This window comes from Polyodon spathula, chromosome 9 (assembly GCF_017654505.1).
Source record: "Polyodon spathula isolate WHYD16114869_AA chromosome 9, ASM1765450v1, whole genome shotgun sequence".
Lineage (NCBI taxonomy): Eukaryota > Metazoa > Chordata > Actinopteri > Acipenseriformes > Polyodontidae > Polyodon > Polyodon spathula.
The window spans coordinates 8,726,157-8,797,174 of NC_054542.1; the positions used below are offsets into that span (position 1 = coordinate 8,726,157).

The 71,018-nt window shown below is 43.2% G+C and overlaps 2 protein-coding genes and 1 long non-coding RNA gene across 6 annotated transcripts in view; 1 reads left to right on the top strand and 2 right to left on the bottom strand.

Moving 5' to 3' along the window:
* The window catches only part of LOC121320442, a 36,910-nt gene extending 36,127 nt beyond the window's left edge, over window positions 1–783 (bottom strand). Inside the window, exon 1 of one of the 2 annotated variants that reach the window (XR_005950847.1) lies at window positions 345–783. This is a non-coding gene — a long non-coding RNA (uncharacterized LOC121320442). The remainder of the gene's footprint in view (window positions 1–344) is intronic. The other variant, XR_005950848.1, reaches the window with a different exon arrangement.
* Window positions 784–15,510: 14,727 nt separating this feature from the next.
* On the top strand, window positions 15,511–21,648 carry serpinh1b (serpin peptidase inhibitor, clade H (heat shock protein 47), member 1b). 3 transcript variants are annotated; one of them, XM_041258675.1, is made up of 6 exons: window positions 15,511–15,627; window positions 16,550–16,593; window positions 18,277–18,890; window positions 19,145–19,243; window positions 19,655–19,887; window positions 20,344–21,648. In XM_041258675.1, exons 3-6 carry the CDS (start codon window positions 18,308–18,310, stop codon window positions 20,644–20,646), a joined length of 1,218 nt encoding a protein of 405 aa, XP_041114609.1. In that variant the 5' UTR covers window positions 15,511–15,627; window positions 16,550–16,593; window positions 18,277–18,307; the 3' UTR covers window positions 20,647–21,648. The 3 variants fall into 3 exon arrangements, with proteins under 3 accessions (XP_041114609.1, XP_041114611.1, XP_041114610.1); XM_041258677.1 differs by lacking the exon at window positions 16,550–16,593 and adding an exon at window positions 16,662–17,213; XM_041258676.1 differs by lacking the exon at window positions 16,550–16,593.
* Window positions 21,649–26,513: 4,865 nt separating this feature from the next.
* gucy2f (guanylate cyclase 2F, retinal) lies at window positions 26,514–60,618 on the bottom strand. The gene is made up of 18 exons (XM_041260041.1): window positions 59,807–60,618; window positions 55,445–55,746; window positions 48,190–48,544; window positions 47,713–47,797; window positions 46,762–46,858; window positions 45,936–46,070; window positions 43,932–44,012; window positions 43,078–43,254; window positions 42,283–42,439; window positions 41,368–41,517; window positions 40,687–40,835; window positions 40,290–40,453; window positions 38,009–38,201; window positions 37,057–37,231; window positions 36,498–36,596; window positions 35,557–35,651; window positions 34,628–34,713; window positions 26,514–26,946 (listed from the first exon to the last, which is right to left on the bottom strand). The coding sequence occupies exons 1-18, from the start codon at window positions 60,567–60,569 to the stop codon at window positions 26,862–26,864; spliced, it is 3,348 nt and encodes a 1,115-aa protein (XP_041115975.1). The 5' UTR covers window positions 60,570–60,618; the 3' UTR covers window positions 26,514–26,861.
* Window positions 60,619–71,018: the final 10,400 nt, after the last annotated feature.

The following is a 71,018-nucleotide window of genomic DNA, read 5'->3' on the forward strand; positions in this document are numbered from 1 at the left end:
TCGCTGTCAGCCGTATAGCTTACATACAGTAAACCGGAGCAGGACAGAAACGAAGGATTGCAGAAACTCGAGTCGAGATATTATTACATGGCCACGGGCTATAGAAAAAGAGCGCAGATGGTTTAAATAAACGGGAAACACCAATAAACAATTAGTAATACATGACTTCACACTGGAGGCGGTAGATAGCTGAGCAGCGCTATCAGTGTATTCCTGTTTCGACCAGGTTTGCTCTCCCGAAACCCTAGCATATGAAAGCTACGCCGAAGCCCGCTATTATTATTATTATTATTATTATTATTATTATTATTATTATTATTATTATTAAAAACACAAACACTTACCTTCTGTATGATTCGGATTTGAAGTGGTTCTGATGAAGAATATCTTAATCCTTTAAATTTCCCGATCGGTTTCCTTTGCGAAGTCTGTTCAACACAGAGACACACTAATCCAGCAAAAGCGCTCCTCGCTGAGGTCAGTCACCCCGAGTCGCTTAAATTCCTGCTAACTTGTACTGTTACTAGAAAAGGCAACACAATAACACCGGGATTGTTATTCGTAAACAAGAGGTGCCAGCCTTAGATAGAGTAGAACATCTTCAAAAGACCTAGCGCTGCGTTTGATATCCAAAATCTAAGTGTAAATGCTTGCGGTTTAATGTCATGTCAGTATTTCCAGCACAAACGGAGAGGATGGATCTGTTGTTTCCTGGTGAGGTTACATGGAGTAGCACTAAAGAGAGACGAGGAATAGCCCTGCCTCGAGGTCCAATGCGGGAGGAGCCATGGCGTGCAATGCCACACCTCCCTGTATTTAAACAGATGGGTATTAAAGGAGAACGCTGTCTTTCAGACAACGAGACATTGCACCAGTGACCGCAGACGCGTCACGCACGCAGGTTAACTGTAACCCGGGTTAACAGCTCAAGAAATAAGTTGCTTTATTTAAATATGCACGGTGATTATTCGATTTGTACATCCGGGCAATGCCGTAGCGTTTTATGTAGCCCTGGCTGGCACTCAAACGGCAGTGAATTGTGTTGTTGTATTTTTTGCCTGAGATAATTTACGGTTACTATACGCTATTCTGCAGCTGTGGGAAGCGATATAATTATAGGAAGCTATTCTGAAGTAAATTCCGAGATATTTATAGATGTTGAGAACAGCATGAGAGCGTTTGTTGCTCTTTTGGTTGACCATTAGCAGAATAGAAGAGCTCCAAAGAGAAAGTATCAATATCAGATTACTATAGCATTGTCCAAACATCGTGTAGAACATATCAATAACATAGCATTGCCCAAACCCCTATACAATGCACACATCGTGTAGAACATATCAATAACACAGCATTGCCCAAACCCCTATACAATGCACACATGGTGTTCTGTATATTAATACTGTGGCTGTACATCAATGCTTAGAATACGCTATTCTGTTAATGTGGACACACAGAGCAGCTTTACTGCACTTGTGTTCCAGTGTAAATGTTGCACCATATATCTAGAGATCTACACACGCCCTCTTACAGCACAGCAGTTTTTATTCCCTGGGTCTTTGCACCATAGCAGGTGCTCCCGGTGTCATGGTCACACAACCCAGACTGTTTTTAACCCTGTTGACATGTGATGTGTCTCTACAAATGCAAACTACAAGCAAGCTTACTGACAGTGACAGAGTTCCAGGTTCACTAGGGAAGTGGTCCCCTGGAAGCCTGTTCTGAAATGATGGGATTGTTTGGGGAAACAGGGTTCCATGTGATTGAAATAGAATGGATGCTTTAGCAAATCAAAGACTAGAGAGGAAGTCATAGGTCACGGCTTGGAGGAGGGTCATACTGTCATCGTCATTATTCACACAGTCATATTATTAATATTGTTTATCATCTAATTATTTAGCAGATTTATCCAAAGCTACTTACAGAAATTAAACTAAATATAAAAAGTATAGAAGTTACAGGCAATAACATGCAAAACAAACACATATATACAAAATAAATATAAAGGAAAATGCAAAAAGATATATAAATAGGAATTTACAAACTAGAATGGAAGTTTCTGGGGAAACTTTGTCTGCGCTACAGGGGGATGAGGGAAGAGAAGGAGCGAGCATGGGAGAAAGGAGAAGCTGGCCAGTAGAGGACGAGCGGAGAGGACTAGAAGGAATATAAGGAGACCTGAGGGATTGGAGATAGGAAGGGGCAGTAGCGGGGTTGGGAGAATACCAGACGAGCAGCAGAATCTTGAATGTTGAACAGGGTGAATAGCCGAAGCAGGGAGACCAGCGAGGAGAGAGTTACAATAACCCAATCTAGAAGTAACAAGCTTGGCTTGTTGTTAAACAAGCTAATAAAATGACTAATGGATATTATTGTTTACTTGGCAGCTGCTGTTAAGAGTAACAACACCAAACAACACCATTATGATCTTGTCAGATCTTGGAAGCTCAGTGTGGCTCATGGCAAAACGGAATCTGCACAAGCCTGACCCCTGTGGCATAAACAAGATACTGCACTCCAAAGGGAAAACAGTAGGTCTGTAACAGCTCCCTAAGGAGAGCCTGGCTCTTCGTTACAGTGGTTAATATCTGGTGCTGCAGATCGGAGCCTCCACATCTACCCTGGGTCTCCTCGCCTGGCCAATAGATAACTACTGTCACAGAGAGCAGAAGCTGTTCAGGGAACATCAGGGGGACTGTTGATGCATCAATATGTTTGGGACACAGCGTAACAAGATGGTACACATTGAAAAATGATGTTTAAATTATATTGTCTTTTCACACTGCTTCTCTGAAACCAGTCCTGAAAGAAATACTTGAGGTTTTAACCCTCATGGCTCCTGGCAGCTAGTGCAGAACACACACATACACACACATGCACATGCACACACACATGCACACACATGCGCACGCACACACAGACACACACCCACCCACCCACTTTAATCAGTATGAAGCCGCGCACACAAACACAGCCACACACACACGCATGCGCTCACATGCACACACAGACACACACCCACCCACCCACTTTAATCAGTATGAACCCTTTAATAATCAGTAGGAGCTATTTAATAATCAGTATGAACACTTTAATAATCAGTAGGAGCTCATTAATAATCAGTATGAACTCTTTAATAATCAGTAGGAGCTCATTAATAATCAGTATGAACTCTTTAATAATCAGTAGGAGCTCATTAATAATCAGTATGAACTCTTTAATAATCAGTAGGAGCTATTTAATAATCAGTAGGAGCTCATTAATAATTAGTAGGAGCTCATTAATAATCAGTAGAAGCTCTCTAATGAAAGAAAAGCTGCTTGTGCCTCTGCGGTACACATGTGGCTTCTTTAGGAAGGGACCCCGAGCTGCACCCTCTTCCTGGTATGAAGTGTCTCTTGTAGCTGCTTCATGTGTGCAGGAGCAAGGTGACGACTGCGTGCCAACCCACAGGAAGAGGACGACAGTGCAATTACAACTGTCTTCAACTGGAATGGAGCTTCTTTACTGAAGATTCCACATGATGCACAATCATTCCACACACTTTGCATACTATATTGAACAACGCGGTGCAGAAATCAGTTGTGTGTTGCCGCTTGTGTTTCCTTGACTTGATCAAATGTGTCTGTACACGTGAAGAGCAGGAGTTCAAAGTCAGTATGTTGTGAACTGGTCTGTAAAGCATCCCAGACAGTGAAATGACTGTAGAGCCTACAGTACGTACAGAAATGTGGCCGTGTCAGCGTTTTCTCAAAGCGATTGATTAGGATTTCAGCATGTCCAGTTTTTTGTAAGTTGCTGTTGTTGTCTCTGTTGTATAAATATGTATTAAATGCACCATGGTGCCAAAGTCCCTCCCAAATTTGAACTATTTGTTACCAAACCTAAAAGTGAAGTTCTTTTATTCGAGTAGAGACACGTGTTATCTGTCTGTATGTTTTAGATACAGTGTGTGTTTTTCCCTGTGGACTTTCATCCACCAATCAGACAGCAGGCTTGTAAAAACAGCTTTTAAAGCTGGCCAATATGAAAATAATAATTGTCCACTGTGCTGACATCCAATTCCTGTATCTGACGCAGACATTATCCCTGCTGGGTGAATTCAGCACAGTTTAAACTCAAGCAACCTTCCTGGCAAACTCATTCATGCAAAGTGCATTGCATCTTCACACCGGCTCTACCTGGAATACAGTTTAAACTCATTCATGCAAAGTGCATTGCCTCTTCACACCGGCTCTACCTGGAATACAGTTTAAACTCATTCATGCAAAGTGCATTGCCTCTTCACACCGGCTCTACCTGGAATACAGTTTAAACTCATTCATGCAAAGTGCATTGCCTCTTCACACCGGCTCTACCTGGAATACAGTTTAAACTCATTCATGCAAAGTGCATTGCCTCTTCACACCGGCTCTACCTGGAATACAGTTTAAACTCATTCATGCAAAGTGCATTGCCTCTTCACACCGGCTCTACCTGGAATACAGTTTAAACTCATTCATGCAAAGTGCATTGCCTCTTCACACCGGCTCTACCTGGAATACAGTTTAAACTCATTCATGCAAAGTGCATTGCATCTTCACACCGGCTCTACCTGGAATACAGTTTAAACTCATTCATGCAAAGTGCATTGCCTCTTCACACCGGCTCTACCTGGAATACAGTTTAAACTCATTCATGCAAAGTGCATTGCATCTTCACACCGGCTCTACCTGGAATACAGTTTAAACTCATTCATGCAAAGTGCATTGCATCTTCACACCGGCTCTACCTGGAATACAGTTTAAACTCATTCATGCAAAGTGCATTGCATCTTCACACCGGCTCTACCTGGAATACAGTTTAAACTCATTCATGCAAAGTGCATTGCCTCTTCACACCGGCTCTACCTGGAATACAGTTTAAACTCATTCATGCAAAGTGCATTGCCTCTTCACACCGGCTCTACCTGGAATACAGTTTAAACTCATTCATGCAAAGTGCATTGCCTCTTCACACCGGCTCTACCTGGAATACAGTTTAAACTCATTCATGCAAAGTGCATTGCCTCTTCACACCGGCTCTACCTGGAATACATTTAAATTCATTCATGCAAAGTGCATTGCCTCTTCACACCGGCTCTACCTGGAATACAGTTTAAACTCATTCATGCAAAGTGCATTGCCTCTTCACACCGGCTCTACCTGGAATACAGTTTAAACTCATTCATGCAAAGTGCATTGCCTCTTCACACCGGCTCTACCTGGAATACAGTTTAAACTCATTCATGCAAAGTGCATTCTCTTCACACCGGCTGAATACAGTTTAAACTCATTCATGCAAAGTGCATTGCATCTTCACACCGGCTCTACCTGGAATACAGTTTAAACTCATTCATGCAAAGTGCATTGCCTCTTCACACCGGCTCTACCTGGAATACAGTTTAAACTCATTCATGCAAAGTGCATTGCATCTTCACACCGGCTCTACCTGGAATACAGTTTAAACTCATTCATGCAAAGTGCATTGCCTCTTCACACCGGCTCTACCTGGAATACAGTTTAAACTCATTCATGCAAAGTGCATTGCCTCTTCACACCGGCTCTACCTGGAATACAGTTTAAACTCATTCATGCAAAGTGCATTGCATCTTCACACCGGCTCTACCTGGAATACAGTTTAAACTCATTCATGCAAAGTGCATTGCCTCTTCACACAGGCTCTGTAGCACAGCTCTCTTTCTGTTTGTCCGTCCCATTGTATCTACAGAAACATGCAGATTCCACCAGTAGATGAAGATAAAGGGCTGAGTGGCAGGGTAATGGCAGCCTCTGAATTCGTTTTCAAAGCTGTTCATGTTTGTTTTTTTGATTCCAGCCGCCACTGACAGGCTATTTTAAACAATGTTATTTTTACTACACAGCTCAGGTTCTCAGGTGAAAGGAGATATTTTGCTAAGTGCCAGCATTCAGCTCATGACTCAAGAGGTAAAACCATTGAAACAGCTATGCTTTTTGTAGAGTATCATATATGAACTCATAGTGTTCCGGTAGAGCTGTGTGTACATCCGAAAGAAGGGCATTGTCCACAACAGAAGGTGAGGTATAAATCATGCAGCTTTCATTCAGCTTTAGATTCAAGAATATTGATCGACTCAGCATTCTGAATAGAACCTGAAGGGCCATATAGATCCAAAGGGGAGGAGCTTGGGAGCTAAATGCCCTCTTAGCTTAATCAAGTAATCAGCTTTTGAATCCGTTTCTGCGAACTCCTAAGAGACGGATATTAGCAGATCTTCGACTGTGTTTGCAGCAGTCAGATTGGTGCTCTCCACTCACAATAATCCCATGGGGAATGGGAAATCTGCCCAGTCACAGTCATTATCTGAACTGTATGGAAGAGGAGACAGGCAGCACTGAAAGCTCCCATTGACTCCCCTCCCATTGAGATGCATGTGAGCCAGGAGACAGGCAGCACTGAGAGCTCCCATTGACTCCCCTCCCATTGAGATGCATGTGAGCCAGGAGACAGGCAGCACTGAGAGCTCCCATTGACTCCCCTCCCATTGAGATGCATGTGAGCCAGGAGACAGGCAGCACTGAGAGCTCCCATTGTCTCCCCTCCCATTCAGATGCATGTGAGCTTTGCAATGCGCTCAGCAGAACCCCAGCAGTTTTGAGAAGAGGGGATCTGGACCTCTGTAAGGACATGATTCTTTGACAACACTTCCAGGCTCATCTCACCAGTTTTATGGGATGCTTTGACCCAATTCAGCGCTGGCAGAACACATGCTGACAGAGGGACAGGTTCCAAGACTCATCACATGGCAGTCCAACAACACGAAGAAAAGAATTTGATTCTGAACTGCATAATGTTCTGTATCTGAAAAATGAATAAAATCTCAACTGCAATAAAACAACTAATTACAACAAAACTGTGTGAAAAGAAAGGAAGCAGCGGGTATAGAAATGGACTCTCCTGGGTAGGGGAGGCACTGTGCTGTGAGGCTCAGTGAAGCAGCGGGTATAGAAATGGACTCTCCCGGGTAGGGGAGGCACTGTGCTGTGAGGCTCAATGAAGCAGCGGGTATAGAAATGGACTCTCCTGGGTAGGGGAGGCACTGTGCTGTGAGGCTCAGTGAAGCAGCGGGTATAGAAATGGACTCTCCTGGGTAGGGGAGGCACTGTGCTTGGCTGAGGCTCAGTGAAGCAGCAGGTATGGACCCTGTGCTTGGCTGGGTGTTATTGCAGTAGTTTGTCTGGACCCTGTGCTTGGCTGGGTGTTATTGCAGTAGTTTGTCTGGACCCTGCGCTTGGCTGGGTGTTATTGCAGTAGTTTGTCTGGACCCTGTGCTTGGCTGGGTGTTAGTTATTGCAGTAGTTTGTCTGGACCCTGTGCTTGGCTGGGTGTTTATTGGCTGGGTGTTATTGCAGTAGTTTGTCTGGACCCTGTGCTTGGCTGGGTGTTATTGCAGTAGTTTGTCTGGACCCTGTGCTTGGCTGGGTGTTATTGCAGTAGTTTGTCCTGGACCCTGTGCTTGGCTGGGTGTTTATGCAGTAGTTTGTCTGGACCCTGTGTTTGTCTGGGTGTTGGGCTGGGTGTTCTTACAGTAGTTTGTCTGGACCCTGTGCTGGGTGGCTGGGTGTTATTGCAATAGTTTGTCCTGGACCCTGTGCTTGGCTGGGTGTTATTGCAATAGTTTGTCCTGGACCCTGTGCTTGGCTGGGTGTTATTGCAGTAGTTTGTCTGGACCCTGTGCTTGGCTGGGTGTTATTGCAGTAGTTTGTCTGGACCCTGTGCTTGGCTGGGTGTTATTGCAGTAGTTTGTCTTGGACCCTGCGTTTGGCTGGGTGTTATTGCAGTAGTTTGTCTGGACCCTGTGCTTGGCTGGGTGTTATTGCAGTAGTTTGTCTGGACCCTGTGCTTGGCTGGGTGTTATTGCAGTAGTTTGTCTGGACCCTGTGCTTGGCTGGGTGTTATTGCAGTAGTTTGTCTGGACCCTGTGCTTGGCTGGGTGTTATTGCAGTAGTTTGTCTGGACCCTGTGCTTGGCTGGGTGTTATTGCAGTAGTTTGTCTGGACCCTGTGCTTGGCTGGGTGTTCTTATTGCAGTAGTTTGTCTGGACCCTGTGCTTGGCTGGGTGTTTATTGCAGTAGTTTGTCTGGACCCTGTGCTTGGCTGGGTGTTTATTGCAGTAGTTTGTCTGGACCCTGTGCTTGGCTGGGTGTTATTGCAGTAGTTTGTCTGGACCCTGTGCTTGGCTGGGTGTTTATTGCAGTAGTTTGTCTGGACCCTGTGCTTGGCTGGGTGTTTATTGCAGTAGTTTGTCTGGACCCTGTGCTTGGCTGGGTGTTATTGCAGTAGTTTGTCTGGACCCTGTGCTTGGCTGGGTGTTATTGCAGTAGTTTGTCTGGACCCTGTGCTTGGCTGGGTGTTATTGCAGTAGTTTGTCCTGGACCCTGTGCTTGGCTGGGTGTTTATTGCAGTAGTTTGTCTGGACCCTGTGCTTGGCTGGGTGTTATTGCAGTAGTTTGTCTGGACCCTGTGCTTGGCTGGGTGTTTGGTGTTTATTGCAGTAGTTTGTCTGGACCCTGTGTTTGGCTGGGTGTTATTGCAGTAGTTTGTCTGGACCCTGTGCTTGGCTGGGTGTTATTGCAGTTGTCTGGACCCTGTGCTTGGTGTTTATTGCAGTAGTTTGTCTGGACCCTGTGCTTGGCTGGGTGTTATTGCAGTAGTTTGTCTGGACCCTGTGCTTGGCTGGGTGTTATTGCAGTAGTTTGTCTGGACCCTGTGCTTGGCTGGGTGTTATTGCAGTAGTTTGTCTGGACCCTGTGCTTGGCTGGGTGTTATTGCAGTAGTTTGTCTGGACCCTGTGCTTGGCTTATTGCAGTAGTTTGTCTGGACCCTGTGCTTGGCTGGGTGTTATTGCAGTAGTTTGTCTGGACCCTGTGCTTGGCTGGGTGTTATTGCAGTAGTTTGTCTGGACCCTGTGCTTGGCTGGGTGTTATTGCAGTAGTTTGTCTGGACCCTGTGCTTGGCTGGGTGTTATTGCAGTAGTTTGGGCTTGGCTGGGTGTTATTGCAGTAGTTTGTCTGGACCCTGTGCTTGGCTGGGTGTTATTGCAGTAGTTTGTCTGGACCCTGTGCTTGGCTGGGTGTTATTGCAGTAGTTTGTCTGGACCCTGTGCTTGGCTGGGTGTTATTGCAGTAGTTTGTCTGGACCCTGTGCTTGGCTGGGTGTTATTGCAGTAGTTTGTCTGGACCCTGTGCTTGGCTGGGTGTTATTGCAGTAGTTTGTCTGGACCCTGTGCTTGGCTGGGTGTTATTGCAGTAGTTTGTCTGGACCCTGTGCTTGGCTGGGTGTTATTGCAGTAGTTTGTCTGGACCCTGTGCTTGGCTGGGTGTTATTGCAGTAGTTTGTCTGGACCCTGTGCTTGGCTGGGTGTTATTGCAGTAGTTTGTCTGGACCCTGTGCTTGGCTGGGTGTTATTGCAGTAGTTTGTCTGGACCCTGTGCTTGGCTGGGTGTTATTGCAGTAGTTTGTCTGGACCCTGTGCTTGGCTGGGTGTTATTGCAGTAGTTTGTCTGGACCCTGTGCTTGGCTGGGTGTTATTGCAGTAGTTTGCAGTATTTTTTGTCTGGACCCTGTGCTTGGCTGCAGTAGTTTGTCTGGACCCTGTGCTTGGCTGGGTGTTATTGCAGTAGTTTGTCTGGACCCTGTGCTTGGCTGGGTGTTTGCATGCCATTCCAGAAATGAAAGCGCTGTACAGGTGAAGTATGAACTGATATTAACTATTAATTACTACTATTACTACTACTATTTTTTTTACCCTTTCATAACGTCGATGAATCGATGCATCAGCTTTTTTGGAGAACGATATATTGATAGTGAAAAATTAGGCAATTCCCCAGCCTTAGTCTATTAAAGGAAATCTATGTCAATTTGTAGTTCTGCTATATCTCCACAAGAGGTCAGTCTCTAAAGTAAATCTGTGCAATGGTGCAGTTCTGCCATATCTCCACAAGAGGTCAGTCTATTAAAGGAAATCTGTGCCAAGAGCTATTAAACGCAGGAGTGCGTGAGCTTCACTGCATCACAGACACGTTACATCATACTGTATGTTAGAGCTGGATAAGAAACTGAAAAGAGACAGAGCTATTAAACACAGGACTGAGTGAGCTTCACTGCAGAGCCGAGCTGCAGACTCTCTGTAAAGTCACTGAAATGTTACATCATATCAAGCGCAGGTCCTGTAACTGAATCTCAGGCACCAAAGAACACAACAGCATGCAATACTAGATTCAGGGTACTAAGGATTCACTCAAGTGCAAAACTTTCATCCTCTTATCCTGCAAAATAAAAAGATTCAACCCAAATGCAATGTGAAAGATCTATAGGTGAAGGGGCTGTTTGAGTCACTGCTGGGATAAGAAAGACAACTGGTTTTAGTCTGAATTAGCAGAACTTTCAGAACTAGTAGTACTTCCAGTTCCCTTCATTTTGTGTGCTCTCATCTCTTATCAAAGGGTGGAAAGCCCCGGGCTTGAAGAGACTGGCCTGGGATCAGAGCATGTCAGGTGGGTGGCTTTGATACACCTCCCTGGACACTGTTTACAGCCAAAGACAAAGAGTAGAAACTGTATGCAAAGAATGAACATGATTCTGACATGGCTGCTGAATTCAGTGAGACACAAACAGCATTCACTGACAGTCTGAGCAGAAGAATGAACGTGACTCTGGCATGGCTGCTGAATTCAGAAACACAAACAGCATTCACTGACAGTCTGAGCAGAAGAATGAACGTGACTCTGGCATGGCTGCTGAATTCAGTGAGACACAAACAGCATTCACTGACAGTCTGAGCAGAAGAATGAACGTGACTCTGGCATGGCTGCTGAATTCAGAAGACACAAACAGCATTCAGAAACTGACAGTCTGAGCAGAAGAATGAACGTGACTCTGGCATGGCTGCTGAATTCAGAAACACAAACAGCATTCACTGACAGTCTGAGCAGAAGAATGAACGTGACTCTGGCATGGCTGCTGAATTCAGTGAGACACAAACAGCATTCACTGACAGTCTGAGCAGAAGAATGAACGTGACTCTGGCATGGCTGCTGAATTCAGAAACACAAACAGCATTCACTGACAGTCTGAGCAGAAGAATGAACTGAGCAGAAGAATGAACGTGACTCTGGCATGGCTGCTGAATTCAGAAACACAAACAGCATTCACTGACAGTCTGAGCAGAAGAATGAACCTGACTCTGGCATGGCTGCTGAATTCAGAAACACAAACAGCATTCACTGACAGTCTGAGCAGAAGGAGAATTTCATGCAGACGACTAATTGGAAGTATAGGGATGGGGCTGTGCTGCATACAGAGCACATGGCTGTGCTGGGAGATGGGATCTCTACGGAGGGTGAAGCAGCTTGCGTGGGCTCTTGTAACTGTGTCAAAGGTTGTTTCACAGCAACAGGGACAGGAAGCACAGCAGACACTGGAACAGAAGCACGTTAAACCGACACAACTTTAAAAGAATGTATTGGGTATTCTGCACAGTAACAGATTATCAATAGCAACTGCTGAATATTAATATCAACATTAATACACAAGCAGTCAAAGGAACTCCTGAGGAGAAGAGCGGCCCCACACAGGGGCTATAGTTTCTTGTCATTAAGTATAGCGCAGCTGTAGAATATAGAACAGCTGTAGAATATAGAATAGCTGTAGAATACAGAATAGGTGTGGAATATAAAACAGCTGTAGAATATAAAACAGCTGCAGAATATAGAACGCTGTAGAATATAGAACAGTTGTAGAATATAGAACGCTGTAGAATATAGAACAGCTGCAGAATATAGAACGCTGTAGAATATAGAACAGTTGTAGAATATAGAACGCTGTAGAATATAGAATGCTGTTTAATATAAAAGAGCAGAGTGCTGAAGTCTCTATCATGTATATACTGTATATATAGCACAGCAGTTGTGAAGTCTCTATCATATATACATAGCACAGCAGTGTTGAAGTCTATCATGTATATATAGCACAGCAGTTGTGAAGTCTCTATCATGCATATAGGGATGCACACTCTGGTAAGATGATGATAATAACCCTGTTTGTTTTTTAAAAGCCTACATGTCTGTTCTTAACCTCTGCTAGTTGGGGCTCCTTCACGACTTTCATGTAACAGAGTCCTGCCCTTTCCTCCAGGGCGATCACCCCCACAATCAATAGGGATCACTCCAGCCCTCGACACACACACACTGCAACACATACATGGATATCAGGACCTAGACAGCATTAGACAGGGCAGGAGAGGAGGGGAGAGGAGAAGGCAAACAAAAACAAATACCTCCCTCTTTCATAGAGAAGACATAATACTGTCTGATTAAACATGTTGCAGCAGCATGGAAACAGAATAGCCTGCAGGCTGTCTTCAAAGGGTTCTTTAAACCCAGGCCAGCCTGTGCAGATACTACCTTAAAGCCTGCCCATGCATAGGGTGTGACACTGAACTCCAGCAATGCTAAACATGGGAACTGCATTGTGCAGAGGGGACAGCCCAGTCCCTTGCTGCTGACAGTCACCCCTGTATTGTGCAGAGAGAACAGTCCAGTCCTCTGCTGCTGACAGTCACCCCTGTATTGTGCAGAGAGGACAGCCCAGTCCCTTGCTGCTGACAGTCACCCCTGTATTGTGCAGAGGGGACAGTCCGGTCCTCTGCTGCTGACAGTCACCCCTGTATTGTGCAGAGGGGACAGTCCAGTCCCTTGTTGCTGACAGTCACCCCTGTATTGTGCAGAGGGGACAGCCCAGTCCCTTGCTGCTGACAGTCACCCCTGTATTGTGCAGAGGGGACAGCCCAGTCCCTTGCTGCTGACAGTCACCCCTGTATTGTGCAGAGAGGACAGCCCAGTCCCAGTCACGAGGCAAGAGGCAATCCGGGGTGTGGAACTCTGACTACTCACAGGTCAGAGATGCAAACCAGCCTACATCCCAAACTGTTACTTATTGAAGGTCCCCTGGCTGCAGAGGCACAGGAAACCAGCCTACATCCCAAACTGTTACTTATAGAGGGTCCCCTGGCTGCAGAGGCACAGGAGCCCTGGACCTTGTTGTGTCACAGACTGCCCTTACAGATTCGGAGCTGTGCTCAAGATGAACGTATAACTGCTCATGCAAACAAGGGTGGCTCTTTATTGATAAAAGATCTGTTTGTCTTTGTATAAGCCAGCAAACCCCAGTCTCTCTCAGCTGTGTTTTAACAAGCAGGACAAGTGGGTGACTCCATGTTGCAGCACATTGTTTGAATGTACTGGTACTCTGCTGTATAAGAGAATCTGGCAGGGTGCAATTAGACAGAGATTCTCCCTCCGCCTGGCCGGCTGCATCTGCAGCTTGTCGACTACGTGGCACTTATTGGGGGAGGGGAACTAGAGAAACTTCCACAAGTAAAGAAAGTGTGCTGAACTTTCTGAACTGGGAAACAGCTGGTCTAAACATTTTATTTGTGGCTCGGTTTTATGAGAAAGTTAATAACCTCTAAACTATGAAAGAGATTTATTCATACATCTTTAACCTATAACTACATTAAACAGGTTTTTTGAACAGAAAGTTCAGGGTTTTTAAACAGTTCTATGGTATTTTGGCTGCTTATTTTCTCATTCAGATTCACACACCTTTGCACACACACACACACACACACACACACACACACACACACACACACACACAGTACACACACACACACAGCACACACACAGAGCACACATGTTTGTTTCCCTATACTTGTGGGGGCTTCTCATTGACTCTCACTGTATTTTTATTTACTATTTCTAACTCCAGTCAGATAAAACTCCACACAGGGTGAAAGTCGACAACAAACTAAATATTTTGGCACTTTTATTTTTTTTTTAAAAGCATATTTAGTTCTTAAAAAGGTGTTTTAGAAAGTGGGGACGTCCCCACGACATAGTTTTTTCAAGAGTTACTATCTTTGTGATGACATTCAACACACAGCGTGCACACACACCACAGAACATGTACACATACAGTATCACACAGCGTGCACACACACATGCACACACAGCACATGCACATGTACACATACAGTACCACACAGCGTGCACACACAGCATACACACACATTTTCATTCATAAAAAGAGAATTTACATTATTTTATACAGACCATACACACCTTAACATTAACAAAATCAGTTTAGCTGTGCATTGTTCTAATCCCAGCTACACTATTTTCCCTGGACATTACTTGGTACCACAGTTTAGTGTACTAATAATGCTTGGCTAAAGCCAGTGGTCACTGTTTATTCAGAAGAGTAGATAGTATATTCTACTGTGTTATATACAGTTATAGGGTATTACCATTGCCTATGCAGCATCTTGCAGCATCTCTATATACAGAATGGACTCCGCTGGTGTAACACAGACAGTGAGGCATCTTCAGCATCTCTATATACAGAATGGACTCCGCTGGTGTAACACAGACAGTGAGGCATCTTCAGCATCTCTATATACAGAATGGACTCCGCTGGTGTAACACAGACAGTGAGGCATCTTCAGCATCTCTATATACAGAATGGACTCCGCTGGTGTAACACAGACAGTGAGGCATCTTCAGCATCTCTATATACAGAATGGACTCCGCTGGTGTAACACAGACAGTGAGGCATCTTCAGCATCTCTATATACAGAATGGACTCCGCTGGTGTAACACAGACAGTGAGGCATCTTCAGCATCTCTATATACAGAATGGACTCCGCTGGTGTAACACAGACAGTGAGGCATCTTCAGCATCTCTATATACAGAATGGACTCCGCTGGTGTAACACAGACAGTGAGGCATCTTCAGCATCTCTATATACAGAATGGACTCCGCTGGTGTAACACAGACAGTGAGGCATCTTCAGCATCTCTATATACAGAATGGACTCCGCTGGTGTAACACAGACAGTGAGGCATCTTCAGCATCTCTATATACAGAATGGACTCCGCTGGTGTAACACAGACAGTGAGGCATCTTCAGCATCTCTATATACAGAATGGACTCCGCTGGTGTAACACAGACAGTGAGGCATCTTCAGCATCTCTATATACAGAATGGACTCCGCTGGTGTAACACAGACAGTGAGGCATCTTCAGCATCTCTATATACAGAATGGACTCCGCTGGTGTAACACAGACAGTGAGGCTGCTAACTGAACAGCAGTAACAAACATGCTAGGTCTTGTTTGTAAGATCCTGTTTCTACTGAAATAAAACACCTAAAAAACCTGCAGTTGTTTCAGAGGGTGAGCATAACAACTCTGAGTAGTGCGAGTTTTAGTTTTCACACAGAAACAAAGCAGATGAAACTTTGCCCTGGGGTACAGTTTAGTATGTGTGGCCCCTTATCCCTTGACTGTGTTGTGGGAGGCAGTAGGACCCTGTGAAAGACAAGCCCAGCTGAATCATGTGGGAGGTCTTAGACATGCTTTGTGAAGAGTTCAAGGGTTCTCATTTAAATATTCTTGCCCAAGTTCCAGAATGTTCCTTTGCTCAGTATATAGACCTCTTTGTTTGATCAAGAGAAGGAGAGAGGTTTGAGAGGAAAGGACTGCAGATCAGCAGCTTCGAGCTGAGTCGGGTAAGGAAGCCTTCAACCAGCAGATTATTCTTTTTAGGGTTATTCTTCTTAGTTTGTTTGCTGCATGCAGTCATCAATTAAACACAATGTTAATGTATGGTTTTAAAAGCCAAAAACTCTAAAAAAACCTATTTTCTGTGCTGAATCTTTTTCTTGAGATTGGGGTTGTTTAAATACGATGGCAATGTTAAAGAAAAGAATGCAAAGCTGCTCCTTGCCATCTGCATCCTGGCTTCAGACTGTGCCAGCATTGCCTGCTTGAGCACTGTGCACCGCAGCTCGCTCTGCTAGTGCAGCTCGCACAGTTAGCGCTGGGTTCTTTAGGAACATCACATTTTAATAAACGTTTATATGAAAGATTTAATGATTGCAAATATATGGATCATATTCATATAACTGTCATTTTCTACTTTGTTAGCAAAGCTACACTAACATATTTTGTAAAAAAAAAAAAAAAAAAAAAAAAAAAAACTTTTGCAATCCACAATAAATAAATAAAAATAAATAAATAAATTCAAATTGTTGTAAATTTTCCTGTGACTATTATTCACATTTATTTATACACAACATGTTCACAAGATCAAAAGTAGCAATTCATGAAATGTGTTTTTGTTGGAGAAAATGCACCAAGCAGAACTGCTTCCACTCTGTCGTTGCTGATTGGTCAGAAGTGACCCAGTTCCCTTCAGTGATTGGATAAGGCCTGCATTACGAGTTTAGGATTTTTTTTGCAATTTTGACGCTCATTAAATTACATCAAAAAAGGGTGGGGCTACTTGAAGAAAGTTTAGATTTTTTTTTTTTTATCTAGAAGGAGATGTTGGTTTATCTTTAAATATATTCAATTATTGCTTGAATACTTTAACAGAACTACAGACTCACTACTGCTGCTGGGGATTACTGTACATCTCTTGTCTTTCAGAATGAAAAGGGCAAACGTTGACAGCACTATGAAAATCTTTCAAGGTATCCCCCACCCCCCCAAAAAAAAAAAAAAAAAAAGTTAAACCATGAAACATGTGCTTTACTTTCAGAATCTGCCTGTGGACGCGTGAGGCATTCCACGGCTCGCTGCCAGTAAACGGGTTAATTCGCTGAAGCTTTAGTGTACCGCTGCCTTGCCCTAGGCTACCATTCTCAGCTCCACTAGTTTAATGAGCTGGTGAGCACCCTCCTGTATGAAGTCAGAGAGTGGAAAACCTGTGCCTGAGGGTGTAGCAGCTTTGTTCCATAGAGGGAGGATCTTTAGATAATGCAAAGGGAGTTTCCTCCAGCTATTCCAGCAACACCACTGCCTTCTCTGGCTACAGCACTTCAGCTCTGCACCGGTCTGATTTACAGAGCCTTTTGCAACAGACGCATTCCAAACGTGCCGTGCAGCAGAACCACAGGCTTGTCGTCTAGATCAGACTTGCACAGTATATTCCAGCATTAGAAGCTGCGCCCCACAGAAGTGTAAAGGGTTCGCTGTTACTTAGTGACTTCAGACACAAAGCAAGTAAGAACCGTTGCGGAATTAGAAGAGGTTATTCTGCACATCGTTCTTTGCTGGATCACCACTAGGACAGAATCGATCATTTTTGAAGGTAAAGTGCAATTCAGATTGCTTTACTGTTAACCGTTTGAATAAAGCATGTTTTAAAGCTGGCTGTTCAATCGAAGACGTGGCAGACGAGACGCTTCACACAGCTGCAGCCAGCTGCTGACATGGCTGGTAAAGTCATGGTGCCTCCTGGAAATCAGCCACGCTTTTAAATGTACACATAGGCCACTTGCACTATGGGAAACTTATTTTGCTAGTTTTTCTAGTTAAGCTTAAGTAAGGTATTTAATTGCGGTTTTGTTACTGTTCAGATAGTTTGATTTAATCGTCCTGCAGAGATTAAGTATTGATCCTAAACTGATTAATGATCTTTAATGCAACGCAAATATGAATATCATATTTTATAGCAAAACACAGGGGGTGCTGTGTGTTCTACAAAAGTCAAATGAGTTTATGAGTTAAGTCCTAGAGGATGAAGGAGATGAACACCAGCAGTCTGGTTAGTAAACCCTCAATCAAGTCAAGTCCTAGAGGATGAAACAGCTGAACACCAGCAGTCTGGTTAGTAAACCCTCAGTCAGGTCACTTACAGCTATAGCCGAAGGTTTTGCATCTCCCTATAGAATGAACTAATTTTGCTTCATAAAAGTGAAAGAAACCTGCTGAATAATGTTATGTTAACCAATTGAATTACACACCACTTTGTAGTTTTCCATATACTTAACAAAAAACTGACAGATTGAACAATGTGACATTTTGAAATCTAACATGAAATACTGTACTACTATTAGGGTTTCCAGTTGACTTTTGCAATATCATTTTGTAGTTTCTTTGACATGATGTTAAGTGCTCATGTAGTTGTGTTTTTTAATTGTCTCACTCCTGTAATTTGATGTGATGTAAACCCTTTGCCCAGAGCAGCATAGCATTGCTTTCCAAACATGGTGGAAGCAGGCTGTCCACTACAACTGTTTTAGTTTCATGCAGTTCTTCTTATTAAAACCATGTCACCTGCAGACCTCTTTGAAATCTCCATTGGTCCTAAAGTGTTCTCTCTTCTGGAACTCATGCAGTAAATGTTTTGTTATTGTCTGTTTGTTTCTCAGGATTGCACTGTTGTCTACCATCATTGAAAGCATGTGGCTAACCAAGCTTGTAGCCTTCAGCCTCCTGGTTGCTGTGGCAACAGTGGATCAGAAGAAGCTAAGCCCCCATGCCAGCATGCTGGCAGACAGCAGTGCGAGGCTGGCTTTCGACCTCTACCACAGCATGGCCAAGGAGAAGGATCTGGACAACCTCCTGATCTCTCCTGTGGTGGTCTCCTCCTCCCTCGGGCTGCTGCACCTCGGGGGACAGTCCTCCACCGCGATGCAGGTCAAGAAGGTGCTCCACGTGGACAAGGTGAGCGATGAGCAGCTCCACACCGGGCTCTCGGAGCTCCTGAACGAGGTGAGCAACTCCAGCGCCCGCAATGTGACGTGGAAAATCGGGAACCGGCTCTACGGGCCAAGTGCAGTCAACTTCGCGGATGCTTTCGTCAAGAGCAGCAAGAAGCATTACAACTGCGAGCACACCACGATCAACATGAAAGACAAGCAGGGCACTGTGAAGGCCCTGAACGAGTGGGCTGCTCACACCACGGACGGGAAGCTGCCGGAGATTGCCAAGGATGTGGAGGAGACTGACGGAGCCATCATTGCAAACGCTATGTTCTTCAAACGTGAGCAAACCCCTGAGCAGCTTCAAACATTTTCACAAGCAGTTAGATCCTGGTGTGAGACGGCCATCTTCACAAACAGTTAGATCCTGCTGTGAGACAGGGTTTTTTCAGGGGTAGGGTTAGGGTTTTTTTCATGGATGTTGTTAATTTAATATAACGATGTTGTCTGTATCTCCCTACCATGAGACTTACCCTTTGTCTTTTTTCCTCGCGACTTATTTCTGTTTTTCCGTGGTTTGTCTTTTTTTCACCAGCTCACTGGGATGAGAAGTTTCATCATCAGATGGTGGACAACCGCGCCTTCCTGGTGTCGCGCTCCTTTACCGTTTCTGTTCCCATGATGCATCGCACAGGTGGGGGTCATTGGCAAGGACAAGTAGTTTTTCTCACAAGCAGTATAAAGATCGAGAATGAGATAATGGTAGCGATAAAGATCTAGAATGATAGATAATGCTGGCAGTATAGATGCTTAGAATAAGAAATAATGGTAGCAGCATAAAGATCTAGAATGATTGATAATGGTAGCGGTTGAAAGATCCAGAATGACCTCACAGGGGGTTCATTGCTTTGCTTTTGCCTCGGGTGTCCTCTCTTACAGCACACACATGCAGGACACTTGCAGTACTCTGGTCTGTACCACTAACTTGTTGCAGAGCTTGATAAATCATTTGTGAAGCACAAGAATGAAGACAAGGAGAATCTGCAGCAGTCTGTTTTAACCTTTACTCTTTATACTAAAGGCAAAGCTTGATCTTTCCCTATAGGTTTTTATCGCTTCCATGAGGATAAGGAAAATAAGCTATATGTGCTCGATATGCCGCTGGCCCACAAGAAATCCAGCATGATCTTCATCATGCCCTTCCACGTGGAGCCCCTGGAGAGGCTGGAGAAGCTTCTGAGCAGAAAGCAGCTGGACACCTGGATCAGCAAGCTGGAGGAGACGGCCATCGCACTATCTCTGCCCAAAGTCGTCATGGAAGTGAGCCACAAACTGCAGGTACAGCACAGCTGGGTTTCCTTCACCTGCTTGTGAGTTTAAATGCATTGAAGCTCAACAGCGCCCAGAGGTGCTGGCTTCTCAAATCCAGACACGTCTTTCTTGAATGATTGGGCATTCATTTTTTGCTCCCTGTATACGGATGGGTCTAACATGATAAATATAATGAACACTCAAAGACTTGTCAATAGGAAACAGGATTGCTGTAGTGTTCTGTGCAGGTTCTTTCACAGCAGCCCCTTTGGGACTGTGGAACATATTACTGTTACTCTCAAAGAGAGTTAAATAGTAACATGCCATTGAATGTAAGAAGGGAGATTCATCCTGGCAAAGTGGAACAGGATTGGGATGATAGAATTTCACTGTTATTTTTTCATTATCTATGGTGCATAACTGCTGCTGTGCTCTTGCAATCCCAGTTGTAACCCCCTGGATTTCCTTCCTTCATTCCCACAGAAACCCCTGGGGGAGCTGGGGCTGACTGAGGCGCTGGACAAGAGCAAGGCAGAGCTCTCCAAGGTCTCTGGGAAGAAGGGTCTGTACGTGTCCAACGTCTTCCACGCATCGGCCCTGGAGTGGGACACAGACGGAAACCCGTTTGACACCAGTATCTTTGGGTCTGAGAAGATGAAGAACCCCAGACTCTTCTACGCAGACCATCCCTTCATCTTCCTCGTAAAGGACAATGAAAGCGACTCCATTCTGTTCATAGGCAGGCTTGTGAGACCTAAAGGGGAGAAAATGAGAGACGAATTGTAGTTGTTGGGAATAGATAGGTGGCTTTGTTTTTTAAGTAAGTGTGAAAGTATGGTCATGCTGGTTTTACTGGGTGAAAATGCAACATGTCTCTTACCTCATATATAACCGTTCCAAAAATAATTAAAAAACAAACTCTGGATTTGTAGCTGGTGGATCTACATTCACCTTTTTTATACAAATGTGTCTTTTATAGAAAACTGAAAACACTCCAATGTAAATTCTGAAGAAATCCAAGTCAAGCAGACAATACGTTTGTGTGAATGTCTTCAGTGTTCCTCACACAAGGGTCTGTGCAATTATCTAAACAGTGCAGGCCCTCAATAAGACCACCCTTCAATAACATAGAAAACGACTTCTGTAGTTTTATTTGTTATGTTGGAACAGAAAGGAATACATTAAGCAGGCTCACTCGCACTGCTAGATTTGTTAGTCATCCCTGAAGAGCTCTTTCTGAATTATTTCTGCTGTGGTGGCATTATGATGGGACTCCACTGATTTAGATATTTGTCTGCTTGAAATCTTATGATTCTTTTATTTAATATTTCAGATAATCAATACCTGTATTAAGTCTAATTTAAGGCGATGCCAATTGCCATTATAAAGTATAGCAGTGGGGGCTGCATACAGTTTGAATCCATTCCACAGGAACGCCTGAATGGGGTTGCTTTCACACTCTGGATTGCTGAGAGCAGGAACCTGCTTGTATGAAGTACGCTGTGATTGTTTCACTTGGATATTTGGGATACTTTGGTGCTGTAATCACCACAGCTCTGGAATCTGGTTTTTAACATTGCATCTTCACTGAAGACTGGTCCTGAGCACCAGTGGCCTCTGGATAGCAAGCAATCTCTCCCACATTCACTTAGACGTTTGTTTGTTCTTTGTTCTTTCTTCACCAAGTGCTTTCATGTCTTCTGCATGTTGCCACAAACCGTTATTTGAACTGATCTGATACTCTATGACTGATATACTTTTCTTTTCAATAAAAATAATGAATTTAAACTTTGTTTGTCTATTAATTCTTCAACATCCTGTGTAGGGAAACTCCATAATTTATTTGTGTGTGTGAAAGGCGTGAACAGCAAGGGTTGAAGCAACATTTCACAAGTTTTCTTTACTGATTCCAATTATCCAAAGTTACACACATATTGCTTAAACGTTATCATTATCAGAGCCGTGTCTGTCTAGGGATGAAGAATGCATTTCTCTGTCCATAGTTTGCTCTGATCTGTCTGCACAGACTGCTTGTAAAGACAGGCATACAAGCTGATAACATCTTCCTGGCTGACTTGAGCTGAAACATTCCAGCCTGCACTGGAGAGCTGGTAGGAAACCTCCACAATGAGCCACAGCAGCCCCACTATTCCACCGCGTCTACGTCATGCCCCTCCGGAGAGAACATCATGCTGCTTTACACAGGCAGCTTTCTCTGGAGAAGCGCTCATCCCATTGTGATGACGCTGCGCAAGGATATTCACATGCATTGAATTAGAAACTGCATAGAGACAAACCTGTCTCCTTAGTAATGAAACCCAACCTCTTATATAGGGAGCCCTGTTTAGTCAATCACCTCTGAGTATGAAGGGGTGTGTACACATAACTGTTTGAATTTTAATCAGCCTACAAGCAGTATGGTTTCCTGATAAAGACTACAAAAATAGCTGACAGTGGCACTTCCTTCTCCAGGGTCATACCCCCTCAAGTATCTCTTATAAACACTCCTTGACATACATTTTAATGTGGAGGGTTTCTTCCCTATCACACATGCTTTATCATACCTCTCTGTGCTTTACAATGCTTCCCTATGCTTTACCACACCTCTCTGTGCTTTACAATGCTTCCCTATGCTTTACCACACCTCTCTGTGCTTTACAATGCTTCCCTATGCATTACCAGACCTCTCTGTGCTTTACAATGCTTTCCTATGCTTTATCATACCTCTCTGTGCTTTACAATGCTTCCCTATGCTTTACCATACTTCTCTGTGATTTACAATGCTTCCCTATGCTTTACCAGACCTCTCTGTGATTTACAATGCTTCCCTATGCTTTACCAGACCTCTCTGTGCTTTACAATGCTTCCCTATGCTTTACCAGACCTCTCTGTGCTTTACAATGCTTCCCTATGCTTTACCAGACCTCTCTGTGCTTTACAATGCTTCCCTATGCATTACCAGACCTCTCTGTGCTTTACAATGCTTCCCTATGCTTTATCCATACCTCTCTGTGCTTTACAATGCTTCCCTATGCTTTACCATACTTCTCTGTGATTTACAATGCTTCCCTATGCTTTACCAGACCTCTCTGTGATTTACAATGCTTCCCTATGCTTTACCAGACCTCTCTGTGCTTTACAATGCTTTCCTATGCTTTATCATACCTCTCTGTGCTTTACAATGCTTCCCTATGCTTTACCATACTTCTCTGTGATTTACAATGCTTCCCTATGCTTTACCAGACCTCTCTGTGATTTACAATGCTTCCCTATGCTTTACCAGACCTCTCTGTGCTTTACAATGCTTCTCTATGCATTACCAGACCTCTCTGTGCTTTATTACACTTTGTTAAGCTTTTACTTTTATAATGGATGGTCTCCACTGTTGCAGTGCAATCTCTTGGTGAGAGATAGAAACTGCAGACGAGTATTTAGGTATAAATAGGAATGCTTTTGTAAGTAGAAAATGCAAAACAATTTTCCTTATCTATTTTTTTTATTTTTTTTTAAACTAGTACCATTTTTATTCTCTGGAATGCTGGAAGTAAACAGCCTTGAACTTATCGTGCTGAACCTCGTGAAGTCTTGCAGACAAAACTATAATAATTATGACTGGTCTGTAAAGTTTCATCTTCGCTGGTAAATCCTAAATATGCTGATAAATAAACAGACCATACTAGGAAATGACTGTTTCCCAACACAAGGTGGCATCATTTACCTTTGAAATAGACCAGAACAAAGTCACCATAAATCGCTCTTACTCATTTTTGAAAATAGGTTTCGTGCTAATTCGAGGCCAAATGTGGATTCAGATTTACTCGGTCAGCGGGCAGTGATGCACCTTTCAAAATCGAAACTCGCGCTGCTCATTGTGGTAACGTCAATTTGTCCAGGTGGTTTGTTGTTTTAGGAACAGCCATTGTTAATTAACGGCACAGCAGTCTGTCGCAAATTTGTACCACTTGTGGTCATCTTTGGGCGACGTTGGCACTGACTGTTAACGGGCAATGCGTGTCCGGTTTTCAGTTTACTAGAAACCTGGACAGCAAGTTTAAGAACCGGACTGTCCGGTGAAAACTCGGAGAGTTAGCAAGCAACCCTGCTTGTAATGCAATACCATTCCTCGATTTTGGACAGCCTGAATACACAATGCAGCGGGAGCATCACAAACTGGCCGCTCTTCATTGCTGATCTGTTGCGACGCTGCAGATCGACTTGCTTTTATCGCGACACTAACCTGTGCAGAGAGTAAAGAAGCCAGCGAATAGAACACACGCTTGCACAGCGTCACTGCATACGACAATAAGAAAGACAAAGAAATACAAGTCTTAAAAAGCATCAAGGGTTTTTATTTACATGTAAACTTCATAATACATAAATATCTAGGAAAATACACCTTATAAATGTTACATGTAAAAATATTCTGTACCCTCTAAAATATAATAAACCTAGAAAATGTGTCATTACACCCCGTATTTCACTACAAAAATACACTCTGCAATATACAGGACAGCAGCTACTGTATAACTCATAGCATTGCAGCAACTTTCACGACATTCTGTGCAATATACAGGACAGCAGCTACTGTATAACTCATAGCATTGCAGAGACTTTCACGACATTCTGTGCAATATACAGGACAGCAGCTACTGTATAACTCATAGCATTGCAGCGACTTTCACGACACTCTGTGCAATATACAGGACAGCAGCTACTGTATAACTCATAGCATTGCAGCGACTTTCACGACACTCTGTGCAATATACAGGACAGCAGCTACTGTATAACTCATAGCATTGCAGAGACTTTCACGACACTCTGTGCAATATACAGGAGCAGCTACTGTATAACTCATAGCATTGCAGAGACTTTCACGACATTCTGTGCAATATACAGGGCAGCAGCTACTGTATAACTCATAGCATTGCAGAGACTTTCACGACACTCTGTGCAATATACAGGACAGCAGCTACTGTATAACTCATAGCATTGCAGCGACTTTCTTGACATTCTGTGTAATATACAGGGCAGCAGCTGCTGTATAACTCATAGCATTGCAGAGACTTTCACGACATTCTGTGCAATATACAGGACAGCAGCTACTGTATAACTCATAGCATTGCAGCGACTTTCACGACATTCTGTGCAATATACAGGGCAGCAGCTACTGTATAACTCATAGCATTGCAGAGACTTTCACGACATTCTGTGCAATATACAGGACAGCAGCTACTGTATAACTCATAGCATTGCAGCGACTTTCACGACATTCTGTGCAATATACAGGACAGCATCTACTGTATAACTCATCATACGTTTCTCTATTGTCTATACAGTGTCAGCGAGGCAGACAGCCAGCCCTAAACGAGAAGGAGGCTCCCGACTAATCTACTGGGCCGTTCCTCCAATCGTTCTACACAAATGCACTATCCTGCTGGTTTAGTATAGCAGACTAGGAAACCAATACTCTATTATTATTATTATTATTATTATTATTATTTCAAATAAGCAGGGTAGAACAAAGTAGTAGACAACACTTAGTATAGGAATCCATTTATGAAACATTTGTACATCTGTTTTTAACCTTTAAAAGGAATAACAGTTTATTGCAATAACATTTCTTTACTGCATCCCTCTTGCTAAATGTTTGCACTCAATGTAATGGGTTTCTGCAGCTAGTTATGAATGCAGTGGGGCACGTGTACCTGTTTAATAAGTTCTGCTGTAATATTTCTTTTTGTGTTTCATGAGTGCTGTGCAGACAGGGAGGACCATGTTCAGTAGCTCCAGCTCCATTGGAACAGTAGGGGCAGTTCGGGTTTTATAACTCACATTCCAATGCATTCAGCTGCCTTCTACCTGTCTCTTTCCTTCATTGTTACCGGTACACATTATCACAATCGAACAATTGCATTAACAATCAATGAAATGAAGTGAGCTGAACTGGACCATAGAGACACGACGTACCATTGAAGTGTCTTCCTGGAGACAGATACTTCAATATGCATAAATAAGGTTAAGATATATTAACAAGCAAAAGACAGCCCTGCTCAATTATAAATACATATGCCTGGAAAATTCCCCCTGAGAAATGGCATCTTATTTCTGAAGGTGCCCTGGAGAAACACAAGCAAACAATATGTACAGAAGATATACATATGCATACAATAGCACCCTACGAGATCTGTTAGCTTGATAAACTTAAATTAGAGATATGAATACAGAAGCACCCTACGAGATCTGTTAGCTTGATAAACTTAAACTACAGCCTGGTTTATCTATTTATTGAACCGTGGCAAAAATATAATTCTGCAAGATACACACACACACACACACATATATATATACAGTATTTTTATTTTTTTAAAGATTGATTTGGTGAAAAAAAAAGGGGAGGTAATTCTGGTTGCTGACAGCAGAGTTTTTGTATTAAATATTTGAAATATCTAACTGTTTAAAAAGGCTATTGCAGCTCACCTGCTTTCACTGAAATAAAGAGCATGAACCATTTACAACTGCAGACACAGACTTCCCCTTTAAATGCTGCAACATGCACAGCTGCAGGTTTTAGTGGCAGGTCAGCACAGGACCATGGCATAGAAAAACTCCTGCCAGCCATGTGCAGCAAACCTATGCAAATGAATGGAAAAAACAACTCAAACACACAATAACGTAAACTGCATTTGACTGTAGAAAGCATTTTCACTTAGCGCCACTTGGTGGCCAGATAATGAAGTTGCATTATCGCGTCATTGTGGTGGAGAATTTCAGTTTCTTTTGAAATCAAAAGAGCGTCCAGATTTCCCTTCCCTATAAACGCTCTTCTCTTTCATTAGCACAGCCTCTGTTTTGCTGTGCTGGGAAGGACTGGATTAAATGGGGATCTGGGCAATCCTATTAAAGAATAAAGAGGGCTCTCTGTAAGAATGCTGTCTGTGAGGGCAGCTGGTCCGCACACGCTTGCCCTCCGCTCACACTTTGCTACACCATGGATCCTCCCCTCAGATTTTAGCTTTATCCACTTTCCTATTGGCCTTTCTGAACAGGGATTTGATTTCTTCAGTTATCATTTCCTGCCAGTTATCCCTGAAACAAACAGACAAACGTGAATCAGATGAGTCAATCTGGGACAGGTGACGGTGACGGGGACAGAGACAGGGGACAGGAGACTAGGGGACAGGGAACATTCTCCAATAGTTTTTTTTGTATAGTAATATGTTCAACAGCGAAACCCTTCATGCAGATACAGAATGATTGACAGGTCAGGTCCAGTGTTTAATTTTCACTTGGCAAAACTCTCTTCTTATTCTCATGGCCCTGCCCCTGAATGGAAGGTTTGACCCTCTCAATCTCTTCTTATTCTCATGGCCCTCTCCCTGAATGGAAGGTTTGACCCTCTCAATCTCTTCTTATTCTCATGGCCCTCTCCCTGAATGGAAGGTTTGACCCTCTCAATCTCTTCTTATTCTCATGGCCCTCTCCCTGAATGGAAGGTTTGACCCTCTCAATCTCTTCTTATTCTCATGGCCCTGTCCCTGAATGGAAGGTTTGACCCTCTCAATCTCTTCTTATTCTCATGGCCCTCTCCCTGAATGGAAGGTTTGACCCTCTCAATCTCTTCTTATTCTCATGGCCCTCTCCCTGAATGGAAGGTTTGACCCTCTCAATCTCTTCTTATTCTCATGGCCCTCTCCCTGAATGGAAGGTTTGACCCTCTCAATCTCTTCTTATTCTCATGGCCCTCTCCCTGAATGGAAGGTTTGACCCTCTCAATCTCTTCTTATTCTCATGGCCCTCTCCCTGAATGGAAGGTTTGACCCTCTCAATCTCTTCTTATTCTCATGGCCCTCTCCCTGAATGGAAGGTTTGACCCTCTCAATCTCTTCTTATTCTCATGGCCCTCTCCCTGAATGGAAGGTTTGACCCTCTCAATCTCTTCTTATTCTCATGGCCCTCTCCCTGAATGGAAGGTTTGACCCTCTCAATCTCTTCTTATTCTCATGGCCCTCTCCCTGAATGGAAGGTTTGACCCTCTCAATCTCTTCTTATTCTCATGGCCCTCTCCCTGAATGGAAGGTTTGACCCTCTCAATCTCTTCTTATTCTCATGGCCCTCTCCCTGAATGGAAGGTTTGACCCTCTCAATCTCTTCTTATTCTCATGGCCCTCTCCCTGAATGGAAGGTTTGACCCTCTCAATCTCTTCTTATTCTCATGGCCCTCTCCCTGAATGGAAGGTTTGACCCTCTCAATCTCTTCTTATTCTCATGGCCCTCTCCCTGAATGGAAGGTTTGACCCTCTCAATCTCTTCTTATTCTCATGGCCCTCTCCCTGAATGGAAGGTTTGACCCTCTCAATCTCTTCTTATTCTCATGGCCCTCTCCCTGAATGGAAGGTTTGACCCTCTCAATCTCTTCTTATTCTCATGGCCCTCTCCCTGAATGGAAGGTTTTGACCCTCTCAATCTCTTCTTATTCTCATGGCCCTCTCCCTGAATGGAAGGTTTGACCCTCTCAATCTCTTCTTATTCTCATGGCCCTCTCCCTGAATGGAAGGTTTGACCCTCTCAATCTCTTCTTATTCTCATGGCCCTGTCCCTGAATGGAAGGTTTGACCCTCTCAATCTCTTCTTATTCTCATGGCCCTCTCCCTGAATGGAAGGTTTGACCCTCTCAATCTCTTCTTATTCTCATGGCCCTCTCCCTGAATGGAAGGTTTGACCCTCTCAATCTCTTCTTATTCTCATGGCCCTCTCCCTGGCCCTGTCCCTGAATGGAAGGTTTGACCCTCTCAATCTCTTCATTCTCATTCTCCCTGAATTCCCTCATGGCCCTCTCCCTGAATGGAAGGTTTGACCCTCTCAATCTCTTCTTATTCTCATGGCCCTCTCCCTGAATGGAAGGTTTGACCCTCTCAATCTCTTCTTATTCTCATGGCCCTCTCCCTGAATGGAAGGTTTGACCCTCTCAATCTCTTCTTATTCTCATGGCCCTCTCCCTGAATGGAAGGTTTGACCCTCTCAATCTCTTCTTATTCTCATGGCCCTCTCCCTGAATGGAAGGTTTGACCCTCTCAATCTCTTCTTATTCTCATGGCCCTCTCCCTGAATGGAAGGTTTGACCCTCTCAATCTCTTCTTATTCTCATGGCCCTCTCCCTGAATGGAAGGTTTGACCCTCTCAATCTCTTCTTATTCTCATGGCCCTCTCCCTGAATGGAAGGTTTGACCCTCTCAATCTCTTCTTATTCTCATGGCCCTCTCCCTGAATGGAAGGTTTGACCCTCTCAATCTCTTCTTATTCTCATGGCCCTCTCCCTGAATGGAAGGTTTGACCCTCTCAATCTCTTCTTATTCTCATGGCCCTCTCCCTGGCCCTCTCCCTGAATGGAAGGTTTGACCCTCTCAATCTCTTCTTATTCTCATGGCCCTCTCCCTGAATGGAAGGTTTGACCCTCTCAATCTCTTCTTATTCTCATGGCCCTCTCCCTGAATGGAAGGTTTGACCCTCTCAATCTCTTCTTATTCTCATGGCCCTCTCCCTGAATGGAAGGTTTGACCCTCTCAATCTCTTCTTATTCTCATGGCCCTCTCCCTGAATGGAAGGTTTGACCCTCTCAATCTCTTCTTATTCTCATGGCCCTCTCCCTGAATGGAAGGTTTGACCCTCTCAATCTCTTCTTATTCTCATGGCCCTCTCCCTGAATGGAAGGTTTGACCCTCTCAATCTCTTCTTATTCTCATGGCCCTCTCCCTGAATGGAAGGTTTGACCCTCTCAATCTCTTCTTATTCTCATGGCCCTCTCCCTGAATGGAAGGTTTGACCCTCTCAATCTCTTCTTATCTCCTGAATGGAAGGTTTGACCCTCTCAATCTCTTCTTATTCTCATGGCCCTCTCCCTGAATGGAAGGTTTGACCCTCTCAATCTCTTCTTATTCTCATGGCCCTCTCCCTGAATGGAAGGTTTGACCCTCTCAATCTCTTCTTATTCTCATGGCCCTCTCCCTGAATGGAAGGTTTGACCCTCTCAATCTCTTCTTATTCTCATGGCCCTCTCCCTGAATGGAAGGTTTGACCCTCTCAATCTCTTCTTATTCTCATGGCCCTCTCCCTGAATGGAAGGTTTGACCCTCTCAATCTCTTCTTATTCTCATGGCCCTCTCCCTGAATGGAAGGTTTGACCCTCTCAATCTCTTCTTATTCTCATGGCCCTCTCCCTGAATGGAAGGTTTGACCCTCTCAATCTCTTCTTATTCTCATGGCCCTCTCCCTGAATGGAAGGTTTGACCCTCTCAATCTCTTCTTATTCTCATGGCCCTCTCCCTGAATGGAAGGTTTGACCCTCTCAATCTCTTCTTATTCTCATGGCCCTCTCCCTGAATGGAAGGTTTGACCCTCTCAATCTCTTCTTATTCTCATGGCCCTCTCCCTGAATGGAAGGTTTGACCCTCTCAATCTCTTCTTATTCTCATGGCCCTCTCCCTGAATGGAAGGTTTGACCCTCTCAATCTCTTCTTATTCTCATGGCCCTCTCCCTGAATGGAAGGTTTGACCCTCTCAATCTCTTCTTATTCTCATGGCCCTCTCCCTGAATGGAAGGTTTGACCCTCTCAATCTCTTCTTATTCTCATGGCCCTCTCCCTGAATGGAAGGTTTGACCCTCTCAATCTCTTCTTATTCTCATGGCCCTCTCCCTGAATGGAAGGTTTGACCCTCTCAATCTCTTCTTATTCTCATGGCCCTCTCCCTGAATGGAAGGTTTGACCCTCTCAATCTCTTCTTATTCTCATGGCCCTCTCCCTGAATGGAAGGTTTGACCCTCTCAATCTCTTCTTATTCTCATGGCCCTCTCCCTGAATGGAAGGTTTGACCCTCTCAATCTCTTCTTATTCTCATGGCCCTCTCCCTGAATGGAAGGTTTGACCCTCTCAATCTCTTCTTATTCTCATGGCCCTCTCCCTGAATGGAAGGTTTGACCCTCTCAATCTCTTCTTATTCTCATGGCCCTCTCCCTGAATGGAAGGTTTGACCCTCTCAATCTCTTCTTATTCTCATGGCCCTCTCCCTGAATGGAAGGTTTGACCCTCTCAATCTCTTCTTATTCTCATGGCCCTCTCCCTGAATGGAAGGTTTGACCCTCTCAATCTCTTCTTATTCTCATGGCCCTCTCCCTGAATGGAAGGTTTGACCCTCTCAATCTCTTCTTATTCTCATGGCCCTCTCCCTGAATGGAAGGTTTGACCCTCTCAATCTCTTCTTATTCTCATGGCCCTCTCCCTGAATGGAAGGTTTGACCCTCTCAATCTCTTCTTATTCTCATGGCCCTCTCCCTGAATGGAAGGTTTGACCCTCTCAATCTCTTCTTATTCTCATGGCCCTCTCCCTGAATGGAAGGTTTGACCCTCTCAATCTCTTCTTATTCTCATGGCCCTCTCCCTGAATGGAAGGTCCCTGGCCCTCTCCCTGAATGGAAGGTTTGACCCTCTCAATCTCTTCTTATTCTCATGGCCCTCAATGGAAGGTTTGACCCTCTCAATCTCTTCTTATTCTCATGGCCCTCTCCCTGAATGGAAGGTTTGACCCTCTCAATCTCTTCTTATTCTCATGGCCCTCTCCCTGAATGGAAGGTTTGACCCTCTCAATCTCTTCTTATTCTCATGGCCCTCTCCCTGAATGGAAGGTTTGACCCTCTCAATCTCTTCTTATTCTCATGGCCCTCTCCCTGAATGGAAGGTTTGACCCTCTCAATCTCTTCTTATTCTCATGGCCCTCTCCCTGAATGGAAGGTTTGACCCTCTCAATCTCTTCTTATTCTCATGGCCCTGTCCCTGAATGGAAGGTTTGACCCTCTCAATCTCTTCTTATTCTCATGGCCCTGTCCCTGAATGGAAGGTTTGACCCTCTCAATCTCTTCTTATTCTCATGGCCCTCTCCCTGAATGGAAGGTTTGACCCTCTCAATCTCTTCTTATTCTCATGGCCCTCTCCCTGAATGGAAGGTTTGACCCTCTCAATCTCTTCTTATTCTCATGGCCCTCTCCCTGAATGGAAGGTTTGACCCTCTCAATCTCTTCTTATTCTCATGGCCCTCTCCCTGAATGGAAGGTTTGACCCTCTCAATCTCTTCTTATTCTCATGGCCCTCTCCCTGAATGGAAGGTTTGACCCTCTCAATCTCTTCTTATTCTCATGGCCCTCTCCCTGAATGGAAGGTTTGACCCTCTCAATCTCTTCTTATTCTCATGGCCCTGTCCCTGAATGGAAGGTTTGACCCTCTCAATCTCTTCTTATTCTCATGGCCCTGTCCCTGAATGGAAGGTTTGACCCTCTCAATCTCTTCTTATTCTCATGGCCCTCTCCCTGAATGGAAGGTTTGACCCTCTCAATCTCTTCTTATTCTCATGGCCCTCTCCCTGAATGGAAGGTTTGACCCTCTCAATCTCTTCTTATTCTCATGGCCCTGTCCCTGAATGGAAGGTTTGACCCTCTCAATCTCTTCTTATTCTCATGGCCCTGTCCCTGAATGGAAGGTTTGACCCTCTCAATCTCTTCTTATTCTCATGGCCCTGTCCCTGAATGGAAGTGTTCTGTTTGTGTTGTTTAACTTCAGTGTAGTTGTTCATCCTGGTGAGATTTGTTTAATCGGATTATTCGAAGCTAAGATAACAGTGATGACCTTTTGAGATGCAAATTATACATCCGAGCAACACAACCTTTTTAAATCTATAAGAAACACTTGAAAGATAAAGTCCCTTATACAACAGGGCACATCTTGAGGATGCAGGCTGCTTATTGCATAAGGGACTTTAAATCAGCTTTAACTTTTTTTATTTGTATTTAATACAGAATAATGTATCTGATGTTGTTTTCTTTTGAGTTTATCCACAACTTCAAAACTCTCGTTTGTAAAGTATGCTGCACGCGGGTCAATAAGAAGTCTTTTGAAGACACTGGTACAGTATGTTGCATGCTGGTCAATAAGAAGTCTTTTGAAGACACTTGTAAACACCAATAGAGACTCTTGCCAGATAGTTTCAGTGTTTGCTGCTGCACACGCCTCTTTAGTTTGTAATCTGGAAGGCAGAGAAGGGCTGTGCTGTAATTCCATGATGATGTCTGAAAAGGAAAGAGGATCTGATTCCACTGATCCACACAGAGGACCCTCACAGTGCATTCTATGCAGCTGTGCCAGACGTTTAACATCACCCAGCTACAGAATGAACTCATTGTGCTTCACAGTCAAATGAAAGCTGCTGAATAACGTTACATTAACATATTGAATTACACATTGCTTTGTAGTTTTCCATATACTTAACGAAACCTGACAAAAACTGAAAAATTTTACATTTTGAAATCTAACATGAAATACTGTACTACTATTAAGGCTTCCTGTAGACTTTTGTGATATTATATTGTAGTTTCTTAGATTACATAACGTTAAATAAAAGATCAAAATTATGTTCATATAGTTTTTAAAATGATGTCTCGATCCTAAAATTCTAGGTGGTGGAAAACTTTTGGCCATAGCTATACAGCACTTTACATTATGGATCCATTGCAGTACATTAAAATTTACACTATGGAGGCCACGCTGAAGTAGGTCTGCAGAAAGGATGTTCTTAACCAGAGTGGGCAGAAGCCTTGTCACAATCACAACCCAAACACCAACATCAACCAGCGTGCACAACAGACATGACAACATCAACCAATGTGAACAACAGTCATGACAACATCAACCAGCGTGCACAACAGACATAACAACATCAACCAACGTGCACAACAGACATGACAACATCAACCAATGTGCACAACAGACATGACAACATCAACCAACGTACACAACAGACATGACAACATCAACCAATGTGCACAACAGTCATGACAACATCAACTGGCACAACGACACCACGCACAGGGCTACCTCCTCTGCTCAGTTTAATCAAGGAGTTTTCTCAGTTTTCATTCTCCTGAACGCCTCAATTTCTTCGGGTTGAAGGCCATGATTATTGTCCCTGTAGCATATTAGAAATGATACATACCCCAACACAATATATTAAAGAGGGCCAAGGCAAAGACCAGGGGCCACAATGCAGCACGCTTCATCCCATTGCTCAAAGTTGTGTAACTACAAGAAATGTTCCTGAGGGCCATCAAACTATTACTGCTGACCTGCCAAAACCCACCCATACCAAGAAATAATAATGCAATGCTTACTGCACTGCTGACCTGCCAAAACCCACCCATATCAAGAAATAATAATGCAATGCTTACTGCTCTGCTGACCTGCCAAAACCCACCCATATCAAGCAATAATAATGCAATGCTTACTGCACTGTCCTATGGGTTTTTGTTTGTTCATTACCCAAATGAACAGAACCACATAAAATGAAAACAGCAAGATTATTCTGAGATTCTAAAACTTGTGAAAAAAAAGTATACACGTGTGTCATTGTAATGTGATGCAGTGCTCCAGGTAGGTCTGTGTGTCTGACTACACATCAACAGTCATGAAATACACAAAACAGTGCAATAGTGAAGAGCCCTAATACAGTACAGTGAAGGGCAGTGTACTGTACACATGACTTCATGGAATTAGTGGATTATCCAATCATGAAGTAATGAGGGAGCTCTGTATTAATACTGTAAACCACACGTTACCACATATGTATTTAAAATATGAACTGGGATAATTACTGGGATGCTGAACAGTAAAACAGTGTAGAACTGAAGATTCTCACAGACTGAATATATAACAGAACCCATCGTCCTTACCCTGGCTTGATATCTGGGGGGTTCGGTAAAGGTTTCTGAAAGCCTTTTTTACCCACAAGCCAGTATGTTTCTTCAATGCCCTTTCCCTAAAAAAACAGAAAGAAAACACATTGTCAGGAAGATGGTCTCACTGTCTGTCTGCTGATTTGATCTGTATTGGAAGCTCCAGTCCACTCCTGGTGGAAGAGACTCTCACTGTCTTCCTGCTGATTTGATCTGTATTGGAAGCTCCAGTCCACTCCTGTTAGAAGAGACTCTCACTGTCTGCCTGCTGATTTGTTCTGTATTGGAAGCTCCAGTCCACTCCTGGTGGAAGAGACTCTCACTGTCTGCCTGCTGATTTGATCTGTATTGGAAGCTCCAGTCCACTCCTGGTAGAAGAGACTCTCACTGTCTGCCTGCTGATTTGATCTGTATTGGAAGCTCCAGTCAACTCCTGTTAGAAGAGACTCTCACTATCTGCCTGCTGATTTGATCTGTATTGGAAGCTCCAGTCCACTCCTGGTGGAAGAGGCTCTCACTGTCTTCCTGCTGATTTGATCTGTATTGGAAGCTCCAGTCCACTCCTGTTAGAAGAGACTCTCACTGTCTGCCTGCTGATTTGATCTGTATTGAAAGCTCCAGTCCACTCCTGATGGATGTCATGCTCCTCAATCCACTCCCATTGGAGGATTGCATTATCAACTTGAAAGCGGCCATTCCCATCAGGGTACAACTATAAGTGTACATGGAATAAACTACAGCCTCCATTCTACCTGCCCTAGTAATCAAGGGAGTGCATGCATCACCCCACGCCACGTCATGCCATGCCACGCCACGCCACGCCACGCCACGCCACAGTGAAGCCTGATCCACCAGGGAGACAGGTCCTAATAATGTGGCCAGGCAGAATGTATAGACAGTGTGAAAAATGATTTTGCGTACTGTACCTTTAATTCTGTTTTCCCCCTGACGTCTATCAGGTAGCCTTCATTTAGTGAATGGAGGATTTTCACAGTGCTTAGATTGACATGGATTCTATAAGCTGGAAATAAAATAATTATAAAAAACATTTTCAGAATGAGCTTCAACAAACAGGTTATTTCCTGTGGCACGAAGCTGGAAGTTCGTTTGTTTTTGTATTGAAAACAAACACACAAATAGTTAAAACAGCATTATTGTTAACTAAATTAACACCTTATCCCTTATTGCTGCTGCAGCTGGATTCAGGATTCAGGGTGCAGAGGGATTACATAAGCAGGCTGGTGGATTCAGGGTGCAGAGGGATTACATACGCAAACAGGTGGATTCAGGGTGGAGGAGAGGCTTGCATATACAGGCTGGTGGATTCAGGGTGGAGGAGAGGATTGCATATACAGGCTGGTGGATTCAGGGTGGAGGAGAGGATTGCATATACAGGCTGGTGGATTCAGGGTGGAGGAGAGGATTGCATATACAGGCTGGTGGATTCAGGGTGCAGAGGGGATTACATATGCAGGCTGGTGGATTCAGGGTGGAGAAGGGGATTGCATATACAGGCTGGTGGATTCAGGGTGGAGGAGAGGATTACATATACAGGCTGGTGGATTCAGGGTGGAGGAAAGGATTACATACGCAGGTAGGTGGATTCAGGGTGGAAGAGAGGATTGCATATACAGGCTGGTGGATTCAGGGTGGAGGAGAGGATTGCATATACAGGCTGGTGGATTCAGGGTGGAGAAGAGGATTGCATATACAGGCTGGTGGATTCAGGGTACAGAGGGGATTACATAAGCAGGCTGGTGGATTCAGAGTGCAGAGGGGATTGCATACACAGGCTGGTGGATTCAGGGTGGAGAAGAGGATTGCATATACAGGCTGGTGGATTCAGGGTACAGAGGGGATTACATACGCAAGCTGGTGGATTCCATGCGGGATGCTGTGTTGATCGTGTCTCCAAACAGACAGTACCGAGGCATTGTGAGGCCAACCACTCCCGCTACACAGGAGCCTGGTGCATTCGACAGGGGAGGGAAGAGAACAACAAATAGGGTTATCTAAGCGAGGAGAACATTAGAAAAACACTCTCTCTTTGTTTAAAAATAGTATCTTTAAATATAGCACTGCAATTATAGTATTCATCCACTCATTAGCTGCCTATTCAGAGAAATATAAAAATAATGGATTGCATAACATGACAATTCACAAACTAGTCTGTGCTGCTGCTGCATTTCTTTGTATTTCAATTCTTGATATTACTGGTATATATGTATAACACTAACCCTAACCCTACCTCATACCCTAACCCTAACCCTAACTCTAATGAATAACTCTAATGAATAACTCAATGTTTTTTCTTACTCCCTTGTATTGTAGATTGGACAACACAACCATATGAAAGCAGCTCATTGATTGTGTTGTTTTCCCAGGAATGACTGTAACGCCTGCAGCCGCGGGCGGTGTTTCCTCACCTGAATGTACTCCTATTCGTATCCTCATGGGGACGTCAGGCATGTGTCTTATTTTAAAGGTTCCTGCAGAGCTCAGGATATCCAGAGACATGTTGGCCACCTCTGCAGCATGCTTGTTCCCGTTCCTCTTCGGGAGCCCCGAAGCCACCATGTAGGCATCACCAATCGTTTCTACCTGGTGAAGGCAAGTCAAGAAAGAGCGGCCCAAGCCACGAGCATTTCATGAATACCACAATATTTCTGAAAGATTTCTAAAGATGTGTGCTGTTTGAGAATCAGCCTCATTTGTAAAGATGTGTGCTGTTTGAGAATCAGCCTCATTTGTAAAGATTTGTTAGGAATGTATGGATTCTTTCCAGAGCGTTTGGTAAACACCTGCATGTCAATGGCAGAGGGGGCTGGAATGAACCTTTCTGAAGGCTTTTGATTGACTGCAATGTGCTGATGTTGCTGGCAGGAGTTTATACACATCAAAACCTTCAGGGATGGCTGTATCTGAGTGTGGCAATGGGGTGATCTATCACCAGCTAGCTCTGATCCCTAAAGCTGAGGGAACACAAAGTCACTTTAAGAACAAAGACTTGAAACCCTATGTCTTCCCTGGTGTGCCATGCAGTGACCTGAAACCTAGTCTCCTGAAACAAACTTCCCCGCCACAAAGTGTCTTCGTGTTCCCTCTCGGCTTAACGTTGCAGCAGTGCAAACAGCAATGCAACACTCTCTGTGGGCTCGTAGCCAGACGGCTCTTTTGGAATTCAAACTGCACACTTCACAGCCCTGTTTTTACTAAGGTAGCCACTGTGGTCCCAGAACAGCATCATCTGTGTTCACTTTACCCTGTAAAATGAAAGCTTTGTATACTGGGGCCAGTGTTTCCAAGCCACGAGCCTCAATGTTGGAGTGGCTGCTCGCTGCTGGAAATGTGCATCTCTTTCCACATCCTTTCCCTCACCTTGTAAACATCATGGTTGGCTAAGACAGCATCAAACAGGGTGTAAAGGTCGTTCAAGAGGTTCACCACCTCGATTGGCTCGCTTAGGGCTGAGATGGTGGTGAATCCGACGATGTCACTGAAATAGATGGTGACCTCGTCAAAGTACTCGGGCTCCACCGTCCCGCCAGTTTTAAGAGCCTCCGCCACAGAGCTGCAACGAGACACAGCACACGATGGAAACGTTTATCAGTCTTTGAGTTTTATTGATTTATTCAGGAAAACCATAAGGTTACATTTAATAGAAAGAAATAGAGGACAATTTTATGCTCACAGAATTTCTTTTTTGCTCAAACTTCCAAATAAAACAGGAAGGACCCAACACATGCCTTTTTTTTTTTTTTTTATAAAATACTTAAAACTTAATTCAGAAAATGTGATTGGTCACTTCACATAACATTTCGATTGGCACATCTATAATAGGTTCATAAGAACTACAATTCAGTAAGAGGAATACAAAACCCAATCTGTGTATTCCTGAGAACACTGATTAGCTGACATACAGTTTGAACGGCACTGCCTAAAATGAACAAGCAAAGCCTCTTGGGGCTCAGTGCCCGATACAGCACTAGGAGTCGAAGGCAGGACCACTGACTCGGAGCACTGCAGACGATTCTAGTGCTAGAATAAACCCCACAGGTGCTTTCTTCACGAGGGCTTTTTAAAAGAGGTTTTTAGGTTATATTTTGGATCGGATCACTTTGGCTTCTAGGAATACATGTTACCAATTCTAATCGAGTTTCTATGGTCTTGTTAGCTGTTAGATGGCATCTTCCTGGAGGGCACTCTACTGGGGATCCGGTAGGTTAAGCACAAAGAAGTAAACATACATTTGGAAAAAAATGATGAATCCCAGATGAATTGATCTTTTTGTTTCAGATGGAGGAAGATAATGTTATCTCTTCAAATATTATTCCGAGTGGAAACTTTGATTTGGTTATTTGAAGGTTTCTAAACAGAGCTATCATGTCACAGTGAAGTGCTCTAGCGCACAGCAGGGCATTATGTATGCATGTTCTTTTGGCTTTGCAGAAGTGAAGAATGTAATTTAATATAATGGCAGGGTTCTTTCTGCACGGCGTCTCCAGTCCATTTGCACTCATGTGCTGATGCCATTCACTATACTTCTTCACCTGTCATGTGCTGCATGAGAAAATCACATTTGAATGCTTGGAGTCATCTTGTATTCACTGCTTCTTAGCTTTGCCTTTTGATTTTTATTTAAATTATTTTAACCTCTGATTTTCTCTCCAATTTAGAAAGGCCAATTGCAGGTATATATTAATGTATGCATACTGTATGTGTCTGTCCAAACCGGAGCTGTTCTCATATATTACATTATTGTGATTGTCATTGTTGAGAATTTCAGTATGATCCCACCCTGTGTGCTTAGTATGGTCCCACTACATCACAGTGTGATTGGGTGCTGTGTGTTCGGTATGGTCCCACTACATCACTGTGTGATTGGGTGCTGTGTGTTCAGTATGGTCCCACTACATCACAGTGTGATTGGGTGCTGTGTGTTCGGTATGGTCCCACTACATCACTGTGTGATTGGGTGCTGTGTGTTCAGTATGGTCCCACTACATCACTGTGTGATTGGGTGCTGTGTGTTCGGTATGGTCCCACTACATCACTGTGTGATTGGGTGCTGTGTGTTCGGTATGGTCCCACTACATCACAGTGTGATTGGGTGCTGTGTGTTCGGTATGGTCCCACTACATCACTGTGTGATTGGGTGCTGTGTGTTCAGTATGGTCCCACTACATCACTGTGTGATTGGGTGCTGTGTGTTCAGTATGGTATGTGTCCCACTACATCACTGTGTGATTGGGTGCTGTGTGTTCAGTATGGTCCCACTACATCACTGTGTGATTGGGTGCTGTGTGTTCAGTATGGTCCCACTACATCACTGTGTGATTGGGTGCTGTGTGTTCAGTATGGTCCCACTACATCACTGTGTGATTGGGTGCTGTGTGTTCAGTATGGTCCCACTACATCACTGTGTGATTGGGTGCTGTGTGTTCAGTATGGTCCCACTACATCACTGTGTGATTGGGTGCTGTGTGTTCAGTATGGTCCCACTACATCACTGTGTGATTGGGTGCTGTGTGTTCAGTATGGTCCCACTACATCACTGTGTGATTGGGTGCTGTGTGTTCAGTATGGTCCCACTACATCACTGTGTGATTGGGTGCTGTGTGTTCAGTATGGTCCCACTACATCATTGTGCGATACTTACGGAGGCAGCATCTCTGCCAGCAGCTTCTCTGTCCTCTGTTTCTCCACCTCCAGTTCCTCTGTCCTCTCTCTGATTAAATCCTCCAGATTACTGGAGTACTGCTCAAGCATCCTGAGCATTGAGTCGATGATATTGGTCTTTTTGCCTTTGTTAATGGTTTTAAACTAGGGAGGGAAAGAGAAAGAGAACTTCTTGTGTTATTTTGCACATATAATGAACATTTATAACAATCCAATTACACTCATTCAGAGCAAACACGATGGTCTCAGTTTAAAAAAGTGGGGCTTTTCAACTACTTGCTTCTTTGGCGATCACAGAAGAAGAAGAAGAAGAAGAAGAAGAAGAAGAAGAAGAAGAAGAAGAAGAAGAAGGATAAAAATGCTCTCAAAGTTCTCACTTGGTCAAATATTTCATCGAAAGCAGGCCTCCTGTCTGGCTGCTCACTCCAGCACTGTTTCATCATCTGAATGCACTCCAGAGGGGCCTGGTCCGGGGCCACAGTTGGCCTACACATTGGGGGAGGCTTCTTCACCTTTCTTATGATCTCTGTAACAGAAACAATTACTGATCATTTCAATCGTCTGTTTGCATCAGCCTACAGCAGAGGGTCAATATTCATGTGTGTGAGTTTTTAGTTGGGGAACCACTGGTCCTCTGAGCCACACATCAGAAGAAGAAGAAGAAGAAGAAAAAGAAGAAGAAGAAGAAGAAGAAGAAGAAGAAGAAGAAGAAGAAGAAGAAGAAGAAGAAGAAGAAGAAGAAGAAGAAGAAGAAGTAGTGCAGTAACTTTAATAAATACAATAATAAAAAGTACCAGTAATCAGTACTTGAATAATATCATTTGTGCAAATGAAACCTAGTCTTAATCCCCGTTCTCTGAATAAAACCAAACCTATGACTTCTCTTTCAGCAGATGCCTATAACTAATCTTCTTACACATATCTGGGACAAATACAACAGCTTTGGGAGAGGAGGGGGTGGGGATCAACATTTCTTGATTACACGGGACAAGTTTTATCTGCACTGCAAAAGAAAACACAGCGGAATCGATGTCTCCAACGTCAGCAGGATCAACTACCTTCAGGGCTGAGTCCCAGCATGCAGTAGGGTGACCCGCGGACGACAACTTCCTGTAGTATAATAGCAAAACTGTAAACATCTCCCTTGTACGTCCCCTTCCTGGAGTTCTCCATGTCTCTGAGGAACTCTGGAGCTGTCCAAAAGAGCTCTGGAAGCAATCAGGAGAGGGCATTTATTCCGAGTGCAGCCATTTGACATTCACATAGAAAACTAGACATGTTATCCAAAGATTGAAATTAGGAGATACATTTAACAACATGAAAAATACAAACAAGCAAACAAACTAAACGTGACTAAGTTGAAAAGCCACCAAGCTGTCGTGCTGCCAGCCTGACCAGTACGGGGTGCTGTAGCAGACAAAGTATCTGCCAATTTTCCTTCCTGACCAACAGGAGTCCAAAGGCCAAAGAAGCAGTTCAAACCAGCCAACTCTGTGCAGTTTGCCTCACCCTGCACTCCACGAGGGAGCACTTTTACCGGGTGAGCCACTGGGGAGTCAAGGCCCGCTTTCAGGGGGCCACATAGACACATACAAAAAACCCTTTGCCATGTGCCCTGATTTATCAGGATCTTATTACTGTGTATTTACACAGCAGTTACATAGTAAATGCATGTGTACTTGCACACAATTACAGTGTAATTACACTAAGTTACAATGCACTTAATGTGGGTATATTTTTACACGATATATGTAAGTGCACAGTTCTGTAAGAAAGGGGATAGGACTAGGGTTATATCATGCAAGAACTGTACACGTTAAGTACATTGTATCTATGCATAATAACACTGTAATTGTGTGTAATTTACTAAGTAACTACTATGTAAGCACACAGTAATTAGAGACACAATGTAAAGTGTTACCAAATTGTGCTTAAAATAATGTAGATGATCCTCTGTGTCGCTTCACAGCTACCTTCCGGTGGGCCTGGTTCACACGGAGCTTTCTGAGCCTCAAGCAGCTCACTGAACCCGTAGTCAGTGATTTTCAGCACGAAGCGCCCGTCCACCACACAGTTCCCAGACTTGAGGCGCCCATGAGGGAAGTCTCTGTGGTGCAGATACTTCATGCCCTGGAGAGACAGGACTGGAATGTAATGTGTCTGTTCAAGCCTGTGCTGCAATGTCAGGGGGTGAGGTTTCATTCTAACAATATTACCTCTGATGCATTTGCATTCACTGGGGAGGTCGCGATGAAAGATCATGTTACAGCAAACTGTTTTTTATTATACTCGAGGTCACACCTGAATAAAGAAAGCTCTCAGTCTGCTATACTCTGGGCCACACCTGAATAAAGAAAGCTCTCAGTCTGCTATACTCTGGGCCACACCTGAATAAAGAAAGCTCTCAGTCTGCTATACTCTGGGCCACACCTGAATAAAGAAAGCTCTCAGTCTGCAGGTGTTGCTCTTCCTGGGTCATTTCACTTGTCGAGTGAAGTTTGCTCCAGTCCTTCTTTCTTCTTCATTACCAGAACTCAAGCAGTTTTGTTTCCTCTCCACTGTCATGCTATGCAGTCAATGGCATGAGGCCTCGCTGAGGTGAAATGAACTAGGAAGTGCAAGTGTAACAGACACTATGAAAGCAATGCATGCAAACTGAGAGATTTGTTTAACCCAGTGCAATACGTCTTCCCAAACTGCACAGGGGAGACCTATACAGCAGCTAGGCTTTACGCAGCTATTATTACTACTGTAACAGCACCCTTCACCTTGATCAGATCCAGCAGCAGAGAGGACTTGAACATCCAGTCGAGTTTCACGTCGTCGTTTCTGAGCAGATCCTGCAGGCTTCCCCGAGAGCAATGCTCTGTCACAATAGCATTCACACCGCAGTCTGAGAAGAACCCCAGGAACGGGTTCACATTCTCATTGCGCAAATCCTTCATCTAGCCAGGGCAGAAGCAGGAGGAGAAAACACAAGCAAGAGACTGTGAGGGGAAACCTCGGTGTGAAGAAGCTAGCGTGAATCAACACACAGTTATAGACACAGCAATACAGGAGTAAAGTAAACACCAAAAATAAATACAAATAAATGTTTAAGTGTGCCTGTATGTCTGTGTGTGAGCCTGTGTGTGCCTGTGTGACCCTGTGTGTGTGTGTGTGTGTATGTGTGACCTGTCTGTGTGTGTGTGTGTGTGTATATGTGCCTGTCTGTGTGTGTGTGTGTGTGCCTGTGTGTGTGTGCCTGTGTATGCCTGTCTGTGTGTGTGTTTTTGTGTGTGTGTGTGTGCCTGTGTGTGTCTGTCTGTGTGTGTGTGTATATGTTTGTTTGTGTTTGTGTGTGTATGTGTGACTCATAAGGCATGAATATGTGGTAATCTGTAAACCAAGAAGAAGAAAAATACATTTCCTAAGAGGCAATGTTCTCCATTTTAAAATAGTATTAATTTCCAGGTAAAAATCTATTCAGTGCAATAAAAAGAAACATTCCTACATATGCACATTTTCTTTTTTTTTACAGATACAATGCTTGGATTCCTCTCTGAGAATGTGCCTTTGCCTTTGCAGTTTTCTTCAAAACGAAGCCCCATTGCTTCAAACAACCCCAATGCAATACACATACTTTTCTCAGAATGCTGGTCGTGCTTGCTCTTATTTCTCTGAAAGCTCCGTCTTCAAACTTCTTGAGCCAAACCCAGTCCCCCTGTCATTACAGGAACAGCACAGTTATTACAGTGAAGCAGCAGTGTGGTGATTGCAGCCAGTGATCCCACAGCACAGTTATGCCTTGAACTAGTGCATTAATATATAAGCATATATATAGAGCAAGATAGTTAGTCTGCTTACCCAAGAAATGTCTATTGCAAAAAAGGTATCGCTTCAGTTAAAATCATATATATTACACTTATTGCATGATATAACTGTAACCCTAACCTAACCCTAAGCTAACTCTAAACCTAGTCCTAACTCTAACCCCCCTTAACCCTTTTCTGATACTATTGTGTACTTACATATATCATGCAATTTACACATTAAGAACATTGTAACAATGCATAATAACACTGTAATGATGTGTAAGTACAATTGTATTTACTAAGTAACTACTATGTAATTAGAGACACAATGTAAAGTGTTACCATATATACATATGCATGGTGTATTGAAGTGGTAAACTTACTTTCTAATCACCCTGTGTAAAGCGTCAGGCTGTGTGTAAAGCGTCAGGCTGTGTGTAAAGAGCCAGGCTGTGTGTAAAGAGCCAGGCTGTGTGTAAAGAGCCAGGCTGTGTGTAAAGCGCCAGGCTGTGTGTAAAGAGCCAGGCTGTGTGTAAAGCGTCAGGCTGTGTGTAAAGAGCCAGGCTGTGTGTAAAGCGTCAGGCTGTGTGTAAAGAGCCAGGCTGTGTGTAAAGCGTCAGGCTGTGTGTAAAGAGCCAGGCTGTGTGTAAAGAGCCAGGCTGTGTGTAAAGAGCCAGGCTGTGTGTAAAGAGCCAGGCTGTGTGTAAAGAGCCAGGCTGTGTGTAAAGAGCCAGGCTGTGTGTAAAGAGCCAGGCTGTGTGTAAAGCGTCAGGCTGTGTGTAAAGAGCCAGGCTGTGTGTAAAGAGCCAGGCTGTGTGTAAAGAGCCAGGCTGTGTGTAAAGAGCCAGGCTGTGTGTAATCTAGAGTGCCAGTGCTGTGTGTAAAGAGCCACAGTGCTGCTGTGTAATGAGCGATGAGTCGTGTTCAAAAGAGCTACAGTGCTGCTTTGTGTGTACGATGAGTCGTAAAGCGCTTTAATATCAGGCTGTGATGTAAAGAGTCCACAAAGCTGTAATATCTACAGTTCTGCTGTGTGTAAAGATTCACAAAGCTTTAATATCTACAGTTCTGCTGTGTGTAAAGCGTCAGGCTGTGTGTAAAGAGCCAGGCTGTGTGTAAAGAGCTACAGTGCTGCTTTGTGATGTCCGATGAGTCGAGTTCACCAAGCTTTAATATCTACAGTGCTGCTTTGTAATGTACGATGAGTCGTGTTCACAAAGCTTTAATATCTACAGTGCTGCTTTGTAAATGAGTCGTGTTCACAAAGCTTTAATATCTACAGTGCTGCTTTGTAAAGTACGATGAGTCGTGTTCACCAAGCTTTAATATCTACAGTGCTGCTTTGTGATGTCCGATGAGTCGTGTTCACCAAGCTTTAATATCTACAGTGCTTTGTGATGTCCGATGAGTCGTGTTCACCAAGCTTTAATATCTACAGTGCTGCTTTGTACAGTCCGATGAGTCGTGTTCACCAAGCTTTAATATCTACAGTGTTGCTTTGTACAGTCCGATGAGTCGTGTTCACCAAGCTTTAATATCTACAGTGCTGCTTTGTGATGTCCGATGAGTCGTGTTCACCAAGCTTTAATATCTACAGTGTTGCTTTGTACAGTCCGATGAGTCGTATTCACAAAGCTTTAATATCTACAGTAAAGAGTCGTGTTCACAAAGCTTTAATATCTACAGTGCTGCTTTGTGTGTAAAGAGCCAGTCTGTGTGTACAGAGCTTTAATATCTACAGAGTCAGCTTTGTGTGTAAATGAGTCCAGGCTGTGTGTAGAGCTGCTTTGTAAGCATCAGTGCTGCTTTGCTGTGAGGCTGTGTCTATGTACCTCATAAACCGCTATATTGGACGTGTCTTGTGTTGCGTCGGTGAGGCTCTTTATCGATTGAGATTGCGGCGTGGATTTCACACTCCTCCCTTCATTGGTGCTTTTTGATTCACTCGTTCCATTGAGCGTCAGCCTCTAAAAAGAGAAATGAAAAGGTTACAGACTTGATACTATCTACAGTGCTGCTTTGTGATGTCCGATGAGTCGTGTTCACCAAGCTTTAATATCTACAGTGCTGCTTTGTGATGTCCGATGAGTCGTGTTCACCAAGCTTTAATATCTACAGTGCTGCTTTGTGATGTCCGATGAGTCGTGTTCACCAAGCTTTAATATCTACAGTGTTGCTTTGTGATGTCCGATGAGTCGTATTCACAAAGCTTTAATATCTACAGTGCTGCTTTGTGATGTACGATGAGTCGTATTCACAAAGCTTTAATATCTACAGTTCTGCTTTGTGATGTACGATGAGTCGTATTCACAAAGCTTTAATATCTACAGTGCTGCTTTGTAATGTACGATGAGTCGTATTCACAAAGCTTTAATATCTACAGTGCTGCTTTGTGATGTCCGATGAGTCGTGTTCACCAAGCTTTAATATCTACAGTGCTGCTTTGTGATGTCCGATGAGTCGTATTCACAAAGCTTTAATATCTACAGTGTTGCTTTGTGATGTCCGATGAGTCGTATTCACAAAGCTTTAATATCTACAGTTCTGCTTTGTGATGTACGATGAGTCGTATTCACCAAGCTTTAATATCTACAGTGCTGCTTTGTGATGTCCGATGAGTCATGTTCACCAAGCTTTAATATCTATCTGCAGACGTACTGTTTTGCTCATTTGAGGGCTGATGAAGGTGAGATCCTCCAGGCACAGCACCATTTTATTGGGTCCTTTCACAAGCTGGGTCTGCTGGAGGTGTCGCCTGTAAGAGGACAGGTTACACGTTACACAAAACAGCAAGCAGGGGCCACACAGAACTGAGCCAAATAATAAGGAGGAGGAGCCACACAGAACTGAGCCAAATAACAAGGAGGAGGAGCCACACAGACCTGAGTGGGTTAGGGGATGTGTAGAGTGCAGTTACCCAGCGTATCAGGGATGCCACAGGGTGGGTTAGGGGGTGTGTGGGGTGCATTTACCCAGCGTATCAGGGCTGCCACGGGGTGGGTTAGGGGGTGTGTAGAGTGCAGTTACCCAGCGTATCAGGGATGCCACAGGGTGGGTTAGGGGGTGTGTGGGGTGCATTTACCCAGCGTATCAGGGCTGCCACGGGGTGGGTTAGGGGGTGTGTGGGGTGCAGTTACCCAGCGTATCAGGGATGCCACAGGGTGGGTTAGGGGGTGTGTGGGGTGCATTTACCCAGCGTATCAGGGCTGCCACGGAGTGGGTTAGGGGGTGTGTGGGGTGCAGTTACCCAGCGTATCAGGGTTGCCATGGGGTGGGTTGGGGGGTGTGTGGGGTGCATTTACCCAGCGTATCAGGGCTGCCACGGGGTGGGTTAAGGGGTGTTTGGGGTGCAGTTACCCAGCGTATCAGGGATGCCACGGGGTGGGTTAGGGGGTGTATGGGTGTGTGGGTGTAAACACAGAATTAAAAGGTATGTGTGCAGCCATTCAGAAAGTCTGCTACTTGGATAGCTGTCGGTGCAGAAACACCTGTAAATTCAACCTGTTTGTTGGGATTTTAAATACTAAAAGCATGCTTATGCCATTCCTACAAACCCAGTTCCATTCTTCCTCTGATTAGGAAGACATCAGTATTAAAAGTGATATTGACCTTATGAGAAGATGTAACCCCACACCGCCCAGACACAAAGTGAAGACGAGGGCAAACCCCAGAATCACAAAGGTCAGCTCCACACCTGGAAGATAAAAAGCAACAGTTTATATAGATTAAAGAGAGGCTTTACATCTGCTGCAGTGCATGTGCAGGATCAGGGGTGGTGGTCGGGGGTGTGGTCAGGGTCGGGGCGGGGTCAGGTGTGTGTGATACAGTAGGTGTATATTCCATATTCCATTATTCTATTAAATCTGTGATGAAGGTTGATGATGAAGTGAAGAGGAGGGGGTAATCAGGATAGAACCCTTGAGGTTTGCATCTCATTTACAAGGGGGTCCTGTACTTCCCCTTATTAACCCTTTGATTACTGAGCAATCATTATTTAAATGATTCTATCTCAAATTGTTCATAATTTGGGAATCAAAGAGTGAAGGAAAAATGCAGAAATAAATACAGATACAAGAGACACGTTACCTCCTGTGCAGATGGAATATGGATCAAACCAGCAAGAGGAATCAGCGGGGGGCTGGGCCCCCCCAGGGAAGTGAATGGATCGGCCCATGAATCCCAGCAGTTCTTTTGACATGTCTATCATGTAGGTGCTGTATAGTTGGCTGCTTTGCCCGTCTGAGTCCAGGATGACGTAGTTGGTCACACCATCCCCTTTGCCATCAGTCCCAATCCTCTGGTTGAACCCTTTAAATGTCACATTCCTGACGTATTTGGGCAAGGTCGTTCCAGTGACCCAGACGCCGAACTTCCTGGCATTGTCCATGGCTTTGGCCATGAGATAAATGCCATTGTAGATTGTGCCAAACAGGGGAGAGACCTGAAGAAATGGAAATCCACATGTTCACTGTAAGCCCTTAACACTGGCATTCCAGGATAAACCACAGCTGGGTTTCCGGAGCAGATTTTAGTAGCTGCTGTTACATCAGCGTGAGATCGGTTTAACCCTAACCCTGACCCTATGCATTTACCATAGTTCACCCTGGTCTGCCATGATTTTGAATATACTATGAGGCGCCGTTCAGGAAATAATTCATTGGTTAATTTATGTGGTTAATTTAGAAACAGTATGGTTAATTTACAAACAGTATGGTTATTTTATAAACAGTATGGTTAATTTACAAACAGTATGGTTAGTTTATAAACAGTATGGCTAATTTACAAACAGTATGGTTAATTTACAAACAGTATGGTTAGTTTATAAACAGTATGGCTAATTTACAAACAGTATGGTTAATTTACAAACAGTATGGTTGGGACATTAAATGGCATTGTGAAGGACACCCTTGGGGTCCTTACTGTCATACCCTATACAGAGATTTTGGAGGTTCTGCTGCAGCACTATGTCGAAGGAGTATATGATATTTAATACCATGTATGTTTTCCTTTTTTTTTATAAATTATTTGTTCTTAATACTGTATTTTGCTGACAGCTGGGTTGCTCAGTAACCGGTTTAGGGGTCTTTCAGAAACTGCTGCGCAAATGTCGTCTTGCTATCATTGGTTGCGTTCTCATATCGCAGTCCCAGAGCTTGCTGTGGCAGCTGTTTGTGGCTGCTGTCTGTTTGATGTCACACGCAGCTTCTAGAGAAACTCATTCTGCAGACTGTGCAGTGCAGCACACATTTTTAAATATCCTATATTTACATCAAACAAAACATGTCACGAATATCCTATATTTACATCAAACAAAACATGTCACTCTCCTCCATCTAAAAGATCAAGGCTGGTTTGTCAGAAATATCTACAGCAATTTGGCACAGAATGGTCATTCATTAAAATAAGTCAAGTGTCTGAATCTCTGCTCTACTGTGAATAGTGCCAGTGTTGCAGGCTAATCCTCACCCCAGGTGAGTTCTGTCCTTGCCTAATCCTCACCCTGTCAGGCCAATTCTCACCCCATTACTCTTCTGGGAGGGTGAACATTAGCCCGGGCCAATTTTCACCCCAGTACTCTGTACATAGCATAATCGTTTTCATTGTACGAAAACTAATCTAAGCTAATCAGCAGTAGGACATGTTTTTGTGAATGTACTGTAAAAGAGACGGGAAAAAAGACTGATGTAGACAAAATAAACAACTTTTACTGAACAATAATTGAACAGAAATGTTTCATACACAACAAACCAATAATCCCCTTTAGAGCAAGCCTGGATAACATGTAGATTATATACAGCTGTAGTCAAAAGTTTCCATACCACAATGAAAATGTATCATTTCTAGAAATTTCTCAAAAACAAAGAATTATATGAAAAATCTTTTGCAGAAATTTTTTGCTTTTGTGGATGAGGAAAAAAGTTACAAGAAATAGATCTCCACAATTAATTATTAAAGCAATTTAAAAGTATTCATACCCTGATAAGAAAAATGAAATGAATAACTAGTTGAGGCACCTTTAGCAATAATAACCTTTTTTAAACTATAAGAATATTTGTCAATGAGCTTTTGGATTGAATCTTTTGTGATTTTTGACCATTCCTCATCACAAAATTGCTCCTGTTCATTCAAATTCCGAGGACTTCTCCTGTACACAGCCTTCTTTAACTCATACCAAAGATTCTCAATTGGATTTAGATCAGGACTTTGATTCAGCCATTCCAGAACCTTGATTTTATTCTTCTTTAAAACATTCTGCAATAGATTTTGATGTGTGCTTTGGATTGCGTTGGAACGTCCAGTTGTGCTTTAAACCAAGTTTTGTAGCGGAGGGTTTCAGATGATCGGCCAATATCTTTTGGTATGCTATGGAATCCATTTGACCATGTATTGGAACTAAATTTCCTGTGTTATTAGAGGGAAAACAGCCCCATGGAAGGATATTACCACCTCCATTCTTGACAGTAGGTATGGTGTTCTTTTCTTTGTACCTCGCCAGACTTTCTCCAAACGTAACGGCTATCAGCGTGATCAAATGGCTCCATTTTTTTTTTCTTTTTAATATAGTAGTTGCCAATTATTTTTTACTATTTTCTCCCAATTTAGATTATCCAGTTATTATTTAAGCTCAGCTCACCGCTTCTACCCCTGCGCTGACTCGGGAGCGGCGAAGACGAACACATGCTGTCCTCCGAAGCGTGTGCTGTCTGCCGACCACTTCTTTTCACTCTGCAGACACACCATGCAGCCACTTCAGAGCCACAGCGTCAGAGGACAACGCAGCTCAGGGCAGCTTACAGGCAAGACCGCAGGCGCCCGGCCAGACTACAGGGGGCGCTGGTGCGCGGTGAGCCAAGGACACCCTGGCCAACCTAAAAGCATACTGTTTGTAAATGAACCAATGAATTATTTCCTGAACAGCGCCTCATACTTCTCTGATCTTTTTCCATGCTTTGCCATTCTCTGACTATGCTTACACTTTGCTATGCTTTTATTAAGTGAAGCTTTAATAAGGGTATTTATTAAGGGAAATCCAACAGCAGGCAAGGCGTTTTAAATCTGTAATCTTTATTTAACCTACACGCTTAACCCTATCTGCAGCTTCAGAGTGCAGCCTGACTTTAACACTCCAGAAGATAATAAGGCAATATAGCCGAGGGACCAAATGGACCTCTTATTTACTCCAAGCAATTTATTAACACATTCATGATACAAGAATAAAACATCAGTCTTACAATGTGTGTGGCAAGAGCAGTTTCTGTAGCCTTGTTGTTAGCGAGTCATTACTGTATTATTCCCCCAGTCAGCGAGGCTGTATTTACCCCTGTGTTTTTGTGTTTGTTCTGCACTGTATTATTCCCCCAGTCAGCGAGGCTGTATTTACCCCTGTGTTTTTGTGTTTGTTCTGCACTGTATTATTCCCCCAGTCAGCGAGGCTGTATTTACCCCTGTGTTTTTGTGTTTGTTCTGCACTGTATTATTCCCCCAGTCAGCGAGGCTGTATTTACCCCTGTGTTTTTGTGTTTGTTCTGCACTGTATTATTCCCCCAGTCAGCGAGGCTGTATTTACCCCTGTGTTTTTGTGTTTGTTCTGCACTGTATTATTCCCCCAGTCAGCGAGGCTGTATTTACCCCTGTGTTTTTGTGTTTGTTCTGCACTGTATTATTCCCCCAGTCAGCGAGGCTGTATTACCCCTGTGTTTTTGTGTTTGTTCTGCACTGTATTATTCCCCCAGTCAGCGAGGCTGTATTTACCCCTGTGTTTTTGTGTTTGTTCTGCACTGTATTATTCCCCCAGTCAGCGAGGCTGTATTTACCCCTGTGTTTTTGTGTTTGTTCTGCACTGTATTATTCCCCCAGTCAGCGAGGCTGTATTTACCCCTGTGTTTTTGTGTTTGTTCTGCACTGTATTATTCCCCCAGTCAGCGAGGCTGTATTTACCCCTGTATTATTCCCCCAGTTTTTTACCCCTGTGTTTGTTCTGCACTGTATTATTCCCCCAGTCAGCGAGGCTGTATTTACCCCTGTGTTTTTGTGTTTGTTCTGCACTGTATTATTCCCCCAGTCAGCGAGGCTGATTTACCCCTGTGTTTTTGTGTTTGTTCTGCACTGTATTATTCCCCCAGTCAGCGAGGCTGTATTTACCCCTGTGTTTTTGTGTTTGTTCTGCACTGTATTATTCCCCCAGTCAGCGAGGCTGTATTTACCCCTGTGTTTTTGTGTTTGTTCTGCACTGTATTATTCCCCCAGTCAGCGAGGCTGTATTTACCCCTGTGTTTTTGTGTTTGTTCTGCACTGTATTATTCCCCCAGTCAGCGAGGCTGTATTTACCCCTGTGTTTTTGTGTTTGTTCTGCACTGTATTATTCCCCCAGTCAGCGAGGCTGTATTTACCCCTGTGTTTTTGTGTTTGTTCTGCACTGTATTATTCCCCCAGTCAGCGAGGCTGTATTTACCCCTGTGTTTTTGTGTTTGTTCTGCACTGTATTATTCCCCCAGTCAGCGAGGCTGTATTTACCCCTGTGTTTTTGTGTTTGTTCTGCACTGTATTATTCCCCCAGTCAGCGAGGCTGTATTTACCCCTGTGTTTTTGTGTTTGTTCTGCACTGTATTATTCCCCCAGTCAGTGAGGCTGTATTTACCCCTGTGTTTTTGTGTTTGTTCTGCACTGTATTATTCCCCCAGTCAGCGAGGCTGTATTTACCCCTGTGTTTTTGTTGTTTATTCCCCCAGTTCTGCACTGTATTATTCCCCCAGTCAGCGAGGCTGTATTTACCCCTGTGTTTTTGTGTTTGTTCTGCACTGTATTATTCCCCCAGTCAGTGAGGCTGTATTTACCCCTGTGTTTTTGTGTTTGTTCTGCACTGTATTATTCCCCCAGTCAGCGAGGCTGAGGTTTTTGTGTTTGTTCTGCACTGTATTATTCCCCCAGTCAGCGAGGCTGTATTTACCCCTGTGTTTTTGTGTTTGTTCTGCACTGTATTATTCCCCCAGTCAGTGAGGCTATATTTACCCTGTGTTTTGTGTTTGTTCTGCACTGTGTTTAAGCACAGTGGTTAGTGACAATGGTCTCAGCAGTAGTTTGGACTCAATGCTCCTGACTGACTCTCTGCCTTCTCTGGCCAGCAAGGCAACACTTACACAAGCTGAGCTTCTGTCACGCACCGCTGACCAGGCATGTAACACATCTGAGCTCTGAAAGTGTCTTTAAACAATCATCGTGATAGATAGGCTGCTTCCGCAATCCTCACATCAAATCCTCATCTTAGGCAAAATGTTTGAAAGAAATTGAGCTCAAACATTGGTGAAAATGCATGGGAGTAAAGCCCTTGGAAAAGTTTAAATAAATCTGAGCAAAGCCTGCTGTGGAGTTCAGCATGTAAATCTCATGAAGACTCTTCATTAGCCTGACATTAGTCTTTACAAAGAAGCATTACACAAGTCACCCCAAAAATAATCCAACAATAAAAACCCTTGCTTTATATTACCAACCAACAATTACACATGCCTGTAATTACAAGCTTTGAATGTGGTCATTATGTGTCCCTGTGTGATTTACGCTGTGCATATTTATGATGAGGTTATACCTACAATTGAGACTTCTGCGACTGAGGTTCTGCCATGAACTGTTACCCCATTGAGTGCCACTGTCCTCACTGGAGGACAGGTTACTTTGCAATTTAAAATTGCTGTGGTTTCCTGGATGTCAGGGTGTCTGCCATGCTAGCAGAGTCTGGCTCCATTTGCTCACCAGACAACAGTCTTCATTTAACTCTACTGTATAATCAATGCAATACATACTCAACTCACTTTAAAAACACACTTCTCAAGCAGAACCCATTCGCATGACATTGGCAATCTATTAGAATCGTGAGGCCAAGCAGTAACACAGCCAGGCCTGTCCCAAGTGGTTGCAGTCATTGACTGGTCCAGTAAAAAATGTTCTGGACAGATGCACACCTTTATAGTGTGTGTTGTCTAGAGAATGTGTGTTTCAATCATCTCAGTGTATCTGCTAGAGAATGTGTGTTTCATTCATCTCAGTGTATCTGCTAGAGAATGTGTGCTTCATTCATCTCAGTGTATCTGCTAGAGAATGTGTGTTTCATTCATCTCAGTGTATCTGCTAGAGAATGTGTGTTTCATTCATCTCAGTGTATCTGCTAGAGAATGTGTGCTTCATTCATCTCAGTGTATCTGCTAGAGAATGTGTGCTTCATTCATCTCAGTGTATCTGCTAGAGAATGTGTGCTTCATTCATCTCAGTGTATCTGCTAGAGAATGTGTGCTTCATTCATCTCAGTGTATCTGCTAGAGAATGTGTGTTTCATTCATCTCAGTGTATCTGCTAGAGAATGTGTGTTTCATTCATCTCAGTGTATCTGCTAGAGAATGTGTGTTTCATTCATCTCAGTGTATCTGCTAGAGAATGTGTGTTTCATTCATCTCAGTGTATCTGCTAGAGAATGTGTGCTTCATTCATCTCAGATCTGCTAGAGAATGTGTGCTTCATTCATCTCAGTGTATCTGCTAGAGAATGTGTGCTTCATTCATCTCAGTGTATCTGCTAGAGAATGTGTGCATTCATTCAGTGTATCTGCTAGAGAATGTGTGCTTCATTCAAATGTATCTGCTAGAGAATGTGTGCTTCATTCATCTCAGTGTATCTGCTAGAGAATGTGTGCTTCATTCATCTCAGTGTATCTGCTAGAGAATGTGTGCTTCATTCATCTCAGTGTATCTGCTAGAGAATGTGTGCTTCATTCATCTCAGTGTATCTGCTAGAGAATGTGTGCTTCATTCATCTCAGTGTATCTGCTAGAGAATGTGTGCTTCATTCATCTCAGTGTATCTGCTAGAGAATGTGTGCTTCATTCATCTCAGTGTATCTGCTAGAGAATGTGTGTTTCATTCATCTCAGTGTATCTGCTAGAGAATGTGTGTTTCATTCATCTCAGTGTATCTGCTAGAGAATGTGTGCTTCATTCATCTCAGTGTATCTGCTAGAGAATGTGTGTTTCATTCATCTCAGTGTATCTGCTGTCTAGAGAATGTGTGTTTCAATCATCTCAGTGTGGTAATGAAGAGCAATGCATTTGCAAAGTGACAGTGAAATGAAGGTAAGTATTAAAGATATAAGATGAAGTGAATTGTGTGGAGATGCTTCTGGAAGTGTGTAAGTTGCTGAAGCATGTGTTTGAAGTGTGAAAGATAAAAACGTTATATACCCTGGAGCTTTTGCTAATATGGCCACACACATGAAATGGATCAATTTGTCCAAGTCCTGCACATCGTTCTTCCCACACATTGACACTAGATGAAGGGTTGAGAAAAAGCCATGTTACCTGTTCCGGTTGCAGCAGTGTCTTTATCTCCCCCTGCTGTTTCGCCTTGTCGAAGGCTTCGTAAAATGAGCTCTCCCCGGACTCCACTGTGACTGTCAATACCGAATCGTATGCTTCTCGGAGCTGGCTGTTGTTGCCCAACATGAAGAAGGAGTTGCTTTTGTATGGGAGACTGTAGAGCAAAGTGTCATATGGTAAAAAGATGTATCTCCCGTCTGTCAACCCCATTTCATTGGCTTTCATCAGGAAGGCAGCCTGCTCCTCACCTCCAATCAGTACAGAGTGCATGCACATGATAATGACTGAAACACACAAAACAAACTACAGTGAATAATGATATAAACACACATTGTAACCAAGCAGGGCCCTGGGCACGACCTCGGAGCTTCTACAGGGCACAGAACTGAACACATGTGAATAATGATATAAACACACATTGTAACCAAGCAGGGCCCTGGGCACGACCTCGGAGCTTCTACAGGGCACAGAACTAAACACATGTGAATAATGATATAAACACACATTGTAACCAAGCAGGGCCCTGGGCACGACCTCGAAGCTTCTACAGGGCACAGAACTAAACACATGTGAATAATGATATAAACACACATTGTAACCAAGCAGAGCCCTGGGCACGACCTCGGAGCTTCTACAGGGCACAGAACTGAACACATGTGAATAATGATATAAACACACATTGTAACCAAGCAGGGCCCTGGGCACGACCTCGGAGCTTCTACAGGGCACAGAACTGAACACATGTGAATAATGATATAAACACACATTGTAACCAAGCAGGGCCCTGGGCACGACCTCGGAGCTTCTACAGGGCACAGAACTGAACACATGTGAATAATGATATAAACACACATTGTAACCAAGCAGGGCCCTGGGCACGACCTCGGAGCTTCTACAGGGCACAGAACTGAACACATGTGAATAATGATATAAACACACATTGTAACCAAGCAGGGCCCTGGGCACGACCTCGGAGCTTCTACAGGGCACAGAACTGAACACATGTTAATAATGATATAAACACACACTGCAATCCAACCTGATACTGCTACTGTTGCCATTTTAATTAATTGACAGCTTCATTCATTGCAGTGTGCAATGCATCCATTACCTTTCTGTTTGACAGTTAACATTACGCAACTAAACACCAGCTACCCAAGAACTGCACCGCTCCTGATCTCATATAAATGGTGTACAGCTTCCAACAAGTATGTCCTTAATTAGGATTTCTGGCTCTTCTACAAAACAGCTGACAAGTGTGGTTTGTACAGCTTTTTGTTGACAGGCAATTGCCAGCAGCTGTTATAACCGACAATGAACACGTGCTTGCAGCAGCAGTTTCCGAGGAAAAGGTTTGAAAAGCATTCGATCAATGAAAGCCATCAAACAAAGCAGGGTGTGTGGATGTTGTGTACAGAACCATTGGGCTCCGTCAGTGTCAGGTGTTGCAGGGCTCCCTCTTATTGTTTCAGGAGCGCGGCTTCGTATCTATTATCATCGGTCATGGATTTCAGATACAACGACCATAGCAGCTCCTGAAGAAGAATCCAGGGAAGCATACAGTACGAGACACCGTGCACACGACACATACACTTCTAGAACAATTATCCAGGGAACCGTAGAGTACGAGACACCGTGCACACGACAAATGGACTTCTAGAACAATTATCCAGGGAACCGTACAGTACGAGACACCGTGCACACGACACATGCACTTCTAGAACAATTATCCAGGAAACCGTACAGTACGAGACACCGTGCACACGACACATGCACTTCTAGAACAATTATCCAGGGAACCGTACAGTACGAGACACCGTGCACACGACACATACACTTCTAGAACAATTATCCAGGGAACCGTACAGTACGAGACACCGTGCACACGACACATACACTTCTAGAACAATTATCCAGGGAACCGTACCGTACAGTACGAGACACCGTGCACACGACACATACACTTCTAGAACAATTATCCAGGGAACCGTACAGTACGAGACACCGTGCACACGACACATGCACTTCTAGAACAATTATCCAGGGAACTGTACAGTACGAGACACCGTGCACACGACACATACACTTCTAGAACAATTATCCAGGGAACTGTACAGTACGAGACACCGTGCACACGACACATGCACTTCTAGAACAATTATCCAGGAAACCGTACAGTACGAGACACCGTGCACACGACACATACACTTCTAGAACAATTATCCAGGGAACTGTACAGTATGAGACACCGTGCACACGACACATACACTTCTAGAACAATTATCCAGGGAACTGTACAGTATGAGACACCGTGCACACGACACATACACTTCTAGAACAATCTTCAAATTCATACCTTTCGTCAGACCGACACAGAAGATGATAATATACAGGCTTTCAGGTCCATGTAAATAAAAGGGGGTGGAGTTTAAAAAGAAATAGTGTCGATGATTGTGTATTGAAAAGGAATAGTGTAGATTACATATTGAAAAGGAACAGCTGGTAGAGCAGAAGGATAGCTCTTCTGGCAGAAGTAAAATAACGAAGCAGAATCACCGATAAGAGGCAAAAGAATGCATGTGTAGTTTAGTTTAAAAGAGTATAGCAGGAAAGCATAAGGTTAAAAACAAACAAAACGAGTAAGCTGTACACATAGCAGAAGATAAAAATCTACTTCTAAAGTCCTCTGTATGTTTTTGTAATGGGCAGCTCAATGTAAAATAAATAAGATGGCTGGAAATATAACCTCCCTGAATTAAAAGTAGACATTATTATGAACGGCTGTAAAAAGAAACATCACAGATCACACCTCAGCGCCTTTCTCCAACTTCAAAGAACTCAGTTTAAAAAGATACATCATTCTTTCAACTCCACTTTATTTAATGTGTTTATGGATGTAAAAATGACACTTGGAAAGAAAACTTGATGCATGTCATGCTTCAGAAGATTACAGACCTTTTCAATCTATGACTAACAATTCCAAAGTGCACAAGCCATTCGGCAGAGTGCTTTGCTATCAAAGGTGTATTTTATAACATATGAAGTTGAAACAGCAACAAGAAGCACTGCAGGATACAAGAATAAAAAACATGACAAACAGAGTCACTTCAACACACTCTCTGTTAATATTCAAAACACAACATTATTATAAACAAGCTTTAAAAAGGAAGCTTCGGAACATGAAACACTTTGAAGTGACACATCCCTCGCAAGACAATGAGTCTATTGAACCTCGGATCAATAAACAATAATCTCTCCTCAGCAAAATATATACATTGTGGTAGCCGGGTCACTTTGTGCTGAGGAGGTCACACCAGGACTGACGGGCGAAGGGATGAGAAGGTGTCATGAAGCAGTGACAGTATCTATAATGTTAAAGACTCAAGTCTAGAGAACAGAGTGAGGATCATGTCTACCTGCTGACATCTGGCACTCCAGAGTGAAAGCACTTCCATGCCCCCTACTGCACTCAGTCCCAGTGGATGCAAGGAAATCCACACTGGGTTGTATATGTAGGGATTTATTTCATAGAATACCTTCCTTAAAATGACTCGAATATTTAAAGCCCAAACCAAGATGTTCTTTAACGTATTAGTAGCTAAGAAAGAATTCTATAAATGGCATGTGTCGTCCAAGTCTCTGCATTGTTCTTAAATGTCTTGTACATGGATTTCCATTTCAAACATGATATCTGGTATAAAAGCAGGTTAAGATAAACTTTCATTTTGCTAGTCTTACTTTCAGGAAGTCCATAATTGTTTCTCTTCCTAGGCCATCTTACTTCACCAGTGTCCTCTGGGTCCCACCATACTACAGTCAATAGAAGCAGATAGTTGGGTAATGGCAGGGAAGGGGTTGCAGGGGTGAAATGAGCAAGGAAGAGCAAGACCACCTGAAAGCAAGACTTGCACACAAAGACTTCTTTAACCTGGTATAATACCAGATCCCAGGGCTAAACAGAGTGCCTTCAGAGCAAACACAATGGGATCCTTCACTTTGTATTCAAGTCAAGTGGTTGATCTTTGCAGGAGTGCACACTCTTGGATATAAACCGTTATACTACAATACATGGAGTTACTCATCTTGCTGGCTTCCATCTTGCTTGCAGTCCTGTGTCATATCTGGTTGCCCCGAGACCACTACCCTGAAGTGATTAGGTACTAGGAAGCAGCAGTCATGTTTAATCTGTAGCTGTGTGTATTTTACTAAAGCTCTTCAACACTGGGAACAGGGGGCTTACTTGTCTGGTCCTAATGCTAATAAGGGTTAAGAAAAGATAAAGCTTTTGGTTTCCACTCCTTTCTGCTGTGTTATTATGATTATAAAAGCTACAGCCATACTCACTCTTCAGTTGACCCGTGCTTTTAATTTGTTGAAGAGTCTGCTCTATCCCGGCGGGTCCATAACCCAAAGGAATGACGATGCCAACAGGCAGCCTCATGTTCCTGAGAGAATCGGCCACCCTGTTAGCGGTGTCCACCCACACATCCTCATTGGAAGAGACGATGCCCACGTTCGCCAAGCTGAAGTGTTTCATGAGGCTGAACAGCACGCGTGTAGGTGAGGGCAGAGTCCTAGAGAAGGTAGGGAAGCTCTTCACTGTATCCAGTTCGTAGTTGATACAAGCCCAAGAGAAAATGGCCTTGTCCCAGTTCTTGCTCAGAAGCGTAGCAGCATCACAGTAGCCTGGGTTCAGAGGGCCGAGGATAGCAGAGGCGGAGTTTTCATAGCCCACGAATCCAGACAGTGCGGTGGATGTTTCGCAATCTTCTCGCAGCACCACGAAGTCTAACTTGTAGCCTAAATCCAGTGACACGTCGTTGTTGGCCCGGTCCACTGCTAGCTGAGCTGCAATGTTGGGAAGGGCTTTTGAAAATAATGGGTCACAGTCCCAGGGTCCCAGAACCCCTACTTTAAAGATTAAACACTGGACATTGCAGGGGAAGGTCAATAACCCCAACAGAAACCACAGTATTGACAAATACAAGGGCAGCTTCCGATGTGAGCCTTTTAACTGTAGGTGGCGCCACCGTGGATGGTTAGATAACTCCAACAAAAAGGCTCTGAAGGGTTTTGGAATATTACCCATCCTCCTGTAGGCGTCCATGGTAAGGCTGTAAATTATATCAATCCATCCAGAGCAACTTCACACGTCTATGTGGACAACAGAAACACACAGTGAAATAAAGAAGCGCTTTCTAGAATAGCAATATATTATTTAGCCATACAACTTCAGAATTCAGATTTTTTTTTTTTTAAATATGAAAATATGTGCGGTTTGTTTATGTAATTAGCTTTGCGTATTTAATGTATTTACATATTTGTTTCATTCTGCGTTTGTTTCATTAAATGTCACAAGCGCATACACTCTCAGTACTTCATTGCGGGTCCTGCTTTTGAACAGGATCTAGTTTTGTAACTGCTGATATTGTGTAATGGCTGAGGCAATGGATATTCTTGTGTAAGCGTCAGCGGGTGTCTGGCTAAACTGAACTAATCCTCGCGTTACTTCGCAGATATGCAAGGCCAGTAAATTGACCCGTTGTTAGTTGCACCCTTATTTTAAATATACCGCACGAAACATGTGTCTCATACATTGAAACCCATGCTTGACCTTATCTTAAATACACAGAAACATGTGTATCATTGAAACCTATGATTTAATAATACTTAGGCAATGTGTTAATGTCAGCTTAATACAGTATAATATCATTACAGTTCTTATACAGCCTACAAGAGTAAACATCAATAAGCCATATCGTACGATTGCGTTGAATATAATAAAGGATTGCAATACATTCAGCCTCTTTTAGTATCGACTGCTGTTAGAATATAATTTTCTATTTGGTCATGTTTAGACTATGTACTAATATTATATATTTGTTTGATGCGATCACTGTCACTATATAATTGTTTCCGAACAAACTGAGAAAAATGCAGATTTTGGAAATTAAAATAACATTGACCTTTTACCTGAAAAAGACTAAATGAACAAATAACTCAGGTGACTTTATATTATATATATATTATATATATATATATATTATATATCATATATATATATAATATCTGTGTGTGTTGTTTAGGAGAGTGGTAAAGTCCCAATCTTGTGCGGCGAAATTTTTACATTTGCGCGCAGTTTCTTTAAACAGTAAGGAAGAAGTACAAAAAGGAGGGGAAGATCTAAAATTTCCTCGGGGCCCTTAGATTTTTAACCCCCTTGTTGCCACAACACAAGGCATAAAGCTCACATTTTGGAGGGAGGTATTAAGCCCCTTCTTTTCGTTCGTTTTTTGGAAATCCCAGGTACAGGACTCCGCTTCCACACGCAACTCAATGGGAATGGATTAATCTCGCTAGTGCAGACCACATAATAACATTACCGTCCGCAGCATCAAAAAATAAATAAATAAATAAATAAGCAGAAAGAAGAAAGCTTTTAAACTTGCATCCAAACTCTGATTGAAGCGCAGGGTTTTATTGTCATGAGACACCAGCTCATTATTTCATGGTTCTACTGTGTGCAAGATGAGAACAAGCGCAGCACCCTGGAGAGAGAGAGCGACTTACCCAAACTCACCATTTACACAAGCGCAGCAACCTGGAGAGACAGCGCGACTTACCCAAACTCACCATTTACACAAGCGCAGCAACCTGGAGAGAGAGAGTGACTTACCCAAACTCACCATTTACACAAGCGCAGGAACCTGGAGAGAGAGCGCGACTTACCCAAACTCATAATTTACGCAAGCGCAGCACCAATACGTGCAGGCACATCTGATACATAACTGCAAAATAACATCATTTAAAAAAACGGCCTCCAGCTAACCTGAAATAAATACATTAATACAAACTTCTGAAGTCAAGGTATTTCCATCTGAGCAGCAGATCATTTCATTCCACGCGTTCGGTTATTAGAAACGGGTCAGTTGTATATGTATATATATTTTTCCCGGTAAGCCCTTGCAGTCACCGGCAGCGTAACCGTAGGAGTTAAATTAATACCTAATAAATTTCTGGTCAGGTATATTGTAAGAGGATTGCAGTCCTGCCTTGAGACTGGAAAAACAAATTACTATCGAGAGTCAATCGGGGACCCGACTTGGAAAACGTCACCTAGACCAGAAACCTGCATGAAAAAAACAATCACTGACTGCCCTGTCTTTTACCCACCTACTCGTTTCTCTATTGATTTAACATGTGTCTATAGCGCCCAGCCTTGCGCGTATTGTTCAGTCAGTTTAAGACCCAGTCTTAAGATCTTTATTCTAAGATGCACCATTCGTTTTCTTCTCTGTGTTGCTAATTAATCCGAGCCAGCACATCGTGCTTGAAGGAGTCGTGTTAATTGTATTATTTTTATTTCAATTGGAAGTGAGTTGTGGAACTTGTTTCTCGTAAAGGGTTTTGATATTGGGAAATGGATGGGATTTAATAATGCACGAACGATGAAATCATAGTAAAGGGTTTTAATGAAAGATTGTAAGCGGTTCAATATTTTGTACAGGTGTGTAGGTTAGGTAATTACCCTCTGTGCCAGAGCGCTGCGAGCAACTGATGATGAGCTTCGAGGAAACTCTTCAGAGCCTGAAAGAGTCAAGGATTCTCTTTGAAGAAACACTGTGGAGTCTGAACGCTTCTGGTCGCGAGTAATTGGAGTCGATGATTAAAAGAAGATAACATGAGCTGCAGTTTAATTAAATTAGCACATAGGCCTCGTGGGTATAATTAAAGTAAACAAAGAGCTCCCTCCTTGGCAATCCCTCTGTGTTTGCAAACATTTTCATGCGTTAATTATGTTGTTTGTTATGAGCGCTCAATAAGGGCTTGCTTTAAATCCCTTTGTTAAAAACGGACTTACGTGTCTCTAATGCAGGTGATGAAGGATATCTGCTAAAATCATAGACACATACAGTAAACGAATGACATAAATACTGGCACTATAGTCCTAGAGAGTGTGTTACTGTTAATCATTTTCTTTTTGTTAGAATTACAACAAAAAAAACAGCATTGACCATTGTAAAAAATGACTGTGGTATACTATAAAGCACTGTAAATGCATGGAGAAACAAAATCACTGTGCAGTTAATGTGGTAAACTTGTAGAACGACCTTGAAGGAAGATTTCTTTAATTTGGGCTCCAGTTCTGTGATTCGTGGTCTCCTGAAATTGAGGTTTCTTTATATTCCTCCCCCAGTCGGTTGTTGTTCCAACAGTAATATGAAGCTGATCACAAAGCCAATGATTGTTTATTATTTTTGGTGTGAAATAAAAGCCATGCTGGTTGTGAGGTATGACGTCCCTTTCTGAATAAATACATCACCTGGCCTTCAGCTTCAGCAAAGCAGGATCGATACACAGGACCATTAACAGCTACTAGAATAGAGGAGAATGTTCCTATGATTCTAACATGTTTGTGGAAATGAAATGTGTGACTCTGCAATGATGAGGGGTGCCATGAAAATGGTAACTGAAGAAAATGTGTTTTAAAATCTTGAGACTACACCTTTAGCTCAAGCTTGCCTGACACTGTGTGTGAAAGTGGCCCTTCACTGATGGCAAATCTTCCCTGACCTCTATCCCTTAAGCTGATAAGACACTTGGAGCTATTGCACCTCGACACCTCTGTCCTATTTTCACAAATAGGCAAAGAGAACTTCTGTGCTATCAGCAGATCACAGCAGCAGTTTCCAAAGTCTCTGAGGCAGCAATATAGCAGCCATTAAAACAAAGGGCAGCAAACACAGCTCCTTCATGCAGCCTGAAGCTGTAACAAAGCCAGTCTGTACAGAGCCCCTGAACACTGCCACTAAACACCACACAGGGTTAATAAAGCAGTCTGTACAGAGCCCCTGAACACTGCCACTAAACACCACACAAGGTTAATAAAGCAGTCTGTACAGAGCCCCTGAACACTGCCACTAAACACCACACAGGGTTAATAAAGCAGTCTGTACAGAGCCCCCGAACACTGCCACTAAACACCACACAGGGTTAATAAAGCAGTCTGTACAGAGCCCCTGAACACTGCCACTAAACACCACACAGGGTTAATAAAGCAGTCTGTACAGAGCCCCTGAACACTGCCACTAAACACCACACAGGGTTAATAAAGCAGTCTGTACAGAGCCCCTGAACACTGCCACTAAACACCACACAGGGTTAATAAAGCAGTCTGTACAGAGCCCCTAACACTGCCACTAAACACCACACAGGGTTAATAAAGCAGTCTGTACAGAGCCCCTGAACACTGCCACTAAACACCACACAGGGTTAATAAAGCAGTCTGTACAGAGCCCCTGAACACTGCCACTAAACACCACACAGGGTTAATAAAGCAGTCTGTACAGAGCCCCTGAACACTGCCACTAAACACCACACAGGGTTAATAAAGCAGTCTGTACAGAGCCCCTGAACACTGCCACTAAACACCACACAGGGTTAATAAAGCAGTCTGTACAGAGCCCCTGAACACTGCCACTAAACACCACACAGGGTTAATAAAGCAGTCTGTACAGAGCCCCTAACACTGCCACTAAACACCACACAGGGTTAATAAAGCAGTCTGTACAGAGCCCCTGAACACTGCCACTAAACACCACACAGGGTTAATAAAGCAGTCTGTACAGAGCCCCTGAACACTGCCACTAAACACCACACAGGGTTAATAAAGCAGTCTGTACAGAGCCCCTGAACACTGCCACTAAACACCACACAGGGTTCCAAGGAATGATAGGGGCACTTTGAATAAGCCTTCCTCTGTCTCACAAGGGTCCTGTTAACGCTATACAGGTGCAGATTCACTGGGAGGGAGACCCGAATTTCATTTCAGCCTTCTAGTGTCAGGGTGTACTGCGTTTCATATGATCCTAATGAGATAATCAGCTTCATTTCAGAACTAGTAACTTTACAATCAACCATGTTCTTTACTGTTAGCATTTCTATCTATCTATCTATCTATCTATCTATCTATCTATCTATCTATCTATCTATCTATCTATCTATCTATCTATCTAATCTGTAGATATGTAATGAAGCTGAGTACCAGCCTGTCTGTCTATAGTCACACAGGCACTGGTGGGGCTAAATGACCTATCCAACAAACTTCTGCTGATGAACCTCAATCCTTTTTATATAAAAGCTCATTACTGTACAGATTAAATCAGGTATTGGTATTGTTCTACTTCACAGCATTATGGTAAACCTGGCTGGATTGTAGTGCAGTGACAGTATTTGATGGTTAATTTTTAATGCAAGTTACTGGCATATTATTCATTGTTGCCCTCTTGTGGCAGTTTTGGAAATTACATTCATTTTAAGGTTTCTATTCTCACCAATATTAACCCCCTGCAGCAGTGGTTATATAAACAAATAAAATATAGTAACTCTGAACAAATGCATTCACAATATAGATATGATGAGCACAAGACAAATGCATTCACAATATAGATATGATAAGAACAAGACAAACGCATTCACAATACAGATATGATGAGCACAAGACAAATGCATTCACAATATAGATATGATGAGCACAAGACAAATGCATTCACAATATAGATATGATAAGAACAAGACAAACGCATTCACAATACAGATATGATGAGCACAAGACAAACGCATTCACAATACAGATATGATGAGAACAAGACAAACGCATTCACAATACAGATATGATGAGCACAAGACAAACGCATTCACAATACAGATATGATGAGCACAAGACAAATGCATTCACAATATAGATATGATAAGAACAAGACAAACGCATTCACAATACAGATATGATGAGCACAAGACAAATGCATTCACAATATAGATATGATAAGAACAAGACAAACGCATTCACAATACAGATATGATAAGCACAAGACAAACGCATTCACAATACAGATATGATGAGCACAAGACAAATGCATTCACAATATAGATATGATAAGAACAAGACAAACGCATTCACAATACAGATATGATAAGAACAAGACAAACGCATTCACAATACAGATATGATGAGCACAAGACAAATGCATTCACAATATAGATATGATGAGCACAAGACAAACGCATTCACAATACAGATATGATGAGCACAAGACAAATGTAGCATTCAGGCAACAACGACAAAAAATGACAATCTGAAATCTAAAGGAAACATAGGAAGCCCTTACATGTTTTTTTTTAAAATTTGATTTAATTATTTAATTATTTGTTTGCTTTATTTATTTATTTATTTATTTATTTTAATCAGGTGGTACATTTTTTCCATAGTATGTTCAATGAAATAATGTAATATTAAAATCATTGAGTAAGTTGATAATCTCTTCAAGCGTTCTCTTGGTATTTCTGTAAATGTTTTAAGGTTATACATTATGCAGGTTTGCATTATCATTGTGATAATGCTGACACATTGCAGGTACATTTCTAAATACACATACTGCACGCAGCGGCACTATGCACGGAAAAAGACTTCTAGACAAAATGTTTCTCAAAGTACTTGACTACTTGCTTTCATTTCCGTCAGGGATGTGTCCTGGGACGATGCAATGGTCACACATGTATATTAGGAATGTTTGCATTCCTGTTACTTGCTCCTCCAAGCGGTCAGAACAGACAATGAATCCAGTCTGACTGCACTTCAGAAGTGACGCAGTGTTCTATGTTTTGCACCATAACCAAGTGTTACATTTGAAGTTACAACTGAATATTATAAACTCGCTAACTAATATACGCTACAAAAAAATGTTACGCTGTTGAATGATGATACATTTTATTCAAAATTGCATTTCAAATTCAAAATAATCAAATTTGGTACAAAGAAAAGCTGAGGGGTTGGTGGAGGAATGTGAGAAATCACGAGCGTTTAAAGAAACGGACTTGTAACAAACAAGGAGGTCCCGGGTTCAAACCCCAGCTCAGCCACTGCCTCACTGTGTGACCCCGAGCAAGTCACTGAACCTCCTTGTGCTGCGTCTTTGGGGTGAGACGTTGTTGTAAGTGACTCTGCAGCTGATGCATAGTTCACACACCCTAGTCTTGTATTTTGTAAAGCGCTTTGTGATGGTTGTCCACTATGAAAGGCTCTATATACAGATTATTATTATTATTATCTGCCATCACTTTGAAGAGTCCTAACCCACAGAGCCCTGTGACTAATGAAGAGAGTTCACGATGAAAGGAGCTCAGTGACCCAGACCAGCATGAAAACAACACATATGTTGACATTAAAAGCATTTCAGTCATTGAAGGTAGTAAATAACCCTTTAGACCTTATTGGCCAGTAGGTAGTCACTTCCTCACGCGTATAATCTACAGCACACCTTCCCCACACATGTAATCTACAGCACACCTTCACCTCACGTGTAATCTACAGCACACCTTCACCACGTATGTAATCTACAGCACACCTTCACCACGCATGTAATCTACAGCACACCTTCACCTCATGTGTAATCTACAGCACACCTTCACCACGTATGTAATCTACAGCACACCTTCACCTCATATGTAATCTACAGCACACCTTCACCTCATGTGTAATCTACAGCACACCTTCCCCACATATGTAATCTACAGCACACCTTCACCACACATGTAATCTACAGCACACCTTCACCACACATGTAATCTACAGCACACCTTCACCACACATGTAATCTACAGCACACCTTCACCACACATGTAATCTACAGCACACCTTCACCACACATGTAATCTACAGCACACCTTCACCACATATGTAATCTACAGCACACCTTCACCACACATGTAATCTACAGCACACCTTCACCACATATGTAATCTACAGCACACCTTCACCTCATGTGTAATCTACAGCACACGTTCCCCACACATGTAATCTACAGCACACCTTCCCCACACGTGTAATCTACAGCACACCTTCACCACACATGTAATCTACAGCACACCTTCCCCACACATGTAATCTACAGCACACCTTCCCCACACGTGTAATCTACAGCACACCTTCACCACACGTGTAATCTACAGCACACCTTCCCCACATATGTACTCTACAGCACACCTTCACCACATGTGTAATCTACAGCACACCTTCACCACGCATGTAATCTACAGCACACCTTCACCACGTATGTAATCTACAGCACACCTTCACCTCATGTGTAATCTTCAGCACACCTTCCCCACGCATGTAATCTACAGCACACCTTCACCACGTATGTAATCTACAGCACACCTTCACCACATGTGTAATCTACAGCACACGTTCCCCACGCATGTAATCTACAGCACACCTTCACCACGCATGTAATCTACAGCACACGTTCCCCACGCATGTAATCTACAGCACACATTCACCACGTATGTAATCTACAGCACACCTTCACCTCATGTGTAATCTACAGCACACCTTCACCACGTATGTAATCTACAGCACACCTTCACCTCATGTGTAATCTTCAGCACACGTTCCCCACGCATGTAATCTACAGCACACCTTCACCACACATGTAATCTTCAGCACACGTTCCCCACACATGTAATCTACAGCACACAGAGAACACGAGACTGTTCGGTATAAAAGCAGGCCCTTCACTTAATTTATTTAAGCAGGTGTTTAACAATATTTTATTCAACTAGTTTGTTCCCATAAAGCAGTGAAGGCAGTTGTGCTGATGTAGACTGTAAAGCACAATAAAGAAATAGCTGATGCCAATGTGCTTTGTAGTGCCTCAGAGCTGCACTAGTTAATGTCCCTGTCAGCTGTGGTCACTCTGCACTACAGTCACACTGTGCTCCTGTCTCTCTCTGCTGGGCAATCACAGGAGAGGAGGAGGAGCAGACTGTTGAGCAACTTTTAGGGATCATGTCAAATTATCCATACTCCTATCATGCAGAATTAAAAACAAGAGCTTGGACTCAAAGATCCACCGTTGTCTGGCCTATTGTAACAGGCTGTGTTCATTAATAATATAACTAAGACTAATTTTGAGTACATTTCATTTCACCAAAATAATGCAGTTTTAGCTACATCAACATACACAAGAGCTTTTAAATAGTTCACCAAAACCAATACTATTAAGAGTATTGCTTTAACTGATGATAACAGAGTGCTTGCAGACAATGATGACACCTGCTGGTGAAAAAAAAAAGATATTGTATTGTTAATTTAATCAAACTGTTAAACATTTACCAGATGTAAAGTTCAGCTTGATGCCAATAGATGTGGAAAACAGTTCAAACTGACCTTGAAGCCGCTCTGTTTATTGGTGCCCCGGCTCAGAAGTGCACTGGAGCAAGCTGGGCCTGAGGGACTGTGTCTATGCAAAGAGACTGACGTCACACACAGGAGAGCTTGTGTCCGTGTGCAAGGGTGCAAAGAGACTGACGTCACACACAGGAGAGCTTGTGTCAGTGTGCAAGGGTACAAAGAGACTGAAGTCACACACAGGAGAGCTTGTGTCCGTGTGCAAGGGTGCAAAGAGACTGACGTCACACACAGGAGAGCTTGTGTCCGTGTGTAAGGGTGCAAAGAGACTGACGTCACACACAGGAGAGCTTGTGTCCGTGTGCAAGGGTGCAAAGAGACTGACGTCACACACAGGAGAGCTTGTGTCAGTGTGCAAGGGTGCAAAGAGACTGACGTCACACAAAGGAGAGCTTGTGTCCGTGTGCAAGGGTGCAAAGAGACTGACGTCACACACAGGAGAGCTTGTGTTATCGGACAGGCTATTCATGCTGCTGTCAGAGATAAAGTTTTCTTGTTGCCCACACGTCTAAATGAACCTATTTGTATATGATCTGTGAAATGTAATCCTAAAGGGGAAACCCGTGTAATTGCGCCTCAAACGCAAGTTATCAGGGAGGTGTGATCACTGTACCAAAGAGCTGCATTCATTCAATAAATTAAGTAGAAAAGACTTTAGTGTCACTCAAGATATTTGGAAAGCCTCTTCAAATGGAAAAACAATCATAAAACATGAAAAAAGAAAAACTCGACAACTGTACTTCAAATGAACATAAGAACATAAGAAAGTTTACAAATGCGAGGAGGCCATTCGGCCCATCTTGCTCTTTTGGTTGTTAGTAGCTTATTGATCCCAAAATCTCATCAAGCAGCTTCTTGAAGGATCCCAGGGTGTCAGCTTCAATAACATTACTGGGGAGTTGATTCCAGACCCTCACAATTCTCTGTTTAAAAAAGTGCCTCCTATTTTCTGTTTTGAATGCCCCTTTGTCTAATTTCCATTTGTGACCCCTGGTCCTTGTTTCTTTTTTCAGGCTGAAAAAGTCCCTTGGGTCGACACTGTCAATACCTTTTAGAATTTTGAATGCTTGAATTAGGTTGCCACGTAGTCTTCTTTGTTCAAGACTGAACAGATTCAATTCTTTTAGCCTGTCTGCATATGACATGCCTTTTAAGCCCAGAATAATTCTGGTTGCTCTTCTTTGCACTCTTTCTAGAGCAGCAATATCTTTTTTATAGCGAGGTGACCAGAACTGCACACAATATTCAAGATGAGGTCTTACTAGTGCATTGTACAGTTTTAACATTACTTCCCTTGACTTAAATTCA

Bases quoted from the DNA above. Each gene is read 5' to 3' on its own strand.
- serpinh1b (XM_041258675.1), top strand. From the start codon at position 18,308: ATGTGGCTAACCAAGCTTGTAGCCTTCAGCCTCCTGGTTGCTGTGGCA. The intron at 18,891-19,144 runs GTGAGCAAACCC...TTTTTTCACCAG, and splicing joins AAACGCTATGTTCTTCAAAC to CTCACTGGGATGAGAAGTTT. The intron at 19,244-19,654 runs GTGGGGGTCATT...CTTTCCCTATAG, and splicing joins TCCCATGATGCATCGCACAG to GTTTTTATCGCTTCCATGAG.
- gucy2f (XM_041260041.1), bottom strand. From the start codon at position 60,569: ATGGACGCCTACAGGAGGATGGGTAATATTCCAAAACCCTTCAGAGCC. The intron at 40,836-41,367 runs GTAGTTGATCCT...TTTCTGTTACAG, and splicing joins GCTGGGACTCAGCCCTGAAG to AGATCATAAGAAAGGTGAAG. The intron at 38,202-40,289 runs GTAAGTATCGCA...GTCTCGTTGCAG, and splicing joins CTGGCAGAGATGCTGCCTCC to CTCTGTGGCGGAGGCTCTTA.